The sequence below is a fragment of the Hypanus sabinus genome, chromosome 16 (genome assembly GCF_030144855.1).
Source record: "Hypanus sabinus isolate sHypSab1 chromosome 16, sHypSab1.hap1, whole genome shotgun sequence".
Lineage (NCBI taxonomy): Eukaryota > Metazoa > Chordata > Chondrichthyes > Myliobatiformes > Dasyatidae > Hypanus > Hypanus sabinus.
Window position 1 is genome coordinate 45,299,900 of NC_082721.1, and position 72,089 is coordinate 45,371,988.

General features: G+C 43.5%; 1 protein-coding gene across 1 annotated transcript; it reads right to left on the bottom strand.

Annotated features, from left to right (window-relative positions):
• Positions 1–8,749: 8,749 nt before the first annotated feature.
• Positions 8,750–49,072, bottom strand: LOC132406263 (procathepsin L-like). The gene is made up of 8 exons (XM_059991661.1): positions 48,939–49,072; positions 38,492–38,633; positions 32,853–32,975; positions 31,820–31,972; positions 27,896–28,120; positions 24,667–24,832; positions 12,657–12,762; positions 8,750–9,840 (listed from the first exon to the last, which is right to left on the bottom strand). The coding sequence occupies exons 2-8, from the start codon at positions 38,621–38,623 to the stop codon at positions 9,735–9,737; spliced, it is 1,011 nt and encodes a 336-aa protein (XP_059847644.1). The 5' UTR covers positions 38,624–38,633; positions 48,939–49,072; the 3' UTR covers positions 8,750–9,734.
• Between the last annotated feature and the right edge of the window lie 23,017 nt (positions 49,073–72,089).

The following is a 72,089-nucleotide window of genomic DNA, read 5'->3' on the forward strand; positions in this document are numbered from 1 at the left end:
ATAAAACCACCCATCCACCACTACTCTCTCCCTTCTGTCACCTACCCAATCATGGACCCAGGATTGCCAACACATCTCCAATCCCTTGTGCCTTAACATTCTGGACCAGGCTACTATCAGGACCATGTCAAAGCTTTACTGAAGTCCATGTAAACCACAGCTTCCGCTCTGCCTTCATCAGTTTTCTTACTTACATCCTCAAAAGACACGATAGCATAGTCGTTAGCACAATGCTTTACAGTACCGGCGACTTGGGTTCAATTCCTACCACTGACTGTAAGGAGTTAATACATTGCCCCCTGCGACTGCATGGGTTTCCTCCCACTGTCCAAAGACATACCAATTGGTAGGCTAATTGGTCATTGTAAATTGTCCCATGGTTAGGCTCCGGTTAAATCAGAGCTTGCAGCTTGAAGGGCCTATTCTATGCTGTATCTCAATCAATCAATAAATACATACGTATATACATAGAACAATCAATCAGATTTGCGAGACATAATCTCCCCTACATAAAACATGGTGACTCATCCTAATCTGCACCTGGCTTTGTAAGTGAATGATGCTGTTGCCATTACAGAGATCCGGTTGTGTGAGGGACAGGATTGGCAACTCATTCCTGGGTTTCATTGTTTTAGATGTGATGGGGTGGGTAAAGGGGTGAAGGGGTTGCAGTAGTGATATGGGAGAATGTCATGGCAGTACTCAGAGAGGACACACCGGAGGGACCATCCACAGAGTCATTTGGGTGGAGTGCAGAAACAGCACAATTACACTGATGAGATTATATTATGGGTCCCTCAACAGCCACCGTGGTGGAGAAACAGATATGAGGACAGTTTATGGAAAAATACAGAAACAACAGGGTTGTCATAGTGGGGGACTTTAACTTCCTCAGTTTTGATTCTTTCATACATGAAGCTCAAAAATGGAGGATGTCTTCAATGCATCGAAGAGGACTTCTTGTAACAGTATCTGGGAAGTCCAGCTAGTAGTGAGAATAGTAGTGAGAATAGAGTACTGAGTAGTAGTGACAAGTGGTCCTAATTTTAGTCAGGAAGAAAAAGGAAACATGCATCAGGTTTAGGAGGCAAAAATCAGACTGGACCCTTGTGGAATATAAAGGTAGCAGGAAGGTGCTCAAACAGGCGCTTATGAAGGCCACAATGTCCATAGACAGCAGGGTCAAGGATAATCCCAAGGCATTTTGTACTTGTATTAAGAAAGAGATGATAACTAAGGGGAGGCTAGGTCCACTCAAGGATAAAGGAGGGAACTTGTGCTTGGAGTCAGAGCAAGTGACAAGGTACTAAATGAGTACTTTGTTTCAGTATTTACCTGGAAGAATGAATTGGAGGATAGTGAAGACAGTGGAGCATGCTAATCTGCTGGGACATTTGAGGTTAAGAAGGTAGCACTTGGTCTTCTGAAAAACATTAAGATGGATAGGTCCCCAGGGCCTGATGGCAAATATCCCAAAGTATTGAAAGAAAGCAAGTGAGGAGCTAGCTGGGCCTTTGACGAGGATCCCTGTGCCCTCGTTAGCAACAGGCAGGGTTGGAGAGCAACAAATGTTGTGCTTTTGTCTAAGAAGGGAAATAGGGATAATCCAGGTAATTACAGGCCAGTGAGCCTAATGTCAGTGGGTAGGGAAGTATTGAAGAAGATATTGAAAGGCAGGTTTATGCACATTTGGAAAGACATGGTCTGCTTAGTTTCAACATGGCTTTGTGCATAGCAGGTCATACCTTACAAATGATTTGAGTATTGTCAGGAGATAACAAAACTGCTTGATGATGCTAAGCCAGTGGAAGTTCTCTACAGTAAGCCATTTGATAAATTGGATTAAAATATAAATTTGCATTCAGGGTTAGTTGCGAGTTTAGATTCAGAAATGGCTTGCCCATAGAATACAGAGAGTAGAGTAGAAGGCATATTTTTCTGGCTGATGTCCGATGACCAGTATTCTGAAAGGATTGGTGTGGGGAACTTTGTTTTGTGAATATATATCAATAACTTGGATGAAAATGCAGATGAGTGGATTAACTAATTTGCAGGTGGCACCAAGATTGGTAGAGTTGTGGACAGTTTAAAGGACTACCAAAGAACACAGTGGGTGTAATAAAAGCAGTGGTAGATAGAGTTTAATCCAGGCAACTGTAAGTGTTGCACGTCGGGAGGTCAAATGGAAGGAGAAAACATAGAGTAAATGGTAGTCTCCTTAATTGCATTGAGGTACAGAGGAATCTCAGATTCAGATTCAGTTTATTGTCATTTAGAAACCACAAATACAAAGCAGTTAAAAAATGAGACAACGTTCTCCAGAATGATATCACAAAAAAGCACAAAACAGACCACACAAGAAAAACCACATAACATTTGGTAATCCCCAATCCAGAGTTCGGAGAGGCTGCTGCGTATCGATATTGCGCTACTGTCTTGGCACGTTCCCCGGAAAGGAACTACAAACCCATCATACAAACCTAAAGCTACAAGACCTACACAAAACCACATAGTTACATATAGTTATAGTTAACATATAGTTTCAACAGTGCAGACAATACCATAATTGATAAAAGACTAACTGACAAAGACGACATAATTATACCACATAGTTTCAACAGTGCAAAGCAATACCGTAATCTGATAAAGAGCAGTCCATGGCACAGTTTAAAAGAAAGTCTCAAAGTCCCCAATAGCCCATCATCTCACGCAGACGGTAGAAGGAAGAAAAACTCTTCCTGCCGTTAACCTCCAGCGCCGCAGCTTGCCGATACAGCACTCTGGGAGCCCCGACCACAGCCAACCGAGTCTGTCCGAAAGCTTCGAGACCCGTGACATAAGTCGATAGTTCACTGCAAGTGGGTAAAGTGTATGGCATACTTGCCTTCACGGGCAGGGCTGTTGAGTACAAGAGTGAGGAAGTCACTCTCCAGCAATAAACTCCACTTAGACTCTGGATGCCACACTATAGGAAGCTTGTGAGCATTGTGGAAAAAGTTCAGAAAAGGGTTATCACTGCCTGGATTAGAAGGTACAAGCTGTAAGGAAAGTTTGGACAAACTTGTTTTGCTCTCACTAAAGCATCAGAGGCTAAAGAGAAATCTGATATAAGTTTTTAGAATTACAAGAGGCATAGAGAGCAAAATGGTTTTTTATGCAGATTGGGTTACCGGGGCAGTAGTGGAATCAGGCAGTCTGGCGGAGTTTAATATGAAGAGAATGGAGGGGTATAGATTGTACACTGGAGGAGGAAATTTAGTATAAATTAGCATCAGGATCGGCACAACATTGTGGGCTGAATGGTCTGTCCAGTGCTGTATGTTCTATAAATGCTGTTCCATAGGTTTAATTTGGAGACAAATCAAGCTGCCAGCGAGACAAATTACCCAGAGACAAATTACCCAGAGACAAATTACCCAGCGAGCCTCAGAAGGAACTCAATACATCACAGCCTAGTGAATGCTTTAGCAAATAAACAAAGGATGAAATACCTTTAGTACGATTACAGCTTGATAGGTGGAACTGCAGGAGAATGTCTGGTGGTGCTGTTGGTAGAGGCTCCAGTGCACAGGGTCACAGACCCAGTGATCCGTGTTCAATCTTGACCTCAGGTGTTGTCTGTGTGAAGTTTGCTTACTCTGACTCTCTGACTGTGGGTCTCCTTCACATCACAAAGGCACACAGGTTAAAGAGTTTGTTGGCTGCTATGAATTGCCCCTGAGTAGTAGAGTTTGGAGTTATGAGAATATGGGAAGAGCAAAACAAATTGGCTCAAAGGTAGGAAGATGGAAGTTGAAGGTTGCTTCTCAGGATGGAGGCCAGTGACTAGTTGTGTGCCATTGGGGAGGGTGGGCATTGGTGTTGGGACCCTTGTTATTTGGATATGAATGCACAAGGCTTGGTCTATAAGTTTGCAGATGACATTAAATTATGAAGTATGTTTGACAGTGAAGAAGGTTGTTATTGTGGATTCCAAGTGGATCATAGTCAGTTAAAGAAGTGGACTGAGGAATGGCAAATGGATTTCCAGTATACTTAAGTGTGAGGTGATGTGTTTCAGGAAGTCAAACCAGCATAGGACCTGTACTATGAACTGTAGGCATTAGGGTGTGTAATGGCACAGAATGACCTAGAGTAAAAGTGCATAGCACATTGAAAGTGCTATCACAGGTTGATGAGCTGGTGAAAAAGGTGTTCTGTATGCTGGCCTTCAACAGTCAGAGTACTGAGTAAAGGATTTGTAACACTCTGTTACAGATCTATATGTCATTGGTGCTGCCACTCTGTACAGTTTTGGTCACCCTGTTAAAACAAATATGTGGTGAAACTGGAAAGGGGGCATAAAAGATTTGAGGATGATAAACACGTCAGTTCTGATGAAGGGTTTTGGCCTGAAACACTGACTGTTTATTCCTCTCCATTGATGCTGCCTGACCTGCTGAGTTCCTCCAGGTTTTAGAACATGGAATGTAGAACACTACAGCACAGGAACAGGCCCTTCAGCCCATAACGTCGTGACAAACCAATTACATCAGTAATCAAATGGCCAACTCAGTTGATCCTCTCTGCCTACATAATTTCCATAGCCTTCCATTTTCCTCACATTCTTGTGCCTTTCTAAACATTTCTTAAAAGTCCCTAATGTATCTTTCTCTACCACCACCACAGGCAGTGCATTCCAGGGTGGGGGGTGTGTTTTTGTGTGTGTGTGTGTGTGTGTGTGTGTGTGTGTGTGTGTGTGTGTGTGTGTGTGTGTGTGTGTGTGTGTGTGTGTGTGTGTTTAAAAAAAACAATTATTACCACTCACACCTTTGAAATGACCCCCTCTAACCCTAAGTGCATGCCCTCTGGTATTAGACATTTCTACCCTAAAAAAAAGGTACTGTCTACTCTGTCTATGCCTTTCAATCTTGTAAACCTCTATCAGATCTCCCCTCAGCCTCTGCTGCTCTAGAGAAAACAACCCAAGGTAGAAAAGGCATGTAATAAGGATGATATTACGATAGTCATGGGGCTTTGCAATATGCAGGTAGATTGGAAAAATGACATTGGTGCTGGATCCCAAGAGAGTGAAGTGGTAGAATGCCTGCCAGATGGCGCTTTAGAGTAGCTTGTGGTTGTGCCCTCTAAAGAAAGGCAATTCTGGATTGGGTGTTATGTAATGATCCAGATTTGATTAGAGATGTGAAAGTAAGGTAACCCATAGGAGACAGTAATCATAATATAAAAGAATTCACCCTGAAGTTTGAGAAAGAGAAGCTAAAATCAGATGTATCAGTATTACAGTGAAGTAAAGGGAATTACAGAGGCATGAAAGAGGAGGTAGCCAAAGTTGAATGGAATGGGATGTGAGCAGGGATGATGGCAGAACAGCAATGGCTGGAGTTTCTGGGAGCAATTCAGAAGGTGCTGGAAAAATGCATCCCAAAGATGAAGTATTTTAAAGGGAGAGCGAGGAAACCCTGGTTGACAGGGAAGTCAAAGACAGCATAAAAGGAAATGGCAGGGCATTTAATTAAGCAAAAATTAGTGGGAAGTTAGAGGATTGTGAAGCTTTTAAAAACCATCAGAAGGCAACTAAAAAGCCATGAAGAGAGAACGGATGAAATATGAAGGTAAGCTAGCCAATAATTACTGAAGTTAGAACAGTGGGTGGTTGTCTATATGGATTTTAGTAAGGCGTTTGATAAGGTTCCTCATTGGAGGCTAATCCAGAAGCTTAGGATGCATGGGGTCTGCGGAGAATTGGCTGTTTGGATTCAGAACTGGCTTGTGCATAGAAGACAGAGGTTGGTTGAAGGGACTTATTCGAGCTGGAGGTCTGTAATTAGTGATGTTTCATAGGGATCTGTGCTGGGACCTCTGCTGTTTGTGATGTATATTAATAACCTGGATGAGAATGTAGATGGGAAGGTTGAAAAGTTAGTAAATGGTACCAATAATGGTGGAGTTGTGGTCAGTGTTGTCCCGCTTGGTGGCGCAATAGTATCAGCGCCGGACTCTGGAGTGAAGGTTCCCGAGTTCGATTCCAAGTCGGGTTGAGTGTCGAGCTAGCAACTCAGCCTCGTAAAAACAAGAATAGCTTGCAGTGGAAACGCCGTCATGATGGTGCCCCGATAACTCCACTGCCGAGTTAAGGGCTATTCCTCTTCTTCTTTGTGGGTAAAGAATACAGTGTGCTATATATCAGTTGCAGATCAGTTCCCATCCCAATTCCCATTCCAATATGTCAGTCCATGGCCTCCTCTTTTGCCATAACAAGGCCACTCCTGGGGTAGAGGAGAAACAGCACATATTCTGTCTGATGGTATGAACATCAATTTCTCCTTCCAGTAACTATTTTTTCACTCCCCTTCCCTCCTCTTCTAGTCCCCACTCTGACCTCTTTTTTTTCCTCTTTTGCCCTCACCTCTCTCCGGAACCCCTACTTCTTTCTTTTCTCCCATGGTCCACCCTCCTCTCCTATCAGATTCCTTCTTCTCCAGCCCTTTATCTTTCCTACCCACCTGGCATCACCTATCACCTTCCAGCTAGTCCTCCTTCCACTCCCCCTACCTTTTAATTTTGCCATCTTCCCCCTTCCTTTCCAGTCCTGAAGAAGGATCTCATTGACTGTTTATTCACTCCTACAGATGCCAGCTGATCAGCTGAGTTCCTCGAGCATTTTGTGTGTGTTACTCTGGATTCATAGCATTTGCAGAATCTCTTCTGTTTACCATTCAGACATATCATGGTTGATTAAAAGTTTAGTCTAGGGGGTTGAGGCTAATACAGTGTTGAAGGAATGTTGTATATGAACAAGAGACTTTCTGTCACTAACAAAATATATAGAGTTCATAGCTCCGTGAAAGTGGTTACACAGGTTGATAAGGAGATTAAGAAGGAATATGGCATGCTTACCTTGATTAGTCGAGGCACTGAGTTCAAAAGTCAAGAGGTTATGTTGCCACTTTATAAAACTCTAGTTGAGCCGCATCTTAAGTATTAAATACAGTTCTGGTTGCCCCACTATTGTAAGGATGTTGAGGCTTTGGAGAGGTATACAAGTTTGTCTAACCTCTCATTATAGCACGTACCCCGACAACCTGGTTACTGTTCAGAGGCCTGTATGCAACTCCCATCTGAGTCTCTTAACCCTTGCAGTTTCTTTACTCTAGCCACAAGAATTCTACGTCTTTTAATCCTATGTTACCGCTTTATGGGGGTTTGATTTGATTTTTTACCAAAATAGTCACTCCACCCCCTATTCCTACCTGCCTGTCCTTTTGATCCTTGGATGTTAAGCTCCTATGATCTTTCAGCCACAACTCAGTGATGCACACAATGTCATACCTACCAATCTCTAACTGCACTACAAGATCATTTACTTTATTCTGTATATTGTGTAAATTCAAATATAACACCTTTATATTGATCACCCTTTTCAATTTTGATCTCCTGTTACTCTTAACTCATCCCTCTGACTGTAACTTTGTCCTATCCTCTGCCTGTCCTTCCTCAGAGTCTCATTTCTTTTAATACAAACTGCCCCTTTCTCAGCCCTATCATTCCAGTTCCCATCCTCCTGGTCAAATTAGTTTAGTTCCTCCGAACAGCTCTTGCTAAACTGCCTGCACCAATATTGATTCCTCTCGGGTTCACATGTAACCCATTCTTTTTGAACGCAGTTCACACCTTACCAAAAAGAGAGCCCAGTGATCCATACATCTGAAACTCTTCCCCCCGCACCAATTCTTCATCCACATATTCATCTGCCAATTCTTGCCCTCACTGATGTGTGGCACAGGCAGGAATCCAGAGATTACTACCCTGGATGTCCTGTTTTTCAGCTTTCTACCCAACTCCCTATATTCTTTCCAGAACCTCCTCCCTTTTTCGAACCATGTTATTGGTACTAATATGTACCACAACTTCCAGCTGTTCACCCTCGCCCTTTTGAGTGCTGTGAACCCAATCTGAGTCTTCCCCGACTCTGACACCACAGAGTCTGCCGCCCACTCCTCTAATTACAGAATCTTCTATCACTACTGTGCTCCTCTTCTTCCCCCTTCACTTCTGAGCCACAAAGGCAGGCTCAATGCCAGAGATCAGGTCACTGCAGCTTCTACTTGGTAGGTTATCCCCCCAACATTGTCCAAAGTGGTTGAGGGGAACACCCTCAGGGGTACTCTACACTGGCTGCCTACCCTGGAAGGACTGTTTGTGGCCCTGAACCGGGGTAAGGGAGCAGGTAAATGGCCAGTATAGCATTTCTGTCACTTGCAGGGATGCTGTATGTGGCAGGTGGGAGATTAGTAAGGAAAGTCAAATGAGCAAGGGAATCAGAGAGGTCAAGCCCTGTGGATTGACCACAGGAAAAGTGGAGAAATTCATTCTTCTCCAGCCCTTTACCTTTCCCATCCACCTGATTATCACCTTCTAGCTAGTCCTTCTTCCCCTCCCCACAGCCTGTTTTTTATTTGGGCATCTTCCCCTTCCCTTTCCAGTCCTGAAGAAGGGTCTCAGCCCAAAACATTGATTGTTTATCAATTTTCATAGATGCTGCCTGACCCAAGTTCCTCCAGCATTTTGTGTGTGTTGCTCTGTCTGAACTGTGATGGGGTCTGAAGGGTCCAGTTGACTGAGTGTTAATCCTCTATTTGTTCTGATGTGCTTGCATTGTTGAACCCTTGCATTCTTGAGCCATGGAGGTTGAAAAATTAAATGCAAGATTTAAAATCAGTCACCATGCTCCACCCAATTTGGGCAATCAAAGTTCAAGATGCATTTATTATCGAAGTATGTATGCAGTATACAACAGATATTCATCTTCTCCAGACAGCCACGAAGCAAAACCGTGGAAGCAATTCAAAGAAAAATATCAAAGCGCCATGTGCGAAAATAAACAGATCATATGAACAACAAGAAGAAAAATCAGAATATCAAATTTGTGCATTGGAATATAAAAACATAAAATTGAGAGTCCAAGTGAACTACAGTACAATGAACAGCTATTATTAGTTAACATGTAAGTAACTGCATTTCTGGCAGGGATAGAAACTTTTATTAAGTTAACGATAATAATTCACCTAGCCGAGCTTTCCCATTGGCTCCAGAGATGCAAGTTTAATACTAGTCACAGGTACTCTGAATCTGTGGGTTTCCTCCCACATCCTAAGGATGTGCTGCAGATATTTCTCTTTCCATAGATATTGTGTGATCTACTGAGTGTTTGAAGATGTTCTGTTTTTGGTGCTGGTAGCTGATCACTGGGACCTGCTAATGGTGCCATTAAATGACTGAAGATTCAGAACAGTTTGAGAGCTTTTCAGAGCAAAAGTTGCAGGACTGCGAGCAAAATGTGGAATGGAGTATAATGATGGGATTGCTCCACTCAGAGTCAACTGGAGCCAAAGGGCCAAATGGCTTTGTGTCCAGTTTTTCATCCAGGCTGCTCTCTTCAAGGGGAGGAGGATGAGGAATACCCCGCTCAGCAGGGTCATGTCTCTGCTCTGAAGTAGACACAGGAATTACATCATCAATAGGATTTGCTTATCAGCCAATTCCAATCATCCAACAAGCATTGTGTTCACTGTGTTCACAATTGAAATAGTAGTTTGTTCCAGGAAAGACAGATTATGTTCATATCACCACACAAAATTGTAAACAAAGCAACAGTAAGCAAACCAACAAGCTCTCTGTCTCACACAGTCACACCCAGAGGGGGAAGCACTTCCTGCATAACAGTGCGAGACTCAGCCCTGAATCACTGGATAGACTGCATGTGTTGCAATTCCACAATTGTTTCCTCTGTCTTTGGACATGAAAATGTAGCCTTGATCTCCCCATTGAGTGCTGTAGCTGGAAAATATTAAAGAAATGGCAAGTTAGTAAGCATGGCTTGTACTTAGTACTATTGTTGTAACAGCTGCTGTGGTCAGTGCTTCCCTGAATATCCTTTGAGGTCTGTATACAGTCTAGCTTCCTAAAAGTATTATTCTATGAGCCTGTATTGTCCTTGATATACACTGTCCAGTATACACATTATCCAATGCACTACGTACACTGTCATCAAGTGCAGTTCATTATGCAACCTGTACACTGCCCTGTATTTATTTTGTCCACTATAGAGATATATATCTATACATATACATTGTTACATACCCTGTAACTGGGTCACTTACCAGCAAAGGTAGAGAGGTCCGTTGAAGTCTGATGGTACCATTTTTAATAGTATTTATTGATAAAAATACACAAAAATAGTATCAATGCAAACATACAGATAATATACGTCATCAATACTAAGTCTAAAAACGCAGGTATAATAATAATCACTAAGAAATAGCTCTATCGTTGTCTAGGGGATAATGTATTGTCCGATGGAAATATAAAAGTCACTCAAGTTCATGCAGGCTGCAACCTTTTGTTGGAGTCAAGAGAGAGTGTTTAAACTTGCCCATTCCTTTTATGATGTCAATCCTTCGAGAGTCGTTGGGGCTGATTTCTCCTTTGTCTTAGCTCAAGCCGTTCTTCCGTGGTAAAGCCCACCAATTCCGAGGCAAATGGAAAAGGACGCACGTGGGCTTTCCACCGGCTGTCGCTATTAGGGGATTTCTAACGTTTCTTCTGGTGCGTCTCCAGGGGCTGTTCCCCAAACCCTCTTTTATCCTGACTCACAGGGTCTCAGATGTCAATCAGGGTGGAGAGATGCCTCCCCTCAACCAGCCTACTTTTGGTCATTCCCTGAGGGCTTCAAATAAATAGTACAGTACTCAATACACAATTCCGTCTCCAAGAGACAATGGCCATTTCCCGTCTTTGTATCGCTGAGGGGCCAGGACATTCCAAATGTCTCGCTCTCATTTCCTGGTTCTCCTGACCTGAATTAATAGCGATCTTGTGATTCTCAAAAAGGAGGGGGCTACTTTGGGACCCTTCGGCCCCTCAGAGTTGGACACAGGCGTAACAATACATATACATACTGCTGAGAACATTCACATCCACAGTCCTATATGTACATGCTGTGCACTATACTATTGTTAGTCAAGTCTAGTACACTACCTTGCATACATACACTCTCCAGTACACTCGTATGTGTACACTTGTGAGCTAAACTTTAAAGATGGAGCCCACGGTATGAAAAGAATACTCTTCTGGCTTCTGGAGATTCATTACTCCTTCTAAAATAGATGCTGCAAGTAAGGGAAATTGAACAGAGAGAGGTCCCAGAGATCAGGGGGACTTGGACAGGCTGGTGGAGAATAGTGTCTGTAAAAGGCAGGAGCTTTAAGGTGCCCTGGTAAGGGTTTGCCCATCATGTCTCTATGGGGAATAACAATGTAAGCAAAGTATGAATTCCTGCAATTTGTAGAAATCTACAGTGCACAGTCAAGCCCTTGTCCTGCTCTGCCTGCTCCTGTGGTTTAAGGGAATGTACCCAACATTTCTTCCCCCTGGGGGTAGAATGGTCCTGAGGCTTGAACAGAGTGATGGTGACCCTGAACAGCCCAGGCATATGGGTTCTGAATTACAGGAGACAAGGACTGTCCTGATGAAGTACATCTGTGTAGACTTTGCTCCTCAGAGCTCAGGTACCCAATAGAAAAGAGAATTTGATGTCATATGAGTAGCTGGTGGATATCACAAATCCTGGTCATGTGACCACTGATGCCAGAAGAGTATTGATAATGGCTGGGGTCACCCATCTTCTAAAGACGCTCCCCAAAAGAAGGCAATAGCAAAACACTTCTGCAGAAAAAAATTGCCAAGAATAATGGTCATGGTGATGCACCATCAATAACTCTCGGAGATGGGAGGTGAACGATAGGCTTTTATTAGACGCAAGAGACCTCGATTAGCAGCAAGAGACCACCACACAACATCCTGGAGACTGAGGGGGGAGCAGTGCCTCCAATCACCTTTATACAGGGGTCTGTGGGAGGAGCCACAGGAGCAGTCAGCAGGGGGGAGTGTCCAGACAGGTATATGTAGTTCACCACACATGGGTAAGACCATGATCACCCACATCATATGACACGGCACAAGGAAGGGAAAATGGAAAAAAGTCATACAATTGGTATGAATGGGGCCTTGATGATTGGCAGATACAGATTCATGTCACACTGAATGACTATGATACTGCACCTCTGTGGTAAACCATGAATATCTGTCTGGACACTCCCCCCTGCTCCTGTGGCTCCTCCCACAGACCCCTGGATAAAGGCGATGGTGTCACTGCTCCTCCCTCAGTTCAAGGCAGTCATCCAGCATGTAAAAGCCTTTCAGTATTTACTCTACTTCCAGTCTTTTGGATTTATTGATAGTGCATCAACTTCCACCCTCAGACAAACCCTGGGTTCTCTCTACCCTTCCCATCTCTTCACCTAAAATGCACTTGATGCCTAACTTTTCCTAAATCTGATGAAGGTTCATCGGCCAGTTTCTCTCTCCACTGCTGCTGCCTGACCTGTTGAGCATCTTTCCCATTCTCTGTTGATGTCCAATTTTCACTGTAGTTCAGCAATGTAAATTAGATGTCAGTTTCAAAAAAAAAACAGAAATTTCCCCCGTCTCCTGCCACCCTTACCAACCTGCCAATATTTCTTAAACACCCTTAAAAGTAATAATGGCAAGAGGATTTAAAGTATTTTTACTTAAATCTGATGTTGTGACTATACCTGTTTTTAACAATCCAGTAGGGCAGTCCACCTGTACTTCCATAGCCAACGACCAGCATTGCGTGACTCATGACGTATTCCTGACAACTTGGTTCATAATAAACACCTGGTGAGCAAAATAACACATTCCTCAGGAAAATGTCAGCAGCAAGACTGTCTTCTTATAACAAAAATAAACTGACATGGTTTCAGAATCTTTTTTAAAAGCTTTCAACTGCAGATTCCATTTTTATATCCATCTCAATGATCTGTGTGTGGGCTGGGGCTTTCTTCTCAGGGTCAGAGAGTGTGGATTAGATTCACATCCCTAAAATGTAATATGGACTGATGCTATGGGCTTTGTACAGCTGTAACAAGGCTTTGTCTGAATTAAACAGTGTCCTCTGGTTCTAACAAATGGAAATCAAAGATCCCCGGTAGGGGATTGCCAGAAAAAGTCATCCTTGCAGCTTCCCTGCCGACCATCCTGACTTGGAAATACATGGCCCTTCCTTCGTTATCACTGAGTCCAAATCCTGTACTCCCAACAGCACTGTAGGAACAGCAGCACCAAAAGGACCACAGCAGTTTGCAAAAGCAGTTCATGACCATCTTCTGAAAGGTAATAAATGGGCCTTGTTAGTGCCACTCTCAGCCTATTGCTAATAAATTCAGTGCTAAGTCATGGCTGAAAAAAAGATCATCGTTGGGAGCTTAACATCCAAGGACACACATTGTATTGAAAGGTCAGGCAGGTAAGCAGACACTGTTAGTGGCTCTGTTAGTAAAAAAAAAAATTAAATCCTCAGAAAATGTAGAATCTTTATGGGTAGAGTTAAGAAACTGCAAAGGCAAAAATACCCTGATGGAATTTATATATAGGACCTCTGAACATTAGCCAGGATGGGAGATACAATTTACAATGAGAGATGGAAAAGGCATGTTATAAGGACAATGTTATGATAGTCATGGGGATTTCAATATGCAGATAGAGTGGGAAAATCATGTTGGTGCTAGGAGGGCTTTTGAGGTGGCTATTGAGATCAGCTTGTGATTGGAGTCCACTGGGGGGGCAGTGGGGGAGGCAATTCTGGATTGAATATTGTATAGTGAACCAGATTTCATTAGGGAGCTTAAGGAAAATGAACACTTAGGAGGCAATGATCATGACAGAATTCATCCTGCAGTTTGAGAGGGAGAATATAAAGTCAAATACATTAATATTACAGTGGACGAAAGGGAATTACAGAGGCATGAGAGAGGAGCTAAGCAAAGCTGATTGGAAGGGAAGGCCATCAGGGATGACAGCAGAACAGCAATGGCTGGGGCAATTTGGAAGGTACAGAATAGATACTGTACATCCTAAAGAAGAAATACTCTAATTGGAGGATGAGGCAACTGCAGCTGACAAGGGAAGTCAGAGTGCATATAAGAGCAAAAATAGTGGGAAGTTAGTGGGTTTAGAAGCTTTTAAGAACCAACAGAAGACAACTTAAAAAGCATTAAGGAGAGACAAGATGAAATATGAAGGCAAACTAGGCAATAGTTTTTTTAAAAAGAGGATACCAAAAGTTTTTTCAGGTGTATAAAGAATAAAAGAGAGATCAGAGTGGATATCAGACAGCTGGAAAATGATGCCAGAGAGATGGTAATGGGGGATAGAAAATGGCAGATGAACTCAAGTATTTTGTATCAGTCTTCACTGTGGAGGACCGAAGCAGAATGCCAGAAATTCGTTAGTGTCAGGGGGCAGAAGTGAGTGTAGTTGCTATGCCTAAGTAGAAGGTGCTCGGGAAGCTGAAAAGTCTGAGGGTAGATAAGTCAGATCAGATGGATTACACCCCAGGGTTCTGAAAAAACGTAGCTGAAAAGATTGTGGAGGCAACAATTGCTAGATTCTGGAGGGCTGGAAAATTGCAAATGTAAAGGGAGAGTGGTAGAAGAGGTCAGAAGAGGTCAGTCAGACTGACTTCACAGGTTGGCGAGATTTGGGAGTCTATTATTAAGAATGAGATTTCAGGGTATTTGGAGATACATGATAAAATAGACTAAAGTCAACATGGTTTCCTTCAGGGGAAATCTGTTGGAATTTTTTGAAGGTATAACAGGCAGGATAAACAAGTGAGAGTCAGTGGATGTTGTTCACTTGGATTTCTCATAGGGTTTTTGACAAGGTGCCACACATGAGGCTGCTTAACAAGAGCCAACGGTATTAAAGGAAAAATACCAGCAATGATAGAAGATTAGCTACTGGCAGGAGGCAAAGGGTGGAAATAAAGGGGGCCTATTCTGACTGGCTGCTGGTGATTAGTGGTGTTCCACAGGGGTCAGTACTGGGTCTGTTTCTTTTCACATTATATGTCAATGACTGGATGATGGAATTGATGGGCTTTGTGGTCAAGTCTGCAAAAGAGACAAAGATAAGAGGAGAGACAGATAGTGTTGAGGAAGCAGGGAGTCTACAGAAGGACAGACAGGTTGGTAGAATGGCAGATGGAATATATAGTCGGGAATATGTCTGTATATTTTATAGTCATGCACTTCAATAGTAATTAAGGCATAGACTATATTCAAAACAGAGAGAAAAATGAAAAAAAAACAGGTTAAAAGGGACTTGGGAGTCCTTGTACAGGATTCCCGAAAGGTTGACGTGCAGGTTGAGTTGGTGGTTATGCTGAGAGGACTAGAATATAAGAGCAAGGATGTAGTGCTGAGGCTTTATAAGGCATTGGTCAGACCACATTTAGAGTATTGAGAGCAGTTTTGGGCCCCTTATCTAAGAAAAGACATGCTGGCATTAATGTAGGAGGTTCATGAGGAATAATAGGGTTAATATGTGATGAGTGTTAGATGGGCCTGGGCCTGTACTCACTAGAGTTTAGAAGAATGGAGGGGGGATCTCACTGAAACATCGAATATTGAAAGGCTTAGAGTGGGTGTGGTGAGGTGGTTTCCTCTAGTGTGTGCATCTGGAACCAGAGGGCACAGCCTCAGAATAGAAGGACATCCCCTTTGAACAAATGAGGGGGAACTTCTTTAGCCAGAGGGTGGTGAATCTGTGGAATTTATTGCCACAGATGGCTTTGCAGGCAAAGCCATTGAGCAAATTTATAGAGGGTAATGATGTTCTGGGTTAGTCAGGGCATCAAAGGTTACTAGAAGGCAGGAGAATGGGGTTGAGACAGATAATAAATCAGCCATAATGGAATGGCAGAGCAGAATCAATTGGCTGAATGGCCTAAGCCTGCTGTCTTACAGTTTGTTGTGTCCCTCATCGAGCCTTTAATGGTTTGTTTTTCTAATGAGGTTGCCTGACCTGATGAGTTTTCCATCATTTTACATTTTCTTTTTTTAAATCTCATGTCAGCTTAGTTTTCCTCATCCTTTTCATACAAAAGTCTAGACCAGTGGTTCCCAGCGTGAGGCGTACGCCCCAGGGGGGTAATTTGATTTTTAAGGGGGGCAATTCGAAAATGAGTTATTAACAATGAAATTTTTCTAATAAGTCTGTGTATCAGTGTGTGTGCGAGTTAATACATATGTGTATATACAGTATGCATACATAAAAATACTTGTGTGTATGTACATGTGTAATTGCGTATGTACTGTATACATAGTGTATCACCATCATTACAACCATCAAATGGCTTTCATAATTAAATTAATGAATTGACTGATGTAGGAAGGAACGAATGAACAAGTCCAAATGCATAAGAAACTCGTACGAGGTCGCGCCAATGCTGCTTTTTGCAGTAGCTTTCGGTTCTTGGTGGTGTGAAGGTGTGTACATTGCGTCATCTCTTTTAAACGGTGTATCTGTCTTTGTATGCTGTAGAAACGAATCGGCATTGTTTTATTTATTTATTACTGTCATTATTATTATTTTAATATCACTTAATGTTCTTTTTTTTTTACAATTTCTTAGTAATTTCTTCCTCAGAACTTTAACAGTCCTTTGGTTCTTTTATTTTTCTCTTTCATGAATGCCATGTTCTTTGGAAGCTTGTTTAAACCAAGTTAATGGTCTTTTAGGCTTCCTCCACGTGAATAGGAGTTCACTTTTTGAATAATAAGAATTATATATCACCACAGGGGGCATCAAGATTTTAGAGGTGATTAGGTGGGGCATGGCCAAAAAAAGGTTGGGAACCACTGGTCTAGACTGTCTGACAAGTTCCACATCATCTTATTAACTGCACATTACACAATAGGAGCTGCACATCTAAGTACCTGCTCCACAAGCCATTTTCACTCACCTCGGACAGTGATTCCCACCCTCCCCACCTTCTCGCCTACCAAAAACTGACTTGTATACCTTTGTTCCAATTCTGACAAAGGGTCAAAGAACCAAAACATTGATGGGTTCTCATTCCACAGGGGCTACCTGACCAGCAGCATGTTTTCAGCATTTCTGCCTTAATTTCAGATGTCCAGTATCTGCAGTAATTTTTGACCTCAGAATAGGTTACGTGGTTTTCTATTCAGTACTAATGCAGGAGTAGATCCATACAGAGTGGAAAGCAATGTTATTTTAATGATGTAAAGAAATCTGAAGATCCACAAACACAGATCACTAAAATGTAGTAGTCAGGTACAAGATAATGATAAAAGTTATGAAATATCACCATTGATATTACAGTGGCATGCAAAAGTTTGGGCACTCCTGGTCAAAATTTCTCTTACCGTGAATAGTTAAGTGAGTAGAAGATGAACTGATCTCCAAAAGTCATGAAGTTATAGACGAAACATTCTTTTCAACATTTTAAGCAAGATTAGTATATTGTTTTTGTTTTGTACAATTTTAGAGTGGAAAAAAAAGGAAAGCAGCACTACACAATAGTCTGGGCACCACAAGAGATTTGAGTTCTCAGATAACTTTTACCAAGGTCTCAGACCTTAATCAGCTCGTTAGGGCTATGGCTTGTTCACAGTCATCATTAGGAAAGGCCAGGTGATGCAAATTTCAAAGCTTTATAAATATCCTGACTCCTCAAACATTGTCCCAATGATCAGCAGCCATGGGCTCCTCTAAGCGGCTGCCTAGCTCTCTGAAAATTAAAATAAATGATGCCCACAAAGCAGGAGGAAGGCTATTAGAAGAAAGCAAAGTGTTTCAGGTAGCCGTTTCCTCAGTTCGTAATGTAATTAAGAAATGGCAGTTAACAGAAATGGTGGAGGTCAAGTTGAGGTCTGGAAGACCAAGAAAAGTTTCTGAGAGAACTGCTCATAGGATTGCTAGAAAGGCAAATCAAACCCCCCGTTTGACTGCAGAAGACCTTCAGGAAGATTTAGCAGACTCTGGAGTGGTGGTGCACTGTTCTACTGTGCAGTGACACCTGCACAAATATGACCTTCATGGAAGAGTCATCAGAAGAAAACCTTTCCTGCGTCCTCACCACAAAATTCAGCACCAGAAGTTTGCAAAGGAACATCTAAACAAGCCTGATGCATTGTGGAAATAAGTCCTGTGGACTGAAGTTAAAATAGAACTTTTTGGCCACAATGAGCAAAGGTATGTTTGGAGAAAAAAGGGTGCAGAATTTTATGAAAAGAACACCTCTCCAATTGTTAAGCACGAGGGTAGATTGATCATGCTTTGGGCTTGTGTTGCACTCAGTGGCACGGGGAACATTTCACTGGTAGAGGAAAAAATAAATTCAATTAAATACCAGCAAATTCTGGAAACAAACATCACACTGTCTGTAAAAAAGCTGAAGATGAAAAGAGGATGGCTTCTACAACAGGATAATGATCCTAAACACACCTCAAAATCCACAATGGACTACCTCAAGGAACAAGCTGAAGGTTTTGCCATGGCCCTCACAGTCCCCTGACCTAAACATCATCGAAAATCTGTGGATAGACCTCAAAACAGCAGTGCATGCAAGATGGCCCAAGAATCTCACAGAACTAGAAGTCTTTTGCAAAGAAGAATGGGCAAAAATCCCCCAAACAAGAATTGAAAGACTCTTAACTGGCTACAGAAAGCATTTACAAGCTGTGATACTTGCCAAAGGGGGTGTTACTAAGTACTGACCATGCAGGGTGCCCAAACATTTGCTTTGGGCCCTTTTCCTTTTTTGTTATTTTGAAACTGTAAAAGATGCGAATAAGGAAGTAATCTTGCTTTAAAAATTAAAGAAATGTGTCATCTTTAACTTTATGCCTTTTGGAAATCACGTCATAGAAACATAGAAAATAGGTGCAGGAGGAGGCCATTTGGCCCTTCGAGCCTGCACCACCATTCAGTATGATCATAGCTGATCATCCAACTCAGAACCCTGTACCTGCTTTCTCTCCATACCCCCGATCTCTTTAGCCACAAGGGCTATATTTAACTTCCTCTTAAATATAGCCAATGAACCGGCCTCATCTGTTTCCTGTGGCAGAGAATTCCACAGATTCACCACTCTCTGTGTGAAGAAGTTTTTCCTCATCTCAGTCCTAAAAGGCTTCCCCTTTATCCTTAAACTGTGACTCCGCATTCTGGACTTCCCCAACATCAGAAAACAATCTTCCTGCATCTAGCCTGTCCAATCCCTTTAGAATTTTATACGTTTCAATAAGATCCCCCCTCAATCTTCTAAATTCCAGTGAATATAAGCCTAGTCGATCCAGTCTTTCTTCATATGAAAGTCCTGCCATCCCAGGAATCAATCTGGTGAACCTTCTTTGTACTCCCTCTATGGCAAGAATGTCTTTCCTCAGATTAGGGGACCAAAACTGCACACAATACTCTAGGTGTGGTCTCACCAAGGCCTTGTACAACTGCAGTAGAACCTCCCTGCTCCTGTACTCAAATCCTTTTGCTATGAATGCCAACATACAATTTGCCTTTTTCACCGCCTGCTGTACCTGCATGCCCACCTTCAATGACTGGTGTACAATGACACCCAGGTCCCATTGCACCGTCCCTTTTCCTAATTAGCCACCGTTCAGATAATAATCTGTTTTCCTGTTCTTGCAACCAAAGTAGATAACCTCACATTTATCCACATTAAATTGCATCTGCCATGAATTTGCCCACTCACCTAACCTATCCAAGTCACCCTGCATCCTCTTAGCATCCTCCTCACAGCTAACACCACTGCCCAGCTTTGAGTCATCCGCAAACTTGGAGATGCTGCATTTAATTCCCTCATCTAAATCATTAATATATATTGTAAACAACTGGGGTCCCGGCACTGAGCCTTGCGGTACCCCACTAGTCACTGCCTGCCATTCTGAAAAGGTCCCGTTTACTCCCACTATTTGCTTCCTGTCCGCCAATCAATTCTCTATCCACATCAATACCATACCTCAATACCTTGTGCTTTAAGTATGCACACTAATCTCCTGTGTGGGACCTTGTCAAAAGTCTTTTGAAAATCTAAATATACCACATCCACCAGCTCTCCCCTATCCACTCTACTAGTTACATCTTCAAAAAATTCTATAAGATTCATCAGACATGATTTTCCTTTTACAAATCCATGCTGACTTTGTCCAATGATTTCACCTCTTTCCAAATGTGCTGTTATCACATCTTTGATAACTGACTCTAGCATTTTCCCCACCACCAACGTTAGGCTAACCAGTCTATAATTCCCCGGTTTCTCTCTCCCTCCTTTTTTAAAAAGTGGGGTTACATTAGCCACCCTCCAATCCTCAGGAACTAATCCAGAATCTAAAGAGTTTTAAAAAATTACCACTAATGCATCCACTATTCCTTGGGCTACTTCCTTAAGCACTCTGGGATGCAGACCATCTGGCCCTGGGGATTTATCTGCCTTTAATCCCTTCAATTTACCTAACACCACTTCCCTACTAACATGTATTTCCCTCAGTTCCTGCATCTCACTTCGGTCCCCTACTATTTCCAGAAGATTATTTATGTCCTCCTTAGTGAAGACAGAACCAAAGTAGTTATTCAATTGGTCTGCCATGTCCTTGTTCCCTATGATCAATTCACCTGTTTCTGACTGCAAGGGACCTACATTTGTCTTGACCAGTCTTTTTCTTTTCACATATCTATAAAAGCTTTTACAGTCAGTTTTTGTTCTCTGCCGGCTTTCTCTCATAATATTTTTTCCCTTTCCTAATTAAGCCCTTTGTCCTCCTCTGCTGGTCTCTGAATTCCTCCCAGTCCTCAAGTGTGCCGCTTTTTTTTGCTAATTTATATGTTTCTTCTTTGGACTTGATACTATCCCTAATTTCCCTTATCAGACATGAGTGCACTACCTTCCCTGGTTTATTCTTTTGCAGACTGGGATGAACAATTGTTGTAGTTCTTCCATGTGACCTTTAAATACTTGCCATTGCATATCCACCGTCAACCCTTTAAATATCATTTGCCAGTCTATCTTAGCTAATTTACGTCTCATACCTTCAAAGTTACCCTTCTTTAAGTTCAGAACCTTTGTTTCTGAATTAACTATGTTACTCTCCATCTTAATGAAGAATTCCACCATATTATGGTCACTCTTACCCAAGGGGCCTCGCACGACAAGAATGATAACTAACCCTTCCTCATTGCTCAATACTCAATCTAGAATGGCCTGCTCTCTAGTTGATTCCTCAACATGTTGGTTCAGAAAATCATCCCGCATACATTCCAAGAAATCCTCTTCCTCAGCACCCTTACCAATTTGGTTCACCCAATCTATATGTAGATTGAAGTCACCCATTATAACTACTGTTCCTTTATTGCACACATTTCTAATTTCCTGTTTAATGCCATCTCAAACCTCACTACTACTGTTAGGTGGCCGGTACACAACTCCCACCAGCGTTTTCTGCCCCTTAGTGTTATACAGCTCTACCCATATCGATATATCGATTCCACATCCGCCGGGCTAATGTCCTTCCTTTCTATTGCGTTAATCTCCTCTCTAGCCAGCAATGCTACCCCACCTCCTTTTCTTTCCTGTCTATCCCTCCTGAATATTGAATATCCCTGGATGTTGAGCTCCCATCCTCAGTCACCCTGGAGCCATGTCTCTGTGATCCCAACTTTATCATATTCATTAATAACTATCTGCACATTCAATTCATCCACCTTGTTATGAATGCTCCTCGCATGGACACACAAAGCCTTCAGGCTTGTTTTTACAACACTCTTAGCCCTTATACAATTATGCTCAAAAGTGTCCCTTTTTGCTTTTTGCCCTGAATTTGCCTGCCTGCCACTTTTACTTTTCACCTTATCACTTTTTGCTTCTATCCTCATTTTACACATTTCCTCATTTGTCTCTCTGCGCTTGTTCCCATCCCCCTGCCACATTAGTTTAAAGCCTACTGAACAGCAGTAGCAAATGCTCCCCCCTAGGACATTGGTTCCAGTCCAGCCCAGGTGCAGACCGTCCTGTTTATACCAGTCCCACCTCCCCCAGAACTGGTTCCAATGCCCCAGAAATTTGAAACCCTCCCCCTTGCACCATTTTTCAAGCCACATATTCATCTGAAATATCCTCCTATTTCTACTCTGACTAGCATGTGGCACTGGTAGTAATCCAGAGATTATTACCTTTGTGGTCCTACTTTTTAGTTTATCTCCTAACTCCCTAAATTCACCTTGTAGGACCTCATCCCGTTTTTTACCTATATCGTTGGTACCTATGTACACCACGACCACTGGCTGTTCACCCTCCCATTCCAGAATGTCCTGCAGCCGCTCAGAGACATCCTTGACCCTTGCACCAGGGAGGCAACATACCATCCTGGAGTCTCGTTTGCGGCCGCAGAAATACCTATCTATTCCCCTTACAATCAAATCCCCCATCACTATAGCTCTCCCACTCCTTTTCCTTCCCTCCTGTGCCACAGAGCCACCCATGGTGCAATGAACTCGGCTGCTGCTGCCTTCCCCTGATGAGGCATCTCCAACAATATCCAAAACAGTACATCTGTTTAGGAGGGAGAAAACCCCAGGGGACTCCTGCACTACCTGCCTACTGCTACGCTGTCTAGTGGCCACCCCTTCCCTTTCTGCCTGTGTAGCCTTTACCTGTGGTGTGGCCAACTCACTGAACGTGCTATTCACGACTTTCTCAGCATCACGAATGCTCCAGTATGAATCCAATCGCAGCTCCAGATGCTCAATGTGGTCTGCCAGAAGCTGCAGCTGGACACACTTCCTGCACACGTAGTCGTCAGGGACACTGGAAGTATCGCTGATTTCACACATGCTGCAGGATGAATAAACCACAGGGCCGATCTCAGCTGCCATGACCTACCCAATACTTGCCTCAACTTTTGAAACTTTCTCCTTTGAAAGGAACTTACCCGGCCTTACCTCACTGGAGAAAAGCTCATCCTCAGCCTCTGCTCGCCAAAGCATCTGGAGACAAAGCCTTCCTACTCTGTCTCCCTCTACTTCGTCGCCCGCTCTGTCCAACTGTTCTCTTTAAATACCCGCTGCCTCACGGTCCAACTTGCACGTGCTTGCACAGTCATCTTTTACTCGCTTAGCTATTCACAGTAACAGAAATTTTGACCAGGGGTGCCCAAACTTTTGCACGCCGCTGTATATTGCTAGCATATTAGAGCAAGGAGGTTTTCCTCCAGCTGTTTAAAAGTCTGCTTAGACTACATCTGTGTGTTCATTCAGGATACACAAGATAGTCTTCCATGCTAAAATTTCACAGAATGTTTTCAGATTCTCAGAGTTACATTTTCAGGTCATATTACGTACACTAAATTTGTATTCCCCAGAATGCAGGCTGTTTGAATTCTGAAAAGGGATGACAATGAAGGACTTATTTTCATTTCTCATAGCCTCCATACTTGTCGTGCTAAAACTTGAAATGTTTACTCTCTTTTACCAGATAGAAACAATGGTGAAGGCGGCATTTATCATCACTGATCTTCACTGCTTCAGTAAAGGGGTTGGAATATTATGCTGCAGTTATACAAAACCTTGGTGAAACTGCACTTCAAGTACCATGTACAGTTTGGTTACTCTATAATAGGGAAGATGTCGTTAAGCTGCAAAGAGTACAAAGAAGATTTACGAGGATGTTTCCAGGATTCCAGGGCCTGAGATATAGCAAAAGATTAGACATTCTATGACTCTGTTCCTTGGAGTGTAGGAAGTGAGGGTACACCATGAAGGTGTTTAAAATCATGAGGGACACAAGACAAGGTGACAACCTCAACCTCTCTTTCTCAGAAAAAGATCAAAACTGAAATGGTAGATGTTTAATGTGAGAGGATCCAAGGGCCAATTTCACGTTGTGTGTTACATATAGGAAACAAGCTTCTGACTAAGTTGTTGAGGCACGTACAATGCAACATTTAAAGGACAGGTCCATGACAGGAAAGGTTTAGAGCTGGGATTCATAACCTTTCTAAGCCAAGGACCAATACTATTAACTTAACGGTCCATGGACCGCATCGGGAACCCCTGGTTTAGACAGAGATGGGCCAAACAAAGGCAAATGTGACCAGCTTAGATGAGTATCAACAAATTAGTCCTTAGAGCCTATTTCTTGACTGTATTACTGTAGGACTCCAGTTTAAGTGAGTTGTCTCCTTCCAATCGTTTTATTATTATTATCATCAATAGTTGCTCTCTTGTAGATTCTCCAAATATCTCAACATTATTCCAGAAATGTCTGCTTTTATGGCTCAAATTTCATCTGGGAAATCTGCACAGAAACACTGTCCCTCAAATCAAAATCCAAATTGCGACACTGGAAACCAATTTAAATATGTTACTGGAGGGAGGGTCTCATCTCTCAGGGGCAACAATATGGCAGTTTTGAGGTGAATTCTTCACGTGCAAGTCTTAAGACCTCTTTGTTTCACTTTCATGTGGGTTAATATCAAGGCCAATAATTCTAACATGTTACAGTATCGGATATGAAACATCATTATACAGAATAGTCAGCATTTGGCACATTATTGGCAACAGGCCAAATAGTTTTCTTCAAGTTCTATAATCTGTGACAACATTGTCCTTTAATGCTGATTTTCAAGGGAGATACAGTAAAGCCATCTATCATAACGTGAACAACTCCCACTGGCATCTAATCTGCCTGCAGTGCATTACCTGAATGGTAGAACATAAAGGACTGATGTGTGGCATCGACAGCAACTGAAATAGGTCCAACTTGGGACACAGCCTGAGCTAGAGCTTGTTCGTTACAATGTGAAACAAAAAAATAATTGGTGCATTCGGAAGCTTTGAATTTGGGGTTATAAGCACAGGTACCCTCCTGTTCAGAAAAACAAAACAAAACATACAATGTTATCATCATACAACCCAAAAGAATGACCAGTGAAGGTATTCTGTAAACTCAGTAATATTTCACAGAAATGAAGTATACTTAAACTTAAAAAGGTACCAGAAGGATTCCAATCCAATAAACCCCACAAACTACATTGCACTTTCATTCAGTGTTGAACTCACTGATGTCAGTCTCACTCATTTCAGTGCCACTGCACTCAAGGGGCCAGTGCAATTCTTTACTGTGATTTTAATTAATTTCCCAGTCCTGTCCTCTTCATTCAAGATTGTTTAATGTTATTTCCAGTACACAAATGTAAAGGAGAATAAAACAATTGTTCCTCTGAAACTGATACAACAGAAGGCAATGACCACAATAATAGAAAACCCAATATAAATACACAAGATAGTTTAAGTACAGATTCTAAAGTACACCCATAAAGTGTTGCTGGGCACAGGAGTGTCTGTACATAAGGTAACTCTGGCAGGTAATGATAAAGTAGTGGTGGTCAGCTTACAGGTTGGGGCTGGTGGTCCTGGCATAGATACTATGTAGCCTCCTCCCTGATGAGAGTGGGGTACAGTCCATGAGTGGGGTGGGTGGCATTCTCCATGATGTCACTGCCTTTTATCCAGCACTTTTCCGTATATATTCCTTGATGGTGGGTAGGCTGGTGCAGGTGAAGCGTTGAGAACTTTTAACTACCCTGTTGTAGAGCTTTACTGTCCAGTGCAGTGCAGCTTCTGTACCATACCTTGATGTAGCATGGTAGGATGCCCTCTGCCAAGCACTTGGAGGATGTGAGTGTACACTTGCATAGTCCAGCTCTCCTAAGCCCCCTCAGAAAGAGGTGGGTGTTGGTGAGCTTTCTTGATTGTGTAAAGCATGATCTGGGATCATGAGAGGTTGTGCAAGGTGTGCACTCTCAGGAGTTTGACACTGCTTGCAGTTTCCACACCTGTGCCACTGATGTACAGAGGGGAATGAGTGGTGCAAGTGCTCCTGTGGTCGATAACCCACCCCTTTGTCTGGTTGACATTGAGAAAGAGGTTATTTGCCTGGCATCAGACCTTGAGGAAAGGGATCAATGTTCATTTAGCTTTTCCTGTTCATTTATGTGCAGAAGCTTTTATTAACTTTGCATATAACTTGCTAATTTACTCTTAAACTCCATCTGTTTTGTAATCAATTGCAGTTGTCCTTTGCTAGTTTCTGACAGTTACCCAATTCTGTGGCCTACCACTAATCATTAATCTTTAAGTCTTTATTTTTCATTGATACCATCTTTAACTTCCTTAGTTATTCATTCTTATCATGTGGCTTTCCTTCTCAACAGAATATACTTCTGCTGAGATTTACAAAATATCTCCTTAAATATCTGCCTCTTCTGATCTGGTACCTTACCCTTTAATCTATTTTCCAGTCAACTTTAGTCACCTCTTGTCCTTATTGTAATTGCCTTAGAATTACTTCAGTGTTCAGTCCCAGATATGTCATAATCAAACAATTTGAAATTCTGAATATGGTCACTTTTCTGGAAGTTGCTTTTCATCATAAAGTTATTACAGTAACCCTGTCTCTTTACAAAGTACTGGATCAAAACTAGCTTACTCTTTGGTTACTGTAAGAAACTATTCTGAATATACCCTATGAACTCATTCTCAAGACCACCCTTGCCAATTCAAATTGTCTAATCTATATAAAAATTTAAATCACCCGTAATCATTGCAGCATCTTTTCTACAAATACCCCATAATTGTCTCAGAGATTATCTACTGTTAAAAAGCTGATACAAGTCTCCCATCAGTGACTAATTACCGCTACTGCTCCTTATCTCCACCTGATTCCACACTTTGTGTTCTGAGTCAATGCTGTTCCTCACCATAACTGTAATCCTATTCTTTATTGTCCAAACTGCTCGACCAGCTTTCCATTTCTTCTTCAGAAGTGTCTTATGTGCCAAAATATTCAGTTCCCAGCCTTTGTCACTTTTCAACCTTATCTCCTTATTGTGGCTGGATCAAACCCATTTATTCTTAATCGTACCTTCATCTCATCCACCTTGTAATGAATGCTGTGTACATTCAGTTAAAGAGCCATTAATTTTATCCTCACATTTCCTTACTTTGACTCTACATTCGCTCCCCTTTCTGAATATGTTCTAGTTGTCATTACCTGTTATTATAAACACTCATTCCGGAGTCTCCAGTGGCTCATCTTTATGCCCTCTTCCTCCTTCATGTTCTGATTCCCTTCATATTTAAGGCAGTTTAAATCCTCCTCAGCACTAGCAACCTTGACCCACACCACTACCCCAAGGTCCCAGATATGTTGAGGTGGCCACCACACACACACACACACACACACACACACACACACACACACACACAGATCACCATCTTCAATTTTCCACTTTTTAACCTTTTCCCTAGCTTGCTAAACTCTGCCTACCGAGCCCCATCCCTCTGTCTATCGTTGTCATATGGATAAAACCTGTGGCTGTTTACTTTCCTGTAGATATTCAATCACATCCTTCACCAGGGAGGCAACATACTTTCCAGAGTTTTGTCTTCAGCTACTGAGACACATCCTCTCCCCCCTAATTTCACTCTGTCACCATTTCCCCATCACTATTGTCTCACTATTCTGCCTCTCCTCCTCTGTAACCAAGTTCCTTGAGCAGTCCTACTCCTGGATCTGGCTGTTCCCCTGAAGGACACGGGGGCTAATTCACTACCTGCTTGCTCTTTCTGGCAGTATGGTGGCCACTGCCTTCCCTCTCTGCCTCCTCACACTTGTGATAAAGTGTGACCACATCTCTAAATGTGCAATGCACAGAGAACCAGTTATGCTCTGGAGCCCATTAGGCCACTATCAGAAAATACTAGCATGGACTGGATTTGAACCCTGGTAGAGATGACAAAGCACAGCAATGACTGAGCACAGTCTTTACACTTTTCCTGAAACTGTATCAAACATTCATCACCAGTTTAAAAAAGAACATCACTGAATATCATCATGATTAATGTAACTGTGAAGAAAATTACTCACCCTCCCAGTATAGGGATATCCAAACTCAGAGTCAATTCCCTTATTATTGTGTACATACAGAAAGGCATTTTCCATCCATCCGCCACGACATCCTGCATTCCCCTGCTCCCATGAGCAATCGACCAGGTTCTGCTCACTGAGGGAGGTGAGCTTTCCTGTCTTCTTAAAGGTCTGTCCTTCCAGTGCTCCAACTGCACTGAATGCCCAGCAGGATCCACAGCTCCCCTAAGGGGACACAATAACAAACAGAGCTGAACTTTAGGAAGTAATATTGCCTTTTCTAAACTTGAAAAGTGCAATGTCAGTTGTCTCAATGCCACTGAGTCCCACTTGTAAAATGTTCACATTGAGCACTGGAACTGATCAGGTTTCAGTTAAGCAGCAGGGCTCACCAACTGGTGAATACCGCTTGGCCCAAGTCCCTAACCCACGAGTTCTTTCTACCTCCATCTCCAAGCTCTTCCTTGACACAACAAGAGAGAGGAAGAATGATGTTTCAACTTGTAAATCTCTTCCAGTGGTATCTAACAAACTTCTACAGATGTTGGATGTAGAGTGGAAGGCATTCTGGCCTAGTATGGGAACTCCAATGGCTAGAAACAGAGTAGTGGACTCGGCCAATTTCATCACAGGCAACATCCATCAGCAACCCCCACTGTGCAGGCCTACCCTGTTCTCCATACTGCAATCAGGCAGGAGGTACAGGAGCCTGAAACCTCCCACCTCAAGATTGAACTTGAATCAAATATATCAGCTGATTGAGTGGTGTCGCAGCAACAAACTTGCAGTAAGACTAAAGAACTGACTGTGGGCTTCAGTAAGCGTAAGACGAGTGAACACATGCCAGTCCTCATCAGAGGATCAGACGTGGAAACGGTGAGCAATTTCCAGTTTCTGGGTATTATTCCAACAGTGATTAGAGGAGGTTTCTCTCAGGTCAGCGGCGCTTGTTTAAAAGGAGAGCTTTGCGGTGTTCAGTGTCATTTCAGCGGCCCTATCAGTGGTGGGATCAGTGCAGACGAGAGTAAATAAAAGTACAGAACAGACAAGCGTAGCGGCCATTGTTGGAAGTAAGCCAGTGGTGAGAGTGGGAGTTTCAGGCTTGGGATCAAAGGAGTCTTCAATTCAGAAATGGTGTTGACTCTGGATAAGTTTTCCAGCTAAGTTTCTGTTAAGTTTCTATTTTTCCCTTACTGTATCAGGGGTACTTAGTGTAGTTTTAATGTCTATTATGTGTTCTTCAAGCTGGATGTTGGAGGCCTGTGAAACTGTCATCCAGGGAACTAAATGTGAAAGTGAAGTGCATCCGGCTGCAACTCCTTGAAGACTGTCTTAGGATCTGGAGCAGCAGCTGGATGACCTTCAGCTTGTACATGACAATGAGATCTGAGTGACAGGGAAGTAGTCACCCCCAAGTTGCATGATGTGGTTAGCTGGGTGACTGTCACGAGAAGGAATGGAAAGATGAATAATCAGTTAGTACAGATCGCCCCTGTGGCCATTCCCCTCAATAATAAATACAATGTTTTGACCTATTCAAGAATGACGGCTTGCACCTGAACCAGCGGGGGACCAATATTCTCATGGGCAGGCTTGAGAGCGCTGTTGGGGAGGGTTTAAACTAATTTGTCAGGCAGGTGGGAACCAGAGCAATGTTAGGGTCCAAGCACACAGCCTTGTGGTGCACCTGTGCTGATTGAGATTGTAGAGGAGATATCGTTGCCAATCTGAACTAACTGAGGTCTGCAAGTCAAGAATCCAATTGCACAAGGAGGTAATAAGGCAAAGGTCTTGAAGCTTATTGACTAGTTTTGAGGGAATGGCAGTATCGAATGCAGAGCTGTAATTGATAAAGAGCATCCTGATGTTATGCATCTTTGCTGTCCAGATGCTCCAAGATGAGTGAAGTGTCAATGAGATTATATCTGCTGAGGACCTATTGTGCCAGTAGGCAAATTAGAGGGGATCCGAGTCACTTCTCAGGCAAGAGTTGATATGTTTCATCACTAGCCTCTCAAAACTCTTCATCACTGTGGATGTAAATGCGACAGGAAGATGGTTACTGAGGTAGGTTACCATGTTCTTTTTGGACACTGCCATAATTGAAGCTTTCATAAAGCAGTCTGCCAAAGCAAGAGGTTAAAGATCTCAGTGAACACTCCAGACAGTTGATCAGCACAGCTCTTTAGTACTCAGGCATGCACAGACAGATGAGATTAGTTAGACTGATATCATGGTCACCACACACGATGGGCTGAGAGGCCTGTTCCTGTGCTGTACTTTTCCAGCCTGAAGTCCCACACCACCAGGTTAAAGAGCAACTTCCCTTCAACCATTAATTTCTTGAACCACTGGGTAAACCCAAATAACCACTTTATCTTAGCAACATTATTACCAGTCTGATCATTTTGCACTAAAATTGACTTTTTTCTACTCTACTCGTGTTATTTCTTGCAAACCTGGTGTTTGTTTGTTTTTCTTGTGAATGATGCTGATTTGATGCTACATGTCTGTGTTGCTGCTGCAAGTGTTCATTGTACCTGTATGTACATGTACTTAAAATTAAACTCAGCTTTGACCTTGACTATGTTCTATGTACAATGTCAACTCATGAGAGATTATCCTGCCACTACACACTGTTCAACCTCCGAGAGGATCACTACCTTGGTGTAGGGTTTGTGTGGCTCCATGACAAAGGAAGCTATGCTGGCTGATGCTTTGGCTCTTTCTAGGGTCATCCATGCCAAACAGGTCAAAGGGTACAGGTCAGAATAAGAGTGGTCCACCAGTCCTCCAGGTTCAGGGGTTCGGCTCAGGGCTAACAGCCTGACTGGTCAAACAGAATGGTTACGGAAATAGTAATGAAGAACCTTTCTACATCTGAGTGCGATGGGATTCCTCTGTCTCCATCCAGGACTTGCATGACTGACAGTAGTGAAAACAGAGAGGAAGCTACTGACACAATGAAGAAAGCCCTGAACATTGTCAGAGATGGAGGACCTTCATTGCTGCCCTAAACGCCAGCAGCATAATGGCCAGTATAAGACCATAAGCGGAATTAGGCCATCTGGCCTATCGAGTCTGCTTCACCATTCAATCATGGCTGATCCTTTTCTTTCCTCCTCAACCCCAGTTTTCTTTAATGCCATGTCCAATCAAGGACCTTATCAATCTCTGCCTTAAATACACCCAATGACCTGGCCTCCACAGCTGCACATGGCAACAAATTCACCACCCTTTGGCTAAAGAAATTTCTCCGCATCTCTGTTTCGAAAGGGCGCTCCTCTATCCTGAAGCTGTGCCCTCTTGTCCTAGACTCCCCCACTATGGGAAACATGCTTTCCGCATCTACTCTGCCTAGGCCTTTCAACATTTGAACGGTTTCAATGAAATTCCCCCTTCATCCTTCTGAATTCCAGCCAGTATAAACCCAGAGCCATCAAACATTCCTCGTCTGATAACCTCTTCATTCCTGGAATCATTCCTGTGAACCTCGTCTGGACCCTCTCAATGCCAACACATCTTTTCTAAGATGAGAGCCCAAAACTGTTCACAATACTCAAGGCCTCACCAGTGCCTTATCAAGCCTCAGCACCACATACTTACTGTTGTATTCTAAATAGGTTGATAAGTGCTCAGAGTCTGACACCATAGATTACTGAAGGAACTGGTAGTTTTGTCAGGAAGAAAACAATGGGATGAAATTACTATTAGGCACTAACCCATTCATCATGCCACCAAACTGACTCACTTGAAATAAAACTGGGGGTGGGTTAAAATTGGTTCCCGATTCCCTGGGGTCCGAGTCTAATCCCAACCTCACTGGATCTATCCAGATGAACACACTCCAGCACCACCTCTACTAGTGCTGTTCAAACAAGGAAGTTTTCCCCTAACTTTTCTTTTTAGGCAAAATTCTATTACCTGATTCTTCACAGGAGTGACATATCCCATTTCACGCCAGTCAACCTGCTGTGGAACCTCAACTGATTCCCGGAACTTTAAAAGGTGCTGTGTTGAGTTCCTGGATTTGGGCATACGGAAGCCATTCATAAGCTTGTTGAACTCCTCCAGGGTCTGAAAGGTAAGTGAGTGATCAAACAAAAGAATAAATCAAAGAACTCCCAAAATGCAGAAAATTAGCCACAAAATGCCCTCCATTTTCAACAACCTGAAACATCAACACTTCCTTTCCTCCCACAAATGCTACTCAGCCCACTAAGTTTGTCGGACAGATTGCCTGGTGCTCTAATTCCAACATCTACAGTCTCTTGTGACACAATGTATTCCTTCATATAGAATTTCACTTGCTAGCCACAGCTGAGCCTCCCATTCTACTTTATATGTGCCTCACTAATTAAAACTTACTGGAATTCATCCACTTGCTCGTTAAATGTACATTACTGCTGATCTACTGTTAATTCAATGAGCAATGTTTCTCAATTTCATAGCCAACCTGGATCCTGATTTCAAAATCCACCAAATCACATTCTGTTTTAATAAGGAATTCTATCCTTCTTTCCTCCCCAAAGGCTTTGCACAAACAGATCACTAATGAATTATTTACTGAAGTACAAATGGCCTGCTCACCAATTGATTCCTCAACAGACTAATCCAGAAAATTACCTCAATTAATATCATTGCTCTTTTTGATGGTGTATTCCACCCCCCACCAAGAAGACAGTATTATTTTTAGACCCTATTGCACTTGGTTGCATGGTCCCATTCCAAGTAAAATCCATTTGTTCTCACCTGTCAGGATCTTAAAAGTCAGCTTAAGGAAACAACACTCAGTCAACAGATGCAGATAGTCAGAATTTAACTTCATCAACTTGTCACCAGGTTTGATAACATTCTCAAAAAACTCTTGCATGCCACTGTACAGTAATTCATACAAATTACCCGGCTCTAAGCCTCAATTCAAATGTTTTCTTCACATTAACGACTTCACACTTACCAAGTCCCCAAACTGGTTCATCTTAAGATCATAGGTGTGTTTTCCCATCATGTATCCCAAATTGTGATATTCAATAAACCTGAAGTTTTTCTCCCACACCATTCTCCGAACAATTTCTTCTTCCTGCAGGACAATAAAGAAGTAGAGTTCTGCTGATGAAACAACATCTCTTAGGAGCTTTCTATACTTGGAGATAAGAAGATGCTCGTCACTTCCACAGATCCTCGTAGTCGCCCAACAATACAGTGTCATGCATTATGTCTTGTAAGTTTTCAGTTTTCCTGGACCTCATTCATGAAAAGGTTTGATAATATTGTGTAAAGTTACTTTTTTTAAAAAAAAATTTAGAGATATAGTACAGTAACAGGGCCTTCTGGCCCTATAAGCCCATGGCACCTAATTGCACCCAACTGACCAATTAACCTACTGACCCATCTGTTCACCTTTGGGCTGTGAGAGGAAACCCATGCCGTCTCAGGGATAACATACAATCTCCTTACAGACAGCAGCAGAAATTGAATCCAGTTGCTGGCATTGCAGAGCGTTGTAGTGCTAACCATTATGCTATTGTGCCACATCCTCCTTCCCTTTGTGGAAAAGGTATTCTAACCAAAGGATACAAGTTTACCATGAATTCTCATCATTCTTCACTTTTAGAAATCTAGTACTAGGTATCTCTATTCAAGAATAAGCTGTCACTCGAAAAGGATTCATATTAATTTATCACATGGACATTGAAGCATACAGTGAAATGTGCTATTTGCTTTGACAACCGACACAGCCTGTGGATGTGCTGTGGGCAGCCAGCAAGTGACGCCTGCAAACTTCAGTAACACGACACAAGCCACAACTATACAGAACAACAAAACAAAACAACAACCCCCTTTCCTCCTTTACGCACGCACACACACAGACAGACACAGACAACCTGTAGTCTCTGGCCCAGACTTGCAGACATGGGGCCTCCAACTTCCGGACATGCCCTTGGGCCCCTGACTCGGACTCAGAGGATAAGATGAGACAAACCTTTTGAGAATGCTTGGAACTCTCTTCTTCAATGAGCACTGGAAGCAGAGCTTGATAGAACCATTACAAATGTGTAGGATGAAATGTCACCTCAAGGTTGAGGTTATTCAGATCAGCCCTGATCTCACTAAATGACAGTGCAAATGAGAGGGGCCAGTGGCCCACTCCTGCTTCCAATTCATAGGTTTGTTTGCACTAACCTTTACAAAGCAGGGCATGAAAAGATGGTTGTTTGAACAATAATCCATGCAGAACTGCAAGATGGTGATGAGGCTTGAATTAAGGGTGCAATTTAACCCCAACAAACCTAACTGAAAAACTTCCATCTCCAGACAGTGATGAGGACAGGCTTTGGTATCTTCAGCAGATCCAGGGAAGAGATAGGAATGCACCTTACAAAAATGGGTGAAGGCTGGCAGAGTCCTTGGTGTGGCGTGGTGCAGTGCGGTGGAACCAGCACATCTCTAAAGAATAGTGTGAACATGAAGTCAGTTCCTTGTGCAAGCTGCATTCTGGGCAGGAAGCTGCTATTTCACTAACAACCATTGTTCCTACAAATGTGTTACAGGGCTGCTCAGGTATCGAATCAAACCCAACACAAATCCACTAAACCCAAAGGAATTTTTTTTATATATTTGATACTTGATCTTAGCTTGACCCTTTTGGTCAGGTTCCATCAGGCTGGGATGGAGTAGCAAGTCTGTCAGGGCTCCTCCACCAGTTATACATCTGAAGACCCACTGCCCCAGCCCTCTGATTAGCTCAGTTCCAGCTGCCTTTGTGTTCTCACCCCAAGCCCACCAGTACATGCAGCCCTCTACTCGGGGCAGGCCATACACGCTGCCCCCCTACCACTCGGGGCAGGCCATATACGCTGCCCCACCCCAGTCGGGGCAGGCCATACATGCTGCCCCCCAACCACTCGGGGCAGGCCATACACGCTGCCCCCCCACACTCGGGGCAGGCCATACACGCTGCCCCCCCACACTCGGGGCAGGCCATACACGCTGCCCCCCCACCACTCGGGGCAGGCCATACACGCTGCCCCCCTGATGCACCATCAATAACACTCTTGGACGTAAAGGTGAGATATCGGCTTTTATTGACTGGAAGAAGGAACAAGCAGTGAGTGACCAACATACTACATCCTGGAGACTGAGAGGCCAGGCCCAGGCCTCAATCGCCTTTATATAGGGGTCTATGGGAGGAGACACAGGAGCAGTCAGCAGGGGGCGTGTCCAAACAGGTATATGTAGTTCACCACACCCCCCACACTCAGGGCAGGCCATACACACAGACCCCCCACACTCAGGGCAGGCCATACACGCTGCCCCCTCCCACACAGGGCAGGCCATACACGCTCCCCCCCCCCCCCACTCGGGGCAGGCCATACACACTACCCCACCCCACTCGGGGCAGGCCATACACGCTGCCCCCCCCACCACTCGGGGCAGGCCATACATGCTGCCCCCCCACTCAGGGCAGGCCATACACACTGCCCCCCTGATGCACCATCAATAACACTCTTGGACGTAAAGGTGAGATATCGGCTTTTATTGACTGCAAGAAGGAACAAGCAGTGAGTGACCACCATACTACATCCTGGAGACTGAGAGGCCGGGCTCAGGCCTCAATCGCCTTTATACAGGGGTCTGTGGGAGGAGCCACTGGAGCAGTCAGCAGGGGGCGTGTCCAGACAGGTATATGTAGTTCACCCCCCCCCCCCCACTCGGGGCAGGCCATACACACAGACCCCCCACACTCAGGGCAGGCCATACACACAGACCCCCCACACTCAGGGCAGGCCATACACACAGACCTCCCACAATCAGGGCAGGCCATACACACAGACCCCCCACACTCAGGGCAGGCCATACACACAGACCTCCCACAATCAGGGCAGGCCATACACACAGACCCCCCACACTCAGGGCAGGCCATACACACAGACCCCCCACACTCAGGGCAGGCCATACACGCTGCCCCCTCCCACACAGGGCAGGCCATACACGCTCCCCCCCCCCACTCGGGGCAGGCCATACACGCTGCCCCCCCCACCACTCGGGGCAGGCCATACACGCTGCCCCCCCACTCAGGGCAGGCCATACACACTGCCCCCCTGATGCACCATCAATAACACTCTTGGACGTAAAGGTGAGATATCGGCTTTTATTGACTGGAAGAAGGAACAAGCAGTGAGTGACCACCATACTACATCCTGGAGACTGAGAGGCCGGGCTCAGGCCTCAATCGCCTTTATACAGGGGTCTGTGGGAGGAGCCACTGGAGCAGTCAGCAGGGGGCGTGTCCAGACAGGTATATGTAGTTCACCCCCCCCCCCCCCACTCGGGGCAGGCCATACACACAGACCCCCCACACTCAGGGCAGGCCATACACACAGACCCCCCACACTCAGGGCAGGCCATACACACAGACCCCCCCACACTCAGGGCAGGCCATACACACAGACCTCCCACAATCAGGGCAGGCCATACACACAGACCCCCCACACTCAGGGCAGGCCATACACGCTGCCCCCCCCACACTCAGGGCAGGCCATACACGCTGCCCCCCCACACTCAGGGCAGGCCATACATGCTCCCCCCCACTACCCCACCCCACTCGGGGCAGGCCATACACGCTGCCCCCCCACACTCAGGGCAGGCCATGCATGCTCCCCCCCACTACCCCACCCCACTCGGGGCAGGCCATACACGCTGCCCCCCCCCCACACTCAGGGCAGGCCATACACGCTGCCCCCCCACACTCAGGGCAGGCCATACACGCTGCCCCCCACTACCCCACCCCACTCGGGGCAGGCCATACACGCTGCCCCCCCCACCACTCGGGGCAGACCATACACGCTGCCCCCCCCCACACTCAGGGCAGGCCATACACGCTGCCCCCCCACACTCAGGGCAGGCCATACATGCTCCCCCCCACTACCCCACCCCACTCGGGGCAGGCCATACACGCTGCCCCCCCCCACACTCAGGGCAGGCCATACACGCTGCCCCCCCACACTCAGGGCAGGCCATGCATGCTCCCCCCCACTACCCCACCCCACTCGGGGCAGGCCATACACGCTGCCCCCCCCCACACTCAGGGCAGGCCATGCATGCTCCCCCCCACTACCCCACCCCACTCGGGGCAGGCCATACACGCTGCCCCCCCCACCACTCGGGGCAGGCCATACACGCTGCCCCCCCACCACTCGGGGCAGACCATACATGCTGCCCCCCCCCCCCCCCACCACTCGGGGCAGACCATACACGCTGCCCCTTCTGAATCAAATAAGAGCACTTTTTTTTAAATTTATAAGGAACACCCAACACAACAACTAATCATTTTTTCCAAAGGTCAGATCAGGCAGGTTCTCACACACTAAGGATTGCCTAGCAAGGTTCCAGGATGAGGTGCGGTCTGCAGAACAAGGCTACACTGTAGCCTAAACATCTCAGGCAACAGTTCCCAGAAATTGTCATTGGACTACCATTGTCACATGCATAGAGATACACTGGAAACTACTGTTTCGTGTGCCATCCATACAGATGGAGTCAAAAAGGTAGTGAGTGGTGAGGTGAAAGACCAGCCAGATGGAGCCAAATATCCTACTTCTGCCCCTATTTCATAAGGTTCTTTTGTTTAGTCCTGCTGCATGCCCAGGCCCTGGAATCACTAGTAACACACAAAATGCTGGAAGAACTCAGCTAGTTAGCAGCATTGTGGAGGAAAATAAGCAGTTTATGTTTTGGGCCGAGACCCTTATTCAAGAATCACCAAGTATGTAGGTTACTGTGGACTTCACGTGCTCCTGTGTCATACAAAGTTACTTTAGATCTGGACAGTCGCGTCTCGGATGCTTTACTCTTCTCTCATTACTCTGTGCTGGAAATTAGGGGTCGCCGAGGCTCGGTATCATTCTCAGACCTTCTCACATGTGCTGACAGTTTCGCAGTGCCACAATGCCAGAGGTGGCTTCTGCAGGGCGACACCCCAAATTCTCTGTCAGGTGATAAGAAGATCCACAGCAATATCCTGGGGAACATCAGGCTGATACTTACCCAGCCCCACCCACAAATTAACGTCTGAAGCAAAGACATTTGTTCCCAAGTCTTGCTGGCAATTTCCTATTTGCTCTCTGCTGGTCAGCAGTATTTGCTACCTGGTTAACACAACACACAAGAAGGCCATTCAACCCATGTGGGTCCTTACTAGATCCCAACAAAAGTAATCACATTAGTCCCACCCCCCCCTTGCACTGTAGCCCTCTATCTTATTCTCCCTCACAAACCCATCACTCCCTTTGACTCTTCTGTCTACACAATGAGGCCAATTGCCCTGCCATCCAATGTAGTGCCCGAATCAGGGAAGAAACTGGAGCACCAACGAAAGTCCATGCAGTCATGGAGAGAACATGCACACTCTGCAAGTATGACACCCAAGGTCAGGCTCAAACCCTGGTGACTGGAGTGCGGACGGCATGAAGAATTTCACAACGCTGGAGGTTGTGAAAGGTGCTACGGAAATGCAAATTTTAACAGTTCATTCGGATTCACAGACAGTCTACCTACTGAAGCTCACAAAGTCTGGCTGCTGTTTGATGGCCTCACCTCTGTATACTGCTTCTCTTGCAACAGCTTCCACTTCTCCCAGTCTTCATTCAGCGCTGGATCAATCAGAGAGACGGCAGCCACTGACAGAACCACTGCAAGCAAAGTCGCCGAAAGGAGAATGGCCTTCATGATAGCTCACCTGATAACAGTAAAACATAACACAGTTCACTTTTGCTGTTCTTTCAAAGTTCCCCCACAGCCCTGTCAACAGGAGGAAAAGCTGTTGGTTCACACACTGGAATTCATGCTTCACTATAATGCAGTCACACTCCCTCCTTCCCTGTTAGAAGGTCTGCAAGCAGCAGATGTCTGATGTTGGATGGTTTCCCATCATGGAAATCGGTGAAACTCTACACTGGCTCTATCTCTTCCTGGCATCGTGAACACAATGCCACCGAGGTGCAATCATGTGTAATTGCCATCTCAGAGAAGCAACACTCAAGCAAATCAAATTAACCGAAGACCAACATCTCAATCTTAACCATACTTACAGCACAGAAATGGGTCCTTCAGCCCACCAAGCCTGCACCAACCACCAACCCATTTACATTAATCCTACACTAATCCCATTTTATACCACACACACACTGCTGAAGGAACTCAGCAAGTCGGGTGGCATCGTTAGACTTCAAGGACCGAGACCCTTCATCGGGACTGGAAAGGAAGGGAGAAGAAACCAGAAGATACTGACTGCCCTGATCAGTTCCTCCAGCATTTTGTGTGTTTTGCTGGTGATTCTTATCCTTGATGAAGGATTTCTGCCCAAAATGTTGAGTTTGTGCCCCTCTATAGGGGATTGCCATCTGATGGATTCTGCCATTCACCTAAATACGAGTGGTAATGTGCAGTAACCAATTAATTTGCCAACTCACAAGTAATTGGGATGCAACAGGAAACCAGAGCACCTGAAGGAAACCCACATGGCCACAGAGACTCCATACAGATAACGCAACGGGTCACAATGTGGTGAGCACGTGGAATGGGCTGCTGGCAACGGTGGTGGAGGTGGATACGATAAGGTCTTTTAAGAGACTTTTGGATAGGCACACGGAGCTTAGAAAAATAGAGGGCTATGGGTAACGCTAGGTAATTTCTAAGGTAAGTACATGTTTGACACAGCACTGTGGGCCGAAGGGCCTGTATTGTGCTGTAGCTTTTCTATGCTTCTATGACAAAACCTGTGCTGGAGCTATAAAAACAGTGCTAGTGCTACCGTTCCATTTGTTGAAGATGCCCCAACAGCTTTTCCTCAGGACAATCTCCTTTTCAACTGTTTCATCAGTGATCTTCTTTCTGTCATAAGGTCAGAAGTGGGGCTGTTCACCAATGATTGTAGAATGGTCAGTGCATTAGCAACACAGCTAATAAAGTAACCTACAGTATGTCAGTACAAACCAACATTCAGGCATGGCTGCTAAGAGGAAAATAGCACCCACATCACAAAAATGCCAAGGAATGACACTTGCTGACTTGCCCCATTTTGAATAGTATTAGTCACAATGTCTGGAAATAGCTATCTGTTAACTAGCTCAGAAATCTTAAACTACGACACTAAGATGTACTGGTACAGGTAACAAGATAACTAGGAAATAATTACAACAGGTCATTATTGGCAATAACGATGGATATTCTCTTTGATCCGATGCTTCAAATTCCCCAAGGTACAAGGCTTAAATCACAACAGAAAAGCATTGCGCATTTTCACTGCCCTGGTCCATTCCCCCCTTGTGAGACCAGCTTTGGAAGGTTAGCAATGCCATGACCTGGGGTTGAGGCTAAATGACCATTACTTAGTGAAGAAGGGGTGAAATTGGGTGATTTGGAAGGAGCAGAAACAGCAGCATTTGCGAATTTGGGAGGTAAAAGTCCACACTTGCACTTTTTAAACTTGGAGGTTTGGGTTCAAGGGTGAGGTGAGAGTGTAGCTATGGATTTTAATTTGGGCAAGTGTGAGGTGATGCATTTTGGACAACTATCAGGAGTAGGGCCTATACAGTGAATGGCAGGGCAATAACAAGTGTTGTGGAACAGAGGACCTGGGAGTACAAGAGTACAGTTCACTGAAAGTAGCCACACAACTAAACATGGTAGTGAAGGAAGCATTTAGCATGCAGGCCTTCATCAGTCAGGGCATCAAGTTCAGGAGCAGGGACATTATGTTGCAGTGATATAAGTTGTTGGTGAGATCACCCTTGTAGTACTGAGTACAGTTTTGGCCATCTTGTTATAGGCAAGATATTATCAAGTTGGAGAGGGTGTATTGGATTCTTACAAGGATTCTTCCTATATTAGAGGGCCTGATTACAAGAGGTTGGCCAAGCTGGATCTTCATTCCTTGGAGCAAAGGAGAATGACAGGTGACCTTACATAACTTTATAAAACCATGAAAGGTATGGATAAATGAATGGTCATTGTCTTCTTCCGAAGACTGGGGAGAACTAGACAGCAAAACTAGTAGGCACAGATACAAGGGGAGAAATTTGAAAGAGACCAGAGGGGCAACTTCTTTACAGAGGGTAATGAGCACCTGGAATGTGCTGCTGGGGGATGTTGCAACACTGAAGAAACATTTGGATAGGTTGGTGGCAGGAAAGGGCAACTGGGATGAGCAGGGAGGATGCTGTGGTTGGCACAGTTCAGTGGGATCGAAGGACCCAGAGGAGTACTGTAGTGCTCTTTATATCAATAGGGATGGGAGATAATAAATACAAGAGGCACAAGGTATGAGTATTTTGTTTACATTGCAGGACCTACAGGTCAGTATTCTGGAAATCAGCTGACTCTCATGGGAGTGGCCAATGGGAAGTGTCCCAGTACAGTGACCACCCCCTCCCACCACCAAGTTCACACAGCATAATATCATCCTACACAGGATGCCTCCTACACAAGGGTGAAGTCAGATTCCTGAGTGAACAATGATCCAATGGGTATTACAGTGCTTCACACAAGCAACCTGAGAAAAGAAACGACTGCATGATTCTGAGGAGTAAATATATTGTACAATTTAATTTTAAGTCAGAAATATTTGGTAAATACATTTGTTTAAGATAAAATCTTTTAGCCATAAAATGGAAGCAAAAAGGAGGATGCAAGCTAAGTCATGGAGGTCAAAATGAAAATGTTTCCATACACAAGATGTAGACTGTGCTAATGTACTCAGCAATCAACAGATAAGGACTGGTTTCAGCAGGCCAAGGCAGATATACCACTCATAAGTCACCCAGTTCATAAGGAACAGATAAAGATCCAAATTTGTGAGAATCTGCTGGTGGCCTGATGAGAAAAGATGCTTTTTATCTGATGATTTACACATGAAATACTGTTGTTGGTTAGTAAGAACTAGACAATTTGAGGACTTCAGTGCTAGATAAAGCATTAAGATCTATTAGGTGAAACATAATAATAGGCTTGGGCAGAATCAATGTGGATTTATGGAAATTGTCAATGAATTTTTTTCTTGTTTACTTTCAGGATCTGATTGTCACTGGCAGGGCCAATATTTGTTGCCAACCCCAATCACCCTTCAGAAGGCAATGTTGAACTACATTCTTGAACTGCTGCAAACTTCCTTTAGAAGAAACTCCCAAACACTACAGAACTACAGAATTCTGTGATAGATCCCTTGGCACTGAAGGATCGGGAATATCTTTCCAGTTAAGGTGCATATGACTTGGAGGGGAACTTGCAGGTTGTCCATGTGCCCTGCTGCCCTTGCACTTCTAGAAACATAGAAAATAGGTGCAGGAGTAGGTCATTCAGCCCTTCAAGCCTGCACCACCATTCAGTATGATCATGGCTGATCATCCAACTCAGAACCCTGTACCTCCTTTACCCCCGATCCCTTTAGCCACAAGGGCCATATCTAACTTCCTCTTAAATATATCCAATGAACCGGCCTCAACTGTTTCCTGTGGCAGAGAATTCCACAGATTCACTACTCTCTGTGTGAAGAAGTTTTTCCTCATTTCGGTCCTAAAAGGCTTCCCCTTTATCCTTAAACTGTGACCCCTCGTTCTGGACTTCCCCAACATCAGAAACAATCTTCCTGCATCTAGCCTGTCCAATCCCTTTAGAATTTTATACGTTTCAATAAGATCCCCCCTCAATCTTCTAAATTCCAGTGAGTATAAGCCTAGTCGATCCAGTCTTTCTTCATATGAAAGTCCTGCCATCCCAGGAATCAATCTGGTGAACCTTCTCTGTACTCCCTCTATGGCAAGAATGTCTTTCCTCAGATTAGGGGACCAAAACTGCACACAATACTCTAGGTGCGGTCTCACCAAGGCCTTGTACAACTGCAGTAGAACCTCCCTGCTCCTGTACTCAAATCCTTTTGCTATGAATGCCAACATACCATTTGCCTTTTTCACCACCTGCTGTACCTGTATGCCCACCTTCAACGACTGGTGTACAATGACACCCAGGTCCCGTTGCACCTCCCCTTTTCCTAATCGGCTACCGTTCAGATAATAATGTTTTCCTGTTCTTGCAACCAAAGTGGATAACCTCACATTTATCCACATTAAATTGCATCCGCCATGAATTTGCCCACTCACCTAACCTATCCAAGTCACCCTGCATCCTCTTAGCATCCTCCTCACAGCTAACACCACTGCCCAGCTTCGTGTCATCCGCAAACTTGGAGATGCTGCATTTAATTCCCTCATCTAAATCATTAATATATATTGTAAACAACTGGGGTCCCGGCACTGAGCCTTGCAGTACCCCACTAGTCACTGCCTGCCATTCTGAAAAGGTCCCGTTTACTCCCACTCTTTGCTTCCTGTCTGCCAACCAATTCTCTATCCACATCAATACCATACCCCCAATACCGTGTGCTTTAAGTTTGCACACTAATCTCCTGTGTGGGACCTTGTCAAAAGCCTTTTGAAAGTCTAAATATACCACATCCACTGGCTCTCCCCATCCACTCTACTAGTTACATCTTCAAAAAATTCTATAAGATTCGTCAGACATGATTTTCCTTTCACAAATCCATGCAGACTTTGTCCAATGATTTCACCGATGATTTCTCTGGGTGTCAGGGATCATGGGTGTGGGAGATGCTGATGCCTGGGCCAATCCAGCTTACTGAAGCTGAAGACAGCAGCTTCACTGGAACTAGGGTGTCCTTGTACACAAGTCACTGAGTTACACTAAACAATTGAAGAATTACCTTCACAAAAAGAGGCTTTGAAGACAAGGGTAGAGACGTCTATTTTCCAATAATAGACCTCTGATGAAGCCACATCTGGAATTTGGATTAGGTCCAAATATACTTGTGATAGAAAGGATGCAGCTAAGAATGATTCCTCCCCATTCCAGTGCAACACTCTGAAGAGCTTTTGGAGGTAAATTATGTCAGTTCATTACCCTATAAAACATGCCAAATATTCTTAAAACATGGTAACTTCCAGCTGGCTTTCACATCTCCTTAAATGTGTTGACAATAAACATTCCTTACTTTCCTATTGTAACCGTTTAAAAAAAATTATTGTATTTAGCATTAATATCTAACTGGGAAAGTTGGATTAGCTTTGCCTGGAATTGTGATCCGAGAAATAGGATTAGATAAATTCCCTCATTCATAATGTGCAAACAGTACATAATTTATATGCCGATAGTCACTCTGAGTAATGTTTAATTAAGCTTTTGTATTGCTTGGTATAGATCAAGGTGTCTGGACAGATAACTGCAATTCTGTTCTGATGCTAGTACTAACCAGAGGGGCTCATCTGGGACAGGATTCTCTTTCTGTGGTCAAGATCCAAGGGAACTCATTCTCTATCAGATTCCTCCTTCCCTGAATTACCCTCGTTCAGGTATACGACCATTTGGGGGGTGGGAGGGTCAGCACAATGATGTCACTGCTGGTACCTATTTAGTGAGGAGCAGTTTGTCTGCAACACACAGATCAGGTTGCAACATCAATTAAATGCCAGTAAATGATCCAAGTGTTTTCAGAAGGCAAGGATGCTCCAGTTGTACAGCTTTTGCGTGAACTCCAACTTGGCATTAACTGCTAACCTAAACAATTACCAGAACAAAAATATATGCAATCCAACTTCAAAACAACAATTCTCAAATACAGAAAGGAAGTAGATTGTTTCCCCTTCTTCATTAATTTTCTTTCAGACCCTTGTTTCTGTATTTAGGCTTTGAAAGATTTTTATTTCTGGTTTTAATCTTGTTCCCAGTTTCTAAACGTTGGTCATGTTTTAGTTTTGGACAGAAACTTACAAAGGGGGGGTGTCTCTCATTAACTTTCTCCAATCTAGGGTTTTCAGATTTTTTTTTCAATAAACCATTTAATGGATATTCACTATCCAGTGCCTGAGAGGCTTATTGCCAACCTCAGCTTTCTAGCACAGCAACATGTCCTTTCCAAAGGGTCAGAATTGTTTGTGACAATGTGAAACTTCTAACCAATATTTCTTACTCAGCTTGTTGTAAACAAGAACAAGTCTTCAGTTCTAAATGCAAATAACAAGCAATAATCAGTATGAAGTGAAAAGGGGAGCTTTGTAAACAAACAACGCTGTCTACACAGCAGAGCCTGCTGGCCCGCAGTAGGTGACTGGCTGCTCAAGAGATGTGGTGAAATGACCAGGAGATGTTCTGGTCAGCATCAGCTAAATGTAAAACAATGGGGTCATGTTACTTGCCCTATATCAAACCAAAGCATTTACAGCTAAGCTATTTGCATCATTGTGATAGAGATCAAGGAAGTTTCCAGACCAAACTTGTTTTGTCACTTAGCAAATCAAACCTCGTCACAGGTATGATCAATGAATAGTTGGGATATTTGTGGGCTCAGAGTCAGCCTCACAGCATTAACTTTGGGTGACTGGGATCTCTTTTCGTAGAAACTTTTAGACCAACTGTGTGAATTACTTTGCGGCAGCAAAGGCATCTGAAAAACATCACAAGCAAATAATGTCAACTAGTAGCAAAACAGTATAAATGCTAGAAAGTATTGGTGTTTGTCAGGAATGACAGAAAGACAGGGTGACAGAAAGAAGAAACAAGAACATCTGCTGATGCTGGAAATCCAAGCAACACACACAAAATGCAGGAGGAACTCAGCAGACTAGGCATCATCTATGGAAAAGAGTACAGTCGTCATCTTGATCCTGCTGAAGAGTCTCTGCCGGAAACGTCAACTGTACTCTTTTCCACAGATGCTGCCTGGCCTGCTGAGTTCCTCCAGAATTTTGTGTGTGTTGGCAGAAAGAAGAATTAGAATTAATTCCTCAACCTTCAGTTCTTGTAATGGACAACTTGGTGGCATATTCTTTTAGTTCGTAGAAAATACACACGTTTGGAAAACCTTTGTAGTTTATAAATCTTTTGGAATTTGGAAATCTTTTATAACATCAGAAATCCTCTGAATTTTAAGTATGAGGAAGAACTATCTGTCCAAATCTAAACTTGTTTCATTAAAAATAAACTGCGTTTAAACTACCTTGTTAGCTGTAGGTATCTCTTCCTTGGTAGGAAGGAGGAAACCACCATTGAATTCATAAATATTAGAAGCTAGACCGTGCTGTAGAGACTAGACAGAGAAGGGTTAGGGTTAGGGTTAACCCTAACCCTAACCCTAACCCTAACCCTAACCCTAATGCAGCAACATTACCAATTAGCAAGCATATTGATCATAGCAGGATCAGTGATGGGTATGTCCAGAAGAGACATTACAAATCTGAAAGCTGATGGTTATGAGTCGACAGTCAGAAAGTCATACAGCCCTTCAGCCCACCACATGCAGTCTGTTCCCATGCACATTAATCATGTCTGTGGTCACTGATCAAAATTTCATTTATCATCAAAGTATGTATGTAGTATACAACTCAGATTCGTCTTCTCCAGGTAGCCATGAAACAAAACCCATGGAAGTTAGTTCAGAGAAAAACAGCAAATCCAATTCCTCCCTCCAACACACACACAAAAGAACAACAACATGATCATCAACCTCCAAACACCCCCTACCCCCATGAAACACAATAAGAACATCAGCCCCCAAATCCCCCCCTCCCCGCACAAAAACGCAATGAGAACATTGACCACCAGGCCCCCTCCCCCTGGATGAAATGCTACAAGAAAACCGGCCCCCACATACCCTTCTCCCCTATAAGTGGTGGAGATATTAATGTTAATTGATTTGTCCAGATAAAACCCATGACTTTAATATCTCTTAACCCGATTAAAAAGTAACATTATCTACAAACAAGTGGTCTGGGTAGAACGTGACATCAGTGTGGTCAGTTACATGTATCAGTGAATGAGGCAAGGAACTCAACTGCCAAGCTCCTGAAATAAACAAATCAAACAGGACAGCTTGGATATCCCAACTCTCACAAGATCTGTCTAGGCCCCTCTCTAGACCCAGTCCTTAAACCTCTCTGCTGCAGTCTGAGGTTCCCAGTGGCTTCAAAAGAGCAGCAATCATACCAGCACCCGCGAAGAGCAGAGGGAGCTGCCTCAGTGAATATCACCTGTAACACTCACATCTACTGTGATGAAGTGCTTTGAGAAGCTAGCATTAACTCCCGCCTGAGCAAGATCCTGTACCAGATTAAATTTTCCTATCACCACAACAAGTCTACAGCAGACAAAATCTCACTGGCTCTTCACTCTGCTTTGGAACACCTTGACGACAGTAAGATACAAACAGGCTGGTGTTTATCTATTGCAGCTCAGTGTTCAGCAGCACCATCCCGTCAGTATTGATCAATAAACTTCAAAACCTAGGCCTCTGCACCTCCCTTGGCAACTAGATCTTCGACTTCCTGATTGGAAAGCCAGTCAGCGAAGGGTGGTAATAACATCACCCCCTTGCTAACAGTCTACACAGGCACACCTCAAAGATGCACACCAAGCCCACTGCTATGATCTCCCTACATCCATATTTGTGTCTACAAAGCTCAAAGTAAATTATTAAAGTCACCATGTACAACCCTGAGATTCATTTTCTTACAGACATGCTCAATAAATCCTTACGAGAATAATAACCATAATAGAATCAATGAAAGACTGCACCAGCTGGCTGCTCAACCAGTGTGCAAAAGGCAACAAATAATAATAAATAAAAAAGCAATAAATATCGAGAACATGAGATGACGAGTACTTGAAATTAAGTCCATAGGCTGCACGGACATTTCAGTGATAGAGCAAGTGAAAGTGAGTGAAGTTATCCCTTTTGTTTCAAAAGCCTGATGGATGAGGGGTAATAGCTGTTTGTGAACCCGGTGGTGCAAGTCCTGAGCCTCATGTACCTTCTTCCAGATGCCAGCAATGAGAGCATGCCCTGGCTGGTGGGGGTCTGATAATATTGATGGCTAAACACAGCTCAATTCTAATCTATAAAGTTGAGAAAGACAGCACTGTTACAATGAAACCACAGATGGTGACAAAGAGGTGTACAGATGAGATAGATTGGCTGGCTGGTTGGGTGATATCACAACCACCTTGCACTCAGTTGTGCATCTTGTTTATCAAGGAATTGATTGTGGGGTTGAAGAAGGGAAAGTCATGAAAACACCCACTAGTCCTCATTGAGGGATCAGTAGTGGAAAGATGAGCCTCTGGAGTCAACACTTCAGAGGACCTCTCTGCAGTGACAAAGAAGGCAGGGCAGCAGCTTATTTTGTTAGCAGTTTGAAGAGATTTGCTATGTCACAAAGTTTCTACAGACTACCTTGGAGAACTTCTGACAGGTTGCCACAGTGGAGACGCAAATGCGTGGGTTTGTGAGAGGCTGCGGATAGTTACAGACACGGCCAGTTCCATCAGACCACAACACTCCCCACCATCAGGAAGGTGGCAAATATCACTAAGGATTCTCACCATTAGCTGTTGCCCTCTTCTCAATACTACCAGGGGAGGAGGTAAAGGCGCCTGAAGAACAGGACTCAACGAATCATAAACAGCATCCACCCCTATCATCAGATTTCCCAACGGTACATGAACACTATCAAGTTATGCCTTTATTTGACACTATTTCTTTCGTAATTTCAAGTCATATTGCCACACAAAACAACAGATTTCACGTCATATAAGTGAAGGATAACAAATCTGGTTATAATTCGCGAAGCTGCGTATGTCTCCGTTGTTTGCCTTTGTCCCCACCACACATTCCTTTCTATGATTTCTCTCTTTACGTTTCACTTCTCACAACTCCCTCCCTCTCTCCTCCATCCCCTCACTGTACGGCCTACTCCCCACCCTTCGCTCGGGTAACTTGACAGATTTAAAATTGAAGCCTTCGCCGCACGGAACGGGCTGGCTTTGGTCCAGTCTCCTCCCGCGGCCCAACAGTTCTTATTTTGTGCTCAACACCAGGTGGAAGGGCTCCGGAAAAAGCTCCCGCAAGTCCAGCTCCACCGCCGACTAGGTGGCAGAGCCTGGCCGCTGTCAATCACCCCGTTACGGATCGCCGACCTACCTCGGAGTCTGGGTCCGGACGCGACCTGCAGAAACAACTGAAGAGACAGCAGTGAATTTTTGCAAGTTTTATTTCACAGCTCCCATGTGACTTTGCATTCGAACAGCCCAGTCGGATTGTGCAACGCGTGATATTCCCCGTGCTGAGAAAAGTGGAAGCAATTACGCGGTGTAACTGCAGGGGAAAAAAGCCAGTCTAGAACTTGGCCTGATTCATGTATTTTTTTCATGTACAACTTAGTGTTGCAGGAGCGGTGGCATGCGGGTAGGTTAGCCCCGCTGGGTACACTTACCCTTAACCTTGCCACTTTTCTCTGAGTAACAGTTGCACGGTATTGATCCCCAGGGCATTTAGTGCGTTTCCCCTGCTACTGACAGAAACTAGCGACTTGTGACCATTGCTGTTTACTTATTAAATCTAGGGGCTGGTGGTGGAACTTGGGGCTGTGCAGCAACTAGTATTGCATACAGGCCTGGCTAGCTCACCTCTGTCTTGCCCTACAGCATCTGCCAGCTCCATTTCATTTCAATGGAGAGCATCATGGAAAATGATTTACTGATAGTGTCCTGGTTACTTGAAATGACCAGGAGACGCAGACAATTCTTCGAGAAGTTTAAACCTTTATTTGCAAACAAAGGCTGAAGCAATCAATGAACTTGTCACCGAAAGTCCACCGAGCTCCGGTGTACAGCATTCTTTATAGTAATTTCTTATCTCAGTTACATTTCGGTTTCATCAGCATACCCAATCAATTTTTAGTTGCATATCATCTATACATTAACTAATCAATCGCTCTTGCCGAGCTCTCGGTGCGTAACCATTACGTTTCACCCGTTCGCATTGGGACCTTATTCGTGGCCAAGATTATGTTTTCCAGACAACTTCCCTCACATTGCGTTCCTGCTCACAGCATCCTGTCCGCCACCGTTATCTCGTACTAAACAAAGGCTGAGTGTAATACACGGGATACATCTCAGCTAATAGTGCTGCTAAACAAACAGGTGTTCTGTAAGTGCCATAATATGCAGCTAAGAGAGTACAAAGTATCTAGTGAAAACAACACATAACAAAATGTGTCTAGTAAAATAATACATACTAATATTCAGTACCTAGAAGTGATTACATAGTATAATAAATAGTTAATACATAGTGATTATATTTCAGGTATATATAGTGGTTATGTCAGATATATTTCTCAATAATAGCAGCCTCATCCTTCAGAATTCCCCCTGAGCTGGTGCTGCAAAACTTAGGTGGCCCAGTCCTGCAGAGCCCTCGCTGTCTCCTGCCCAAAATCCACAAGGAGAATTCTGCTGGTAGACCATTGCTTCAGCCTGCTCTTGCCCAATTTAATCCAACCTTGACTCTATCCATTCTTTTCTGATCATTCTCTTCCCCACATATTCATGACACCTCTAACGCCTTCCTCATTTTGGCGGTTTCCTATTCCCTACAATCCCTTTACACCTCCATCCCACGTCAGGATGGTGTGAGGACCCCTCCCCCCCCACTTCCTTCTGGAGCATAGGCCCAACTAGTTCCCTCCCCACACCAACAACCTTGTTGAACATGTTCTCACACTGAACAATTCCTACAGCCCTACGCACTATTGCCAGATCAAAGATCCAACAATGGACACTTCGCATGGGCCCACATTATTCGTGGAATATCTTGGGGGAGGAAGAATGATCTTTCTTCCAATCTTTCCAAAGCCTACTCCCTCAACATCTTTTCTGATACGTCAATGAATGCATTGATATTACTCCTGTACTCAATCTGAATTCAACTGTTTCATTACTTTAACTGCCAATTTCTACCCTGCCCTCACTTTTATATGGACAACCTCTGTCTCTTTCCTTCCTTTGCTGTACCTCTTGGTCTCATCTCAGGAGATGAGCCAGCTGCTAGCATCCATAAGAAGCTTACCAATTCGTATTACTATCTCAACGATTCTCCCTCCCACCATGTTAGACCCTATTTCCATCCAACATGTTCCTCTAGCTGCCATATTTGCCCAGCTGTTTTCTTTCATTGCTTCCCCCTAGCTTTGTTAACAAAGCCCTTTACTGCATCTCATGCATTTCCTAAAACTCTGCCCTCGCTGCTGTAATCTGACGCATGACAAGAATACAGATTCTCACCTGACGCGCCATCAGATTCCACATTCAACTGATCATTCTCCACAATTTTTGCCACCTACAAGGAGATTTCACTATTAGATACATCTTCTCCTCCCATTTCCATGTTTAGGAAGAACTGACTACCTGATCCATTCTTCTATTCCCACCAAATATCTTCCCCCCCCACACTCCCCCTTCCCATCTTAAGGCACTTTCTCATGCAATGACAGTTGCTGCAACATTTACTCTTCCAAACCTTTTCTTCCCATCAACTAGAGATTCAGTCATTCCAGATGAGGCAGCAATTCACATAATCCATCTACTGCATACGGTGTTCACGATGTGGTCTCCTCTACATTGGAGAAGCTAAACGCAGATTAGCTGAATGCTAGCGTTCTGTCTGCTGGGATCACCCTGAGATTTCCATTGCTTGCCACTTTTAAATCCCCATCCCACTCCGAATCTGATCTAACAGTATGTGGCCTCCAGCATAGTCACAGTGAGACCCTGTGCAGACATGCAGAACACCACCGCATCTTCTGGCTGAGGATGTTGCAGTCCTCTTGACTCAGTGCTCAATCCTGCAGTTTCAGGTAACTTGATTTCTTCTCACCTTCATTATTTTGCTATATTGGTGAGACCTGACATAGACTGGGGGACTGCTTTATCAAGCAATTTCACTCCATCTGCAAAAAGCCCCATTTCACAGTGGCCAACCACTTTAATTCCAATCACCATTGCCATTCTGATATGACCTCCTCTACTGCCACAATAAGGCCACTTTCAAGGTGGAGCAGCATCACCTCATATTCTGTCTAGGTAGCCTCCAACCTGATGGCATGAACATCAATTTCTCCAACTTCTGGTAATTTTACCCATTCACCCTTCCCTATTCTTTTTTTTTTTGTAATTTATTTTTTTATTGAAGTTTATCATCAAACAAACATTTCCATAAGATGTATTTCAGATACTATATATATATATATATTTGTCACAAATCTCCACGTAATAATTATCTGAGGTATACACTCATAGAAAGGAGAGGAGAGAAAGATCAAAAACTATGTACAAAGTAGGCAACATATTCAGTAACTTGTGAGAATAAAATCAGGCCTATGAGGTGTTATGTAGTTAAACCATTTTTCCCAGTATGAATCAAATTGTTCCAACTTATGATTAACAGATGCTGTTATCTTCTCCCATTTTGTAAATGTCCATTGTAATTTCCATCCATACATTTAAAGTTGGGCTCTCCTGTGATAACCATTTCCTTGTAAGGGCCTTTTTACCAGCCACCAACGGTATATTCATTAAATATTTATCTCTTTCCAACCATTCTTGAGGTATATATCCAAAATATATGGTCTTACTCTCCGAAGATGTCTTGTAGGGCATTATGTATCCCACTCTAATAGTCTTTGATAACAGGGCGTTCCCAGAAAATATGATAATGGTTTGCAATTTGATTTCCACAACTTCTCCAGCAAACAGGGATGTTACTAACATATTGGGATTTATGAGAGGGTGTAATAAAATATCTTATCAAGTTTTTCCATCCAAACTCCCTCCATTTCTGTGAACTGGTACACTTCCATTGATACCTCCATATTATTGTCCATTCTTCCTCAGATATAATTATCCCTCCTTCCTTCTCCCATTTTGGTTTAATGTATGAAGTTGAATGTGTTTTGTTATGAACCCCTAACTGGGTTACTTACCAGCAAAGATAGAGATGTCTGTTGGAGTCTGATGATACTATTTTTAACAGTATTTATTCGCAAAAATACACAAAAATAATATCAATGGAAATATACAGATAATATACATCATCAATACTAAACCTAAAAGTGTGGGTATAATAATAATCAATAAGAAACAAGCTCTATCGTTGTCTAGGGGATAATGAATTGTCCGATGGAAGTCTAAAGTTCGCTTTAGTTCACACAGGCTGCAGCCGTTTGTTCGTCGCTGTGTTGTAATTGTTGGAGAGAGAGAGAGAAAGAGAAAAACTTGCCGACTTTCCTTGGTACAGTCTTGATCCGTATCCGTCCTTTAGCTAGACCATTCCATGATGAGCCCGCCACCCAGGCAAGGGAGGATGCACACGAGCTCCCACCAGCTTTCGCTATAAAATGCTGTCACTGGATTTCTAGCGTTTCTCCTGGTGCGTCTAAAGGGGTGTTCCCTGACCCCTCTTTTATCCTTACTCACGGGGTCTCAGATGTCAATCAGGTTGGAATGATACAATCCCTCAACCAGCCCACTCTGGTTGTCCCCTGAGGGGTTTCAATGAATAGTACAGTACTCAATACACAATTCCTTCTCCAAGAGACAATTGCAGTAATCAGTGGTTCCGTTCCACTTATGTCAGGAGACGTTCCACCTGGTTGTGTATTCTGCTTTTCTCTCTCTCTCTCTCCTTTCCTGATATGCTGTGTATCTCTCTCATCTCCTGGGTCTCAGACCCGAAATAATAGCGATCTTGCGATTCTCAAAAAGGAGGGGGCGACTTTCCACCCTTAGGCGCCTCAGAGTTGCTCCACATTCGTAACACCCCCATCCTTCTAAGGATTTTTACCACAGGTAAAAATTAACTGATACAGAGTCTTACATGTTTTTAGAATCTAACACAATAGTTTTTTTTCACTGCAGAGTAATACAGTTATACATTCAATTCAGCATCTAAACAGTTAGCGATTACATTGTCACTTCCTTTAATATCTTAATATCTTGTACCTTACTAAAGTCTTGTAGCATCAGACTCTAATTTAATAACCACCTATTTTTATTCCTTTTCTTCAGCAAAACAAAACTAAAGAGTTGTGATCTTAGCTTTTGTGTATATTACAAAAGTTCATCCAGATACTAATCTTTATTTTACTTTCAAACTTAACAGTCAATCTTCCATGGTGTAATCTTTATTATTTACATGCTTTGTCGAAATCCCTTAAAACCGGATCCTATTAATTAAAGTGGCATCCCATCAACCCTCGCCCCTTTTCCAGTTAACTCCCACATGGTTAGCTTGTATACCAGTGTGGAATAGGCTTTTGCATGCTCGTTTCATTGGAGTTATTTTATCAACAATGTTTTCCAAATGTAGCCCATTTTCTGAACGTCCACACAATTTTTTTATTTTTAAGCAAGTCGTTAGTTTTATCTTCAAGCCCCTTCATTCTATTAGTTTTCAGTTTAATATCTGCAAGCAATCCCTCTTTGTCCAAACAACATTTCAAATTCTGCCTCTTCACAGCACACCCTTGAATAACATTAGCACGTGGGGCACCTTTATATTCCAAATCAAACTGTAATTGATTCACAGGCACTGTGTTAACAAGCCATTGTCCCTTCAGCCTGGTTACTGCTTCTGACACCAATCCAGACTTTAAATTTTCTTCATTCAATTTAGGAACTACACTTCTCCCTTCTACTTCAATAATAATATCCACATCACCGCCTCTTATCTCCTCACTAACTTTTAACACACCTTCAAACACAAACAACTGGGAATTCTCACTTCCCACTATTACCAAGGTTAACCCTTTCTTCACTGAACCAAGTCCATCTGACCCACAAGGACTGCATTCCTTTTTAACTGAATCAAATACCTCAGATTTTTCCTGAGTTTCATTACTAGGTTCAGTACCACGTGCATCCACATCTTGAACACACTCAAACGGGACATCTGCCTCTTCCAGGCTTTCAATACCCGTCCCCTTTTTAAATTCTAAGTTCCCCTGATCCTCCCAGTTACTCTCTGTGCAACTCCTTTCCGGAGTAAACTCAACCCTGCGGGCTGAAACAACCTCATCTGCCAACCCAGCAGACTTCTTCAAGGTAATGGCATCCTTTTCATCTAGGACTGCCCTCTTTTCATTATTGGGAACACCTTTAAAATTTTCAACTTCTTCAAACAGTTCTGTCAAGCCAGACAGATCATCCATGTCCAACCCTGGACCTTCTAACAGCCTTATCTGTTTCTCATTTTTGCTCCGTGCCTCTATAAATTTCCTACTGGCTAAGAGTAGGTCTACCTCCTCTCCCTTACTCTCTTTCACCTCCCTATTCTCTGTTTTACCACCCTCTAACCCCTCTTGGTACAGGACCGGTAAGAACGTCTCAGCCAAATTGATACTGGCCTGAATTAAACTGGTCTCTTTCTCAGCTGTCTTTCTCGACATGCTGCGAGTGGTCGCGCATGCGGGATTGATGTTGGAACCTAGGGGCGGGTCCTCAACACTTACAGGCTGGCTCGTCAGCTCCATGGCTGACCAAACTTCACCACCAGCTAAAATTGTTACCCAGAAGGACGTTTACGTCAGTTCTCGGAAATTCTGATCGCACCCCTATTTCTACTGGTCCAGATACCAGCTCACAATTTATAATGATCCTATGCAAAGGCACAGCTTCTGTCCCTTTTCCCATGCCTCTCAAAGCTGCCTCTCCAGTCTTGGGACCAAAATCTAGTACCTTACTGAGAATCAATGACTGCTCAGCTCCAGTATCTCTCCAGATTCGCACTGGAACTGGTGTTTCTCCCTCTTTCACAGACACGGTCCCTTCTTTTTTTTATTAGTTTTTTTAATACATTTTACAGATTAAAAAACCCCAAATCACAATGAGGAACATTAATACAGTGCAAAATTAAGCATACAATGACAATATGATACAGAGAAAGAGAATTTAAAAAAAGCACCTAAATTGAAGACAAGTAAACTTAGAATCCTCCCCTAACCCCACAACACAATAAAAAACTCCAGATCAACCACAACACAATATAGAGAATATAAATCAGGACAATCAAACTCCCAGATTGTGAATACACTTAGCAACAGAAGATAGTAATGCCTACTACCAGGAAAAAAAAGGAGCTGAAAGCAAGGGACCGAAGAGAAAAAAAAACCCCTAGTCACGAGGAAGGTTATGAAAGTACTCGATAAAAGGAACTTATGGAACTTTAGGTCCGAATTAAGAACTGAATAATGCATTTTTTTGAGGTCCAAGCAGGCCACAATGTCGTTAAGCCATTGAGCATGAGTGGGCGGGGCAACATCTCTCCATCTGAGGAGGATCAAGCGTCTAGCCAGGAGAGAAGCAAAGGATAATATTCGGCATTTGGTCGGACTCAGACGTAAATCTGTCTCGCCCCCAAAAACCGAACAGAGCAATTAAGGGGTTTGGTTCTAGGTGCTGATTCAGAATATACGATAACGTAGTGAAGACATCTTTCCAAAATTTCTCCAAGCTAGGACAGAACCAGTACATATGAATGAGAGAGGCCTCACCCCTCTTGCATTTATCACAGAGCGGACTAATATCAGGGTAGAATCGAGATAGTTTAGATTTAGACATATGGGCTCTATGAACAATCTTAAACTATAAAAGGCAATGGCGAGCACAAAGAGAGGTTGAGTTAACCGATTTGAGAATCGAGTCCCAAGTCTCATCAGATAAGAAGGTATTTAAATCATGCTCCCAAGTCATTTTAATTTTATCTACAGGGGCCCATCGTAAGGCTGCTAATTTATCTTGGATAATTGATATTAAACCTTTACCTAGTGGATTAATGGAAAGAAATAAGTTCATAGCATTTTTTGCAGGCATTTCAGGAAAGTTAGGAATTAAAGGAGCAATAAAGTGTCTAATTTGGAGATATCTAAAAAAATGAGCATTGGACAGAGACATGGTCCCTCCTGAAATAAATTTCTCACACCCCTTTCATATTCTATCTACCTGGGGTTTTCTCATCGTTTACTGATCAACATAACACATCCTGTAGGGACTGCTGCTTTCCCTTTTCCTGACTCCTTCCTCGGAGCAAAGCACTTAGATGCAATATGACCTACATTTCCACAATTAAAACAGGTCAAGCCAGGACCCCTCCTGCCGTCTTGCCTTTCTTCCTCCTTATTTTTACCGCTAGCTACTGGCTGAATCTCTGCCTCAGCCAGTGGGCTTTCTCTACCATTCCCACGGTCTTTCTGGTAACTCTTATTCGAGGAAAACTTTGTCTTGTGGGTTAGGACATATTCATCTGCAAACCTGGCAAATTCAGATATGGACTTATTCGGCTTCTCGTTCAAATACATCCGGATATAATCGGAAACACAACCTTTAAATTCCTCAATCAGAATTAACTCCCTTAAACACCAAAAATCTTCTTCCACCATTTCTGCTGCACACCAACGATCCAAGAGCACACCCTTCTCATAGGCAAATTCTGCATATGTCTGATTCCACACTTACTTTAAATTTCTGAACTTTTGTCTATAGGCCTCAGGTACCAATTTGTAGGCCCAAAGAATGGCCTGCTTTACTTCCTCGTAATTCTCAGACTCCTCCTCCTCCATGGACAATGCCGCATATGCCTGTTGTGCCTCCCCTTTTAACACACTTTGTAACAACACCACCCACTGATATCTGGGCCACTTCTGACTCACTGCCACCTTTTCAAAATGCAAGAAATAACTATCAATGTCCGTCTCCTCGAACTGAGGTACTAACCTAAACTCCCTACTAACATTAAATCTCTCCCTCAGTCTGGCCCTTGAGCTCTTCACTCTTTCCTTAACTTCTCCAGGTCCAGCTCATGTTGCCTCTGTTTCTCCTTCTCCTCATACTCCCTCTGCTTTTCAGCTCTTTCCTTCTCCTTTTTGGCTCTTTCTTTCTCCTTTTCAGCTGCTTCCAGCTGTTTTAACTTAATTTTATGCTCCCTCTTCACCTCTAATTCCTTTAGCTGGAGCTTATGCTCCCTCTGCTTTTCAGTTCTTTCCTTTTCCTTTTCGACTCTTTCCTTCTCCTTTCCAGCTGCTTCCAGCTGTTTTAACCTAATTTCATGTTCCAACCTTAATTTTTTCAACTCTAACTGAGCCATCCCACTAGCTGGTACCTTTTCGGGGATATTTTCCAATACCTCAGCCAAAAACACATTCTTCACAATATAATACTGAGTTATGGCCCTCCACACCTCCCGCTTTTTCATTGACAACCTCACCTCTGCGAGGTTTAGTCCTTTCGCAATATTTATCAAGTCTGACTTTGTGGCAGCCTCTAGCACCTCCGGAGTTGGGTTTTTTATAAATTCATCTACTTCCACCTTTGCTGGTTTCCCGTCTGGTTACCGGCGCAACCAGATCCAAGTTTTGACTTAAAAGCCCGATTTACTGGCCCTCCAATTTGGTATCAAATCTCGAGACGAGGCCCCAAGTTGTTACAAACCCCATAACTGGGTTACTTACCAGTGTCGTGGTTTTTCGTGCCTCACAAATGACCAGGAGATGCAGAAGATTCTTCAAGAAGGGTTAAACTTTAATTTGCAAATCAAAGCTGAGACAGTCATTGAGCTAGTCGCTGATTGCCCACCGATCCTTGTACATAGCATTTTTTATAGCAATCTCCTGGTCCAGTTTCACACGTACCACACGTACGTCCCATTGACTTAATCATGTTCTAACCTACATCTCTTAGCTACCTCTCCTTAACACACCATTGTCTTTTACATTCCTAAGATTTCATTCTCTAGCAAATAGCAAGTTTACATTCTTAATACTTCGTGACTTAATCATGTTCTAATCTACATCTCTTAGCTACCTTTTATTAAAATTCTTAATATTTCATTCTCCTGCTAAATTGGGTACATGCATAGCAAATAGCAAGTTTCAAAGCTGACTACATCTCTTTAGCTACCTTTAACACACCATTGTCTTCTACATTCCTAAGATTTCATGTTGGATACATGCATAGCAAGCTAACTACATAGTTTTGGCTACACAGCAAATAATACAACATTTATACTCCATAATATTTTTATACCCCAATATATTCTCCTTTGAGACCCAGAGGGTCTCACACAGAGAAAGAAGACTAAGAGTCCACGCACAAAAACCCCAATAAACTCAAGCACTTATTCCCAAATCTCGGGTTAAACTATAATTTTCTGCGCCAAGACCTCAAAGTATTCTCTCCCTGTTACCCTGGGCTGCTGAGCCAAAAACCTGTCCCTTTGTACCTGAGACATGGAAAAAAAACTCAGAAGCCCTTACAATCTACTCCCACATTGTCGTTTTGCTCTTGTTCATCCTGCAGGTGTTGCAGGCTGTAACGATACATTTTCGGTGTTTCTTTCTCCACTAAGCTTGCTTCAGTAATTGCCACGAGCATCGGAAATTGTTTGGTTGCAGCACGCACTACAAGAGACTTGAGACAAGGAAGAAAACAGCACAGCACAAGCGCACCACTCAACAATACAATACTGACAGTTATTGCTATTTTAGTCAGCCATGCTCCCCATCCTCTGAGTCTACTTTATAACCAATCAAAAAACTGATGTCCGAACCCTGCATTCTGTTTGACCCCCGTTCGCAGATTCTTTAATTTATTCATTGCTCTGGTGAAAGCCCCTTCTGGGCTAGTATTGTTCGGTATGAAAGTGCAGCATTGTTCTCCAAACATTACACACCCCCTCCCCCCTTTTTCTGCCAAAAGCCAATCCAGTACCTGTCTGTTTTGCAACGCCATCCTGCTAGTTGCATCCAGCTGTTGCCCTAAGGCAGGGGTGTCAAACTCAAATACACAGTGGGCCAAAATTTAAAAATTGGTACAAGTCGAGAGCCGGACTGGTTCAGCGTTTATTGCAAAACTTATTGAAATGAATTTATTACACATATTAACCTGGAACTAACAAAGCTTAGGTTATTGCCTACAAAAACAACATTGAACATTAAATAAATAAAAAATCAGTTGCATTTATTTCTTATGGCTTTATCTGCAGCTTTTCCGGAGTAATTTCTAATGAAAACATTTTTCCACAGGCCAACACTCTGTGATTCACACTAGTCTAAGCCAGATACTTGGCATCTCATCTTGGATGCAAGTTCATCAACGTTTGGAGTCAGGCTCTGAGCTGAGGAAATCCTCAGAATTGAGTGAAGGTGTTCATCAGAAAGACGACTCCTGTGTGATGTTTTGTTTATCTTCATCAAAGAGAACAGTTGTTCACACAGATATGTGCTGCCAAACATAGAGAGCATTTGAGCAGCTTGGGTACGCAGCTGGGGCATTGTGTCGGGAATGAAACGTAGAAACTGTGCAGCGCCCACCGAGTCATACTTTGCCTTGAGTGTGTCACTATATTGGAGTTCAATCAGCTCCATTTGCATGTTGGTTGGTGCACTTTCCACGTCAGCTGCAAATGGATTACTGAGCAGTTCAAACCTGCTTTTTTGGGCTTCAAAGTCGGCAAATCGCCGTGTGAAGTCGGCACCAAGTATGCTAAGTTTTTCAGCAAACTTTGCACGTGGGAACACTGCGGTAGAAACCTGCTCTTTCATAGTTTGGCAACACGGAAAATGGCTCAAGTTTTCTTGCTGCATCTGCGTCTCCCACAGGCGCAGCTTGGTTTTAAAAGCCCTCACTGCAGTGTACATGTCTGTGATCACACGACCCCGCCCCTGAAGCTGCAGGTTGAGCGCATTGAGATGGCTCGTGATGTCACACAGAAACGCCATTTCACAAAGCAACTTTTTATCCCGGAGCTCTGTTGTGTCTTTCCCTTTGCTTTCCATGAACTGACACATCTCCTCACGCAACTCGAAACATCTTTTCAGCACTTTTCCTTGGCTTAACCATTGCACCTCTGTGTGATAGGGCAAATCATTATATTCTGAACCCAACTCCTCCAGAAATGACTTGAACTCACGGTGATTTAAACCTTTGGCTCTTATGAAGTTAACTGCTCGTGTTATGGTGCTCATTATATGTTCCATTTTCAAGGCTTTGCCACACAACGATTCCTGGTGTATGATGCAGTGATAAGCTGTCAGCTCACCTGCGCCGTTTTCCTTCCGCATCTTCTCCCGGATCCTGCCCACCAATCCACTCTTTTGACCGCACATCGCGGGCTTCTGTTTCTTGTCCAGATGTTTGTATTTGTCGCGGTGTTTCGTTTCATAGTGTCGTCTTACGTTATATTCTTTAATTACAGCCACACCGTCTCCGCACACAAGACAAACAGGTTTGCCCTTTATATCTGCGAACATATACTCTGCCGCCCACCTGCCTTGAAAACCCGTTTTCAAAGTCCACCTTTCGTTCAGCCATTTTTGGGGTGAGGGATAGCTGAAAGTTGACCACACGTGACTAGCGCCATAAGGATGCTGATGAGAGAGTGGCAAGCGCGAGCAATGCAGTGGCAGTGCATTGTGGGATTTGTAGTATTAGTGGTGCATGCAATATACCGGCGGGCCAGCTCTAATAGAGAAAAATTATTCATTAATGATATTCAGGAAATAAACCAGGGAAACCGAATAAACACTAAAAACCCTGAAAACCTGGTACCTGAATAAACTCAGCATTAGCCATATCATACGCCAAAGGCGCTTGGATTACTGGGGCCAGCTTTAATAGTAATTAGATATTATCTCGCGGGCCAAAGATAATTCCACCATGGGCCGGATTTGGCCCACGGGCCTTGAGTTTGACATATATGCCCTAAGGCCTCCAGTGCATCATCGGTGTAGTTGATGAGTCTCTGTTGATTGTAGTATATATAGTTTATCCATTCAACATTTTTGCTTACCCCTATCACAGGTATGATAGCTTCCCAGTGAGCATCTCATGCAGTGTCAGGCATGTCATTCGATTAGTTTGCATGCGGTAACTCATCAATGCTAATGGGAAAGCATCGACCCAATTAAGTTTACCGTCTGCACAAATTTTGTTTAGTTTGGCTTAAAGGGTTCCATTAACTCTCTCTACCATGCCCTGCGACTGAGGGTGGTATACACATCCAAATCTTTGCTTTAAACTCAGCGCCTATAGTACCAGTTTGACCACTTTCTGGATAAAGGCTGAACAATTGTCTGAGCTAACTTCTGTAGGTATTCCAAATCTTGGGATCACTTCATTTGTCAGAAATTTTACCACTGTCTTTGCCCCTTGATCTCTTGAAGGTACCACCTCCACCCATCTGCTAAATCGATCAATTACTACCAGCATGTATCTTTTCCCTCTCACTGTCTTTATCATGTCTGCGTAATCGATCACTAGATGTTTAAATGGTCCTTCAGGTACAGGAATGTGGCCTATTGGGGTTGTAATTCCCTTCCAAACATTATTCTGTGCGCATACCTCGCACTGTGACAAGACAAAGTCCACTGAAGCCTGTAAATAAGGTGACCAAAAACCATCCTTCTTTATTTAGCTTTATCACTTCCCCCCTTGCACAATGGTCCATCCCATGCGCTTCTGAAATCAGAATCGTCAGTAGAGGGGTGGGCACTACCAACAAACCGTCTTCCGTGCTCCACAAGCCTTCTGGGTTCTGCTTGGCCCCCCTTTTTCTCCACATTGTCTGTTCTGCCAAAGTTGCCTTACCTTGTATTTCAATTAGGTCCTCTACCACAGATTCTGGAGTTAGGCTTGCCTGGGGGGCAATGACAGCTGATGTACATCCAGACGCTTTTCTGGCTGCCTCGTCCGCAGCTTGATTTCCCTTTGATATTACATCATTTCCCTTTTTATGTGCCTGGCATTTTACTATAGCCAATGCTTTAGGTTCCATTATGGCTTTTATTAAGTCTAGAATTTGCTGACAATGTTGTATGGGATCTCCATTACTTTTTTTTTAAAACCTCTCTGCTTCCACACTGCCCCGAACAAATGACATACTCCATGAGCATATGCCGAATCAGTATAGATGTCTACTTTCTCACCTTCCATCATTTCACACGCAGCTGTCAGGGCTTTGATTTCCGCTAGTTGGGCGGAACATGGTTGGGGACAGGACTCCATCCTAATAATCTTATAGCTCGACTGATCCTGCTGTACTACTGAGAACCCTGCATGATTTCCATCATAATCCCTATAACAAGAGCCATCTACGAACAGAACCTTTTTATCTGCATCCTCTAGTGGTTCTGACCGTAAATCTGCTCTCAATTTGGCAAATGGCATCGTCCTCCCTACACAATCATGGGGTTCTCCTCAATAGCCTAAAGGGACAAAATCAGCAATATTACTGGTAGTGCATCTCTGTATAGTTATATCTGGAAATGTCAATAGCATCTGATACGCTGCTATCCTGGCTGGCGTCAACACAAATTTCCCTCTTTCCAACAATTCTGCTACTTTGTGGTGTGTGTACAGAGTCACAGGATAGCCCAGGGTTACAAATGATGCCTTTTCAGATGCATAGTACAGCGCCTCCAATCCCTGATAACAGGGTGGATACCCCTGAGCCACCTCATCTAGTCTCGTACTGTAGTATGCTATCGGCTGCTTTGCTTTTCTTATGCATGTCTCTTGTGTTAGAACCGCTGTGGCGTAACCCTCCTGTCGGTTGGATACATACAAATGAAAAACCTTCTCGTAGTCAGGCAAAGCTAATGCTGGTGCTGACTGCAATTCCTGCTTAATAGTATTGAAAGTTATCTCCGCCTCTCCATGCCACTGTAAGCCGTTCTTCAAATTTGTATGTCCTGCTTCTTTCATTATCTTTCTCAAAGGTGCCACAGTCTCAGCATATTCTCCTATCCAATCTGAGCTGTACCCTGCCATTCCCAAAAACGTCATCATCTGCCCTACAGTCTGGGGTTTTGGGGCCTTAGTTATTGCCTCAATCTGATCTGGTGCTATCGCCTTCACTCCCTTGGATATTACCCTGCCCAAGTATTCCACTTGCTGCGTGCAAAATTGCAGTTTCTTTTTGGATACTTTATGTCCTCTGTACGCCAGCTTCTCTAACAGAGTTATAGTGTGTTGCTCACACTGTTCCTCGCTATGGGAGCAAATCAACAGGTCATCCACATACTGTAACAATGTAATTTCCAAAGGTATGCCCTCTAGGTCTGCCTTCAACACCTGATTAAAAACACGTGGTGAATGTTTAAACCCTTGCGGCATTCTGGTATAGGTATACTGAGCACAGGTATACTGAGCACCTCTGTAAGTAAATGCAAACAGATACTGACACTGATCGGCTAGAGGAATGCTGAAGAAAGCCGAACACAATCAATCACTGAAAAGTAACTTGCTTCTGGTGGAACATTAGTCAAAAGCGTGTGTGGGTTGGGGACTACCGCTGGCCAGCCCTCTACCACATCATTTACCGCTCGCAAATCATGCCCCAATCTCCACTTAGATTTATCTGCTTTTAAGACTGGCAGCAACGGGGTATTGCATGGACTCTGTTCTTTTAAGCACCCCTATTTCAAGCAACCCCTGCACTGTCGATGCTATTCCCTCTTCTGCTTCTGGTCTTAGAGGGTATTGTGGTCTCCTGGGTGGAATTGCTCCCCTTTTCAGCCTCATTTCCACCGGACTAGCTGTTTTTATTTTCCCTACGTCCGTGTCATGCTGTGACCACAGAATAGATGGCAACTCATCTAACCTTCTATCTTTCTGCTGGCCTCTTTCCTTTCCCAGGAATGGCATGTGTGGTTGGGGAGTTATTTCGACCTCTCTCACTGTCCCTACCATATCTACACTTACCATTATTTTAATGAAATTGTTGACTTCTGATATCCACACCTCTGGCGTGATTTTCCTCCACACAGTTACGGTTTCAACACTCTTAACTAAGGGTCCTAAGTCTTTAGACTGATATCCCATGTTTACCAACAACATTATGTGGGGCGCAGCCTCCGGTATCCTGTACCATTTTTCTAAAAAGGTGTTCCACTTAACTTGTAAAGCTGCCCCTTGTTTTCCAATTATCACAGCCTCCCCTTCCAGGTGCTGTTGGGTACATGCCTCCAGGTGCGATCTCTCCTCTAATTCCCTGTTCTGAGTCTCGTCAAAAATCACTGTACAATGTAGCTCAGATTTGGGCATTACAGCCCTGGGTAATATAGCCTGCACGCCCCTTTTCCATTTTTCCCAGGTTTCCTGAATCTGATCTGCGATGTCTCCTATCCAAAAGACATTAGCCTTCTTGTCTTCTCACACTATCAATTGAGCCCCTGCTCTTTCCACAATCAGCCCATTTCTGGTGCATTCTAATTTTAATTCCAGTTTCAATAAGGCATCTCTGCCTAACAAATTAATCGGAGTTCCTTTAAATACTAGCACCGGCAAAACATTTCCTTTATTTCCCATTCTCAACCGCACTGGAGCTGTGCACTGTGTCAACTGTGTTTTCCCTGAGAACCCTACCGTCTTAATAAACTTTCCTGACATGGGAAGGTGAAGGGCATACTGTGGCTGTACACAAGTGTACGTGGCTCCAGTATCTATCATCATTGGTGTCAGTTGCCCTTCTAACACAACCTGAACAATGGGTTCCTCATCTGCCTCCCTCGTTATCATTGGGTAATGTCCCTTCCCACTCAAGTTCTCGGGGCACCCCTAATACCTCGCATAGGGGTTCACAGGTCCGCTTGGGCCTGTGGGGGCTGGTCCTTGGTTAAACTTCAGTTCGCTTCTTATTGGTTCCTGCTGGTGTGTGACAGGCCATAGTGTAAACAGACAATCTCTTCTCATGTGACCTGGCTGATTACATTCCCAGCACAATCTCTCTACCTCTCTTTCCCCCTGTTTCCTCACTGGTCCCCTCTGCCCATAGCTCCTCTGTCCCCCTCCATGGGACTTCCAGTCCTGTCTGGGCTGTTTGAATTTAGTCTGTTCCTGATAGGGTATTTGTGGGAATGCTCCCCCAAAGACGATTATTGGCATGGGGTTTTCCGGCCCTTGTCTTACAGTATGATTGGTTCCTCCATATAGCAGTGCTTTGTCCAGTTCGATGGCTGTACTCGGACCAGTGGTTGCTGGCAGCATCTTTTTGTTTTTCTCTTTTTCCTTCTTTTTGAGCTCTTCGAGCTGCATTTGTATTAACTTCCTTTGCACCTCTTCCTGCTGCTCAGCCAACCTTCGTTTGTCTTTCCGGTATTTCTCAACCGCATGGACTACGTGGTCTCTAAATTCTTGTGGGGTCTTTGACGTTAGCCCAACCACTTCCTCCAGTTTGGATTTTACTTGTGGAGGCATTGCATCCAAAATGCTACGTCGGAACATTGAGGTCATAAATAAGCTATTTTCCACCTCTTGCTCAGTCTCCAGTCTCCACCTTTTCAACTGGTTTTCTACGTAGGCTGCTGGGTTTTCAGTGTCTCCCAGTGGATCCCCTTTTAAGGCTTTGGGGTCCACTTTGGGGGGATAAAGCTTTCTGAGGGCCTGCCATACCCTCTGCCTCACTCTGTCAAACCCGTCTCCATCAGTTCTCGGGTCGTTCGAGTTTACTATGTCAGCCATTTCCATTAGTTCATTAAATTTGGAGGTTTCCATCAACCTTATCAATAGTGCCTTCAAATCTCCCATAGCCAATAATCATCCCGTTGTTTCTTCTTCAAAGGCTCTAATCCATTTCCCTGCTCCTTCATGTAGATTGTGCAGAGTGTTTTTCAGCCCTTCTAGGTCCTGGGATCCCCAAGGAATATACTGCACTTGTCCTGATCCTTTTACTAACAACAGCATCATTCTTCCTCCTTCTTCCCACCAGCCCTGGCTCTCCTCCTCACCTGACTCCCCCATCTGTCTTTACTGCCTCCCACACAAATTTCTCCGGGGTTCTCTTCTTCCCTCGGGTCCTTGTGGAGTCCTTCCTTTCTGTCTTGATTCAACACTTGGTTGGCCCCTGGAGTATTTTTTGCATCTCTTCTGGCAATCCCCTCTCAGTAACTTATCTAGCTCTCTCTCTACTTCCGCAAGTCGCTCCCCTACCGCCTCCTTCTGCTCTTCTGAGCTTCTGCCTCCTACCTCTTCCCCACAAATTCTCACATCCTCCCTCTCTCCACTTAACTCTTGCTCCTCCAATGAGTCACCTTCTTTTCTAGTCTGTTTATTTCTATAGTATAACCGATACTCCTCATACTCCTTTTCCTCTCTCAAGTATTTCATCCGTTCAATCCCTTCTTCCATTTCTCTCTGTACCTGTTCCACCTTTATCCTTTCTGCCTGTATCTCCTTCCATATCGCCGCTTTTTCCTTCTCGTATTGTTTTTTTTTCTTCCTCATTATCCCAAACTTGTACTTCTCCCTGCATGTTTACTGTTCCCGTCAGCAGGGGGCACTGCTTAGGGGTTCCTTCCTCATTATAGGGAGGGGATTTTTCTGTTTCTTTTGCATCCGGGTACGGAGCTGAAGCCAGCTTCTCACCGTACCCTACTCTCTCTCTAACAGGCTGTTTCTCCGGCACCTTAGTGTCTTCCTCGCTTGTAATCAATATTCTACCTGTCCTCCTCAGCCTTTCTCCCTCCATTCTGAAGAGTTTTAGCACTTCCATTTCTCGTTCTCTTTTTTGCCCTCTTTTCTTAGATTTATCTTTTGGTTTGTAATTTTTAATTAGTCCCTCCATTTCTTCACACAAGCTTACATCATACGTTCCTTTGGCCACTTTGTGACCAGGTTATTGGTTCTTTTTTCCCCATTTTTCTGAAGTTCTTGTGATCTCATATTTAATTAACGGGAATTTTTTGCTCAGAATCTCTACTGCCGTTCCTTTACCTGTCATGTTATTCTCTCTTTTTAAGGTATTTCAGAGATTCGCAGTTCGTTTACTGGATAATATTATTTACTCTAATTCTATGCCTAGTCTATCGTCTATCTACCAGCGCCTTAAACTATATATTGGACTGTCCTTGTTTCCTATTCTGTTCTGCCCGTGCAGACCTCTATTCAGAGCAGTACCCACAGAACTTGCTCTTTGCACCTCGTCTATTCAGACCCTTATCTCTTTAACGGTATCCACGAGGATTTTCTACTCTAATTCTATTCTATTTTCCTTTCCCTGCCCGTTCAGCCCTTCGTTTCATACGAAGTGGTACCCACAGGGACTCACCAACACCATGTGGACTTAACTTCTTTTTAACTTATTTGTACTTACCCTCACTGCAGTGTTCTTGATCAATCCTCTGAGCCTCCTCTGTTAACCCCCAATTCTGCCAGATTCTTTGGACCGGAGAGACCCTTCGGCAGTGGTTCCACACTTCTGAGACTCCAAGACATCCCCAAAGCCAACAGAATTCTTAGTCCAAATTGTCGCAAAAAGCGCTTACCTTTTGTTTGAGTGCACCCTTTATTCTGTTAGCCTTGTGGAGGTCCCTAGAGGACTGGGAAGCATCCCCAATCTGCCGTATCCTTTCCGTGGGTCTCGTTCCGGTCCTGCCGCTGTCGCCAATTTTGTCGTGGTTTTTCATGCCTCACAAATGACCAGGAGACGCAGAAGATTCTTCAAGAAGGGTTAAACTTTAATTTGCAAATCAAAGCTGAGACAATCATTGAGCTAGTCGCTGATTGCCCACCGATCCTTGTACATAGCATTTTTTATAGCAATCTCCTGGTCCAGTTTCACAAGTACCACACGTACGTCCCATTGACTTAATCATGTTCTAATCTACATCTCTTAGCTACCTTTCATTAACATTCTTAATATTTCATTCTCCTGCTAAATTGGGTACATGGATAGCAAATAGCAAGTTTCAAAGCTGACTACATCTCTTTAACAACCTTTAACACACCATTGTCTTCTACATTCCTAAGATTTCATTTTGGATTCATGCATAGCAAGCTGACTACATAGTTTTGGCTACACAGCAAATAATACAACTTTTATACTCCATAATATTTTTATACCCCAATACCAGCAAAGATAGAGACGTCTGTTGGAGTCTGATGATACTATTTTTAACAGTATTTATTAGCAAAAATACACAAAAATAATATCAATGGAAATATACAGATAATATACGTCGTCAATACTAAACCTAAAAGTGCGGGTATAATAATAATCAATAAGAAACAAGCTCTATCGTTGTCTAGGGGATAATGAATTGTCCGATGGAAATCTAAAGTTCACTTTAGTTCACACAGGCTGCAGCCGTTTGTTCATCACTGTTGTAATTGTTGGAGAGAGAGAGAGAAAGAGAAAAACTTGCCGACTTTCCTTGGTACAGTCTTGATCCGTATCCGTCCTTTAGCTAGACGATTCCGTGATGAGCCCGCCACCCAGGCAAGGGAGGATGCACACAAGCTCCCACCAGCTTTCACTATAAAATGCTGTCACTGGATTTCTAGCGTTTCTCCTGGTGCGTCTAAAGGGGTTGTTCCCCAGACCCCTTTTTTATCCTCACTCAGGGGTCTCAGATGTCAATCAGGTTGGGATGATGCAATCCCTCAACCAGACCACTCTGGTTGTCTCCTGAGGGGTTTCAATGAATAGTACAGTACTCAATACACAATTCCTTCTCCAAGAGACAATGGCAGTAATCAGTGGTTCCGTTCCACTTATGTCAGGAGACATTCCACCTGGTTGTGTATTCTGCGTCTCTTTCTCTCTCTCCTTTCTGATATGCTGTGTATCTCTCTCATCTCCTGGGTCTCAGACCCGAAATAATAGCGATCTTGCAATTCTCAAAAAGGAGGGGGCAACTTTCCACCCTTCGGCCCCTCAGAGTTGCTCCACATTCGTAACAGTTTTAACATTTGACAAACCCTTACACATGCTTGAAGTGATTCCACTATCATTGTCTGAATTATATGCTTTTCTAAATAGCCCTATCAGACATGTACTTGCCTTGGTTACATTTTTAACTGTCCTATTAACATACTGTCGCATCTGTAAATACAGATAAAAGTCTTGTTTTTCTAACAAGTGTTTCTCTTTGAGCATTTCAAAACTAAACATTGTTCCTTCATTCCTTATATTGCAAATAGCTGTTATTCCTTTAGCTATCCAGTCCTTAAATCTAGCATCCTGTCTATTCGGTGTAAAATTTGAGTCATATGTAGACCATTTAAGAATTGTAACGTCTCTCTCTCTCTAGTTTATATTCTTTCATAATAATCTTCCATATTTTTAAGAGTCCATTTTACCCATGGATTATCAATAGTGTTTATGTAACTTTGTAGGTTGTTATCAGCCAAAATTGCCTGCATGGGGATGGAAAGCATCCTCTCTTCAAAGTTTTCCATTGAGCGTCATATGATGGGTTACACCAGTGTATCATAGCTCTCAACTGTGCTGCAAAATAATGATCTCTAAGAGGCCCCATCCCCCTTTTACCCTTTTCTGTTCTTCAGTTCCCCATTCTGCCCCCCCCATACTTTATATCTTCTCCTCACCTGCTTATCACCGCCCCCCAGTGCCCCACCTACCTGACTTCATCTATCACTTTCTTCACTCCTTCCCCTCTCCCCATCTTCTTATTCTGGTTTCTTCCCCTTACTTTCTCAGTCCTGATGAGAGGTCTCAGCCCAAAACGTCAACTGTTTATTCATTTCCTCTGGCATTTTGTGTGTGTTTCTCTGAATTTCCAGCATCTGCAGAATCTCTTGTGTTATTTTTACTTTATTTCTCTGTGTCAGTTGTCCGTCTCAGCTTGTTTGATTTTTTTTTTGCCTTCCCGATGTTTGCTGGGAATTGAAGAGGTGTCCAGCCTGACCTGCTGGGCATATTCTCCCACTCTGCACTTCACAACACCCATATTCTTTCATCTGTATTCTCACTGTCTAACTGCTCTCTATTTTACTCATCGAACAGATAACCATGTTTACAGCTTAACCATATAGTCACCCTGGTTTTACACCATCAGAGACATTCCCAACATCCCCCACCACCACCTACTGTAGCTTTGCAAACTTCATTTGAATCTTTCGTTTCTGACAAAGGGTTTTCAATCTGAATTCCCTTCCCACAGATACAATGTGACGTGGTGAGTGTTTCCAGCATTTTCTGTTTTTATTTTAGCAATCCAAGAATCCTGCAATTCCAATTGAAATCTCCTGCAGCAATTGTGAAATTTAAATGCATTTAATAATCTTGAATATTAAGTGTAACCATCTCAATGTAGGCTTGTAATGAGTTAGCTATGACTGTGAACACAAACTGACAGCAACATAACTTGACAATGCATGGGAGTAATGATGAAAGAGGTCATTTCCATTAAACAAACACATCTAGTAGTGATCAGTGAAGACCAAGGCATTGCAGTGTTACCTGAATCGGGCTCTATGGAAAGAAAATCCATACACACTAGATCAACTGGTCCTGTGCTTTGTAGGTGAGACAACAGAGCAAGCCTTTAAGTGGCGTCTTTGTGTGAATACAATTAATGGACTATTGTACTATCAGAATCCAAGGAATGAGTGCAGAGCACTCACAATCCTGGCTCTTGTCCATGTGGTTACTGGCTCTATTTTAGTGGGATCCGTAGCCATGCCATTCTGAAAGACTGTGTCCTGCATTGTTGACTGACGATTTACAGAACTGGCACTTGTCCAGGGTGCATTTAAACTTTCAGCTTTCAGGTGGTCTAACATCTTCAGTAGTCTTGTCTCATGCTCCTCCAGCACTGACCCAAAGACTCTGAGATCATCCAAGTAGATCTGAGCTCTTCAAGCAGGTTCATGTCTCCAACAGTCTTCTCCATGGCATGCTAGAAAGGAGCCAGTGCTCCTGATATGCCTGGAGGCTTTCTTTCAAGCTGAAAACCTCCAAGAGAATAGGGCATGTTGTCCTTTCTTTACCATATTCACTCATTGATGTTTGGTAATACCCACTTCTTAGTTCCAACGATGAAAGAGGTAAATAAACACATCCAGGGTAAATATGATTTTGGGTAAATGTAAACATAAACGTTTGAATGTTCCTTCCAAGGGAAAACAAAGACAGTTACTGTATGAACACTGACGCACCCAAGCAAATTTATCATTCATCAGGAAACAATAATTTACCTCACACCTGTATCAACTTAGATCGGAAATATATTGACAACATTTTTAAACTACAACAAACACAACAAAACTATAAAATACAAAATAAAGGAAAGGCCCAATATATATATATATATATATATATATATACAGTGCACTTAATCATTGGAGCTCATTATTGCATAATCAATTCAGTTTACTTCACTTCATTTACTCACAACATAAAATGGTTTTGTGCCGAAGAACCTATCCCAAGAAACAAATATTTGTGCAACATCCAGGGGAAAAAACATCAAACTTTGTTTGACATCATGTGCCAACTGCCTAA

Bases quoted from the DNA above. Each gene is read 5' to 3' on its own strand.
- LOC132406263 (XM_059991661.1), bottom strand. From the start codon at position 38,623: ATGAAGGCCATTCTCCTTTCGGCGACTTTGCTTGCAGTGGTTCTGTCA. The intron at 32,976-38,491 runs GTGAGGCCATCA...ATTGTCCTGCAG, and splicing joins AAGAGAAGCAGTATACAGAG to GAAGAAGAAATTGTTCGGAG. The intron at 31,973-32,852 runs GTAAGTGTGAAG...CTTACCTTTCAG, and splicing joins TGAACCAGTTTGGGGACTTG to ACCCTGGAGGAGTTCAACAA.